A 72089-nucleotide genomic window follows, 5' to 3' on the forward strand; every position below is an offset into this window, starting at 1 on the left:
TGTACGAATATTTCCCATCAATTCATAAGCATTTCAGTAAGCAGCACAAAGTACGAGTAATCATATGTTTCCAAGTAATGAGCATGTCATATTTGCGATGCTTTCTACAAAGGAATGTCAATAGCGAGGTTAATGGTCTCTTTTTTTTCTCCACCTGTGCCTCTGAAAGGCACACACTAATGGCTTTTTCTCAGGCGACTGTCACGCAGCTGGGTGCCCACCACGCATTACGTGAAGGTCACTTAACTCTCCTACCGAAATATTTACGACCTCAGTTTGTGCTACAGTGACAGTCTCATATAAAAAATTTCACAGGTCGAGAATTTGCGTTACAAATGTGTAGAAACAAAATCCTATAAGTACAATAGTGCCCAAAAAATTTTCAGTGGTATTGTGATACATTCACACATATACACACATTTCATAATTCTAAAGTACGATTCTTGGTTTCCAACATCCTTCTCCACAAATCAGAGTCCCTAACCACTACTCATTATTCCTTACCTTGTTATACATATACATATTCATCAACACATCTTCAATATTTCACCATAATAAATACAGAGTGTAATCAAATTCCTCATATAGCATCTCATTGATCATAAGCATACCTCAAGAGCACAATACACATTGTTGTCATAATAACAAAACATAAAAGATCAATCACATCTCAAAATCGTCGTAGCTTTCTGGATATTTTAAAACCTAAAAAACATTCTCTGCTCATTTCAAAAGTGTCATCTACCTCAAACGTTCTTTAAAAATCATGATCCCATACCAAATACATCATTCAAAGCTCTCATAGTATCACAATGGTTCTGAAAAAATGTTAACAGTTCACAAAGTACATACAAAATACAGTTTCATAAGTGTGAAGTTATCCAGTTGTGTAACTGCGTAAACATCTGTCACTGACGTAGCAAAAAAAAATGTTTGTTTCTCTGTTAAATAATCAGGTAGCTGTGTAATTCTGTCTTGGAGAAATATGGTATCGATGTGTAAAGTTGTATAAGCAAATATTATATTAGCTAGGGCTCCTTGTGCTTGCCACACACATGGTACACAAAGTGGGCATGTACCCCCCTGAGGATTAATGTAATTATACCCTCAGGTGTTACAGATTACAGCACTGGAATGAAATGTATCACGGAAAACTTTCTTTGTAATTGAAAAATCCTGAAAAATAAATGGTTTAAGTACACAATTAATCACTCAAATACGTGACCTGTAGCGCTAAATGTGCGTCTTGCTGTAAGACAATTCTGTGGAAGTGTCGTAGTCATCGTCCTCTGTAAGCAAAGTTCTGCTGAAGTCAATGTACTTACCTCATCATAAACGAAAGTGAAATGCTTTGCGTATAGATATCGTAGTTATTACGTACCTTTACGTGATCATGAAAGTACTATAATGTAACATATTGTTGTACTACAAAAAAGGCTGTCTCATTGTAGCTACACCACAAAAGTTACTACTAAAACATGTTTTACTTTCCAGAATAATACAGAAAAACTGGGCAGATACAAAACAGATACACCGCAAAAGCAACATTGTATATTGTCACTCATTAGTAGCGTCGTGATAAAATCGTGTAGCTGTCACATAAAGTAACCACTGTGTCATCTGGTATCTCTCAGAAAGTACTTTTAGTCCAGGATGTATTTTCAAGTAAACCAAAATGTTGCATTAAAATCTCATTAGCAGTACTGGTAAATGTTCAAAGTATGTGAGCCTTATAGTCGTTATGTAATCGTGCATTAACAAGCAAGAATGTACACACACAATAACACTGTGTCGTCTGTTCACTATAACAATGCACTCGGAAATATTGTCTAAATATGTTCCCTAGGTTAGTTAACTTCAAAACATTGTTGCATGTTAACAGTTTCTCAGTGTGACAAATTGTAGTAGTAGCGGGAAGTGAAAAATTTTATAGGAATGACTAAGTTAAAAGGCAGATTATCTCTCAATAAATGGTTTTACATGTCAGATGTGGTGCAATCCTTTACTCTTCCTAGTGGACAGAGTTTAAACTTCAAAGCAATTATCATGTTGTATACGTCGGTAAGGAACGCTAAAATTTTTCTCAAGGTTAGCATCTATATTATTTTTCGCTGAGCCAGCCGGCGCACGTGGCTGCCTGCGGTGCGAGTCATTGTCTGTCTCTTTGTTGGCGCACGTCGTTATTGGGATTAGGAGACCTAACTTCTACAAATTCACCTTGATGAGAAGGCCCTGCCCTGTTTGAAGCTCGCTAGTTCTGATGGAATTCAGGTCTGTCGTTTTGTCGGTAGTTTCAATAGTTTCTTGTTCGTCGGTCATGTGGTGGACCGTTGCATCTGAAGTTATTGTGTCTCCCTTGATAATAATTATTTTGATTCCCATATTGTCTGTTTCTATGGTTGTCTCTGTCACATTAATTACTATGGAAAAGCGGTCTTTCTCTGTAACTATTACTCTGCCAGTGGTTGCCATGTGGGTGGTGTCTGTTTTGTTCACGATTTGCGTTGTAATAATAGCCTTGTCGTGTCCAGTTATTATTTCTTTCGTCGCGGAATTGTGACGGATGTGACCTGTAATTGTTGTGCTCCTGTCTTCGCGTTCTGCGATTGTCAGTGTCAATTTCCAATCCTTGTGAAAGTCCCTGGAAAGCTTCAATGTCGTCTTCGCAACGTCCTGTCAAAATAATATGCCGTAAATGTTCAGGTAATTTGATTAAGCAAATGCAGATGAGTTCTGAGGGGCTGTATGAGTTTGACAGGTACTGATTCATGTGCATCATGTCTTCAAAATATTTCACAAGACTGGAGAATTCAGATTGTTCGAAATGTTTCATCATTATGATGCTACGTTTTACTCGGTCTTGTGTAGCTTGAGACCAATATGCTGAGAGGAAGGCATGATAAAATTCTCCTTCACTGTGGCAATCGTGAATGACCGATCGCATTCTTACAGCTGGTTCATTCTCTAAATAGCCACACATAAATTCTAATCTGAGTTCTAATGACCAGTTGGAAGGAAAACAATGAGAGAATTGATGAAGCCACGCTTGTGGATGAATGCCGTTGCCAGAATTCTTAAATGTTTTGAATTTACGCGTAGTAATGAACAGCTTATAGTCAAAGCCATCGTGTCAGCGAGTCGCACATCGCTCATTATTACTTCGTTTCGGCGGTTCCATCTCAAAATTCAATGCGCCTTGCCAATTTCTTTCATTTCCGAAGTGTCCTGTGTTATTATTTTGTGGTTGTTCCGTATTTCTATGTCCCTCTTCCCATACTGAAGCGCGAGTGTCCTCTGAAATATGTAATTCTTGTATTACTTGTGCCAACTGATCTTGAACTTCCCGGATTTCTCTTTTGTTCTGTGTATTAATTTGATTTTGATTTTGTTTGAATTTTCTAATTTGTTCATACTCTTCAGTGTCAGTGAAGGCTACAGGTCTTGTGTCATTCAGATCATCATCTACCTTTGTAGATAAGTTATTTAGCTGATCCGAAAGTTCGACTACTTTCTCTGATAATGAACTAATTTCCTCCCTGTGTCTTTCTGAACCAATTTTCAGAGTATCTACTGTGCCCTTTAAGTTTTCATGAGTTTTTGCAAGTTGCGTAACCGAATCAACTGAGTCAATTTTTGCTTGCAAGGTCTCATGATTTTCATGAACAATAGTTTGCAGTTCATTTATGTCATTTATGGCTGCTTCGTGATTCTGTAATGCATTTTCATGCCGCGAAAAAATAGGTTGAAAATGCTCACAAATTTGTGTTTTTACGTCATTACAGACTTTTTGACATTTCAAAAAAAAAAAAAATGGTTCAAATGGCTCTGAGCACTATGGGACTTAACAGCTGTGGTCATCAGTCCTCTAGAACTTAGAACTACTTGAACCTAACTAACCTAAGGACATCACACATATCCATGCCCGAGGCAGGATTCGAACCTGCGACCGTAGCAGTCGCGCGGTTCCGGACTGCGCGCCTAGAACCACGAGACCACCGCGGCCGGCTTTGACATTTCGATTCAATGTTATGTAACTCAGTAGTTAAATCTTCACGTGTTTGTTCAAGTGTGGTGTCTAACTTCCGAAGATTTTGTTCCATTGTGTCTAACTTTTGAAGCTTTTGCTGTGTTTGTCTCTGATTTTGTTCCATTGTGTCTAACTTTTGAAGCTTTTCTCCCATTTGTTGCATTAATTGTAATAACAATGCACTGGTGTCTGAAACATGTTCCTCAGTGCTTTTCGGCAGTGAATTTGCACCGGCAACATTCACATTTTGACAAGCGGAAAATGTGTCTTGACTCATTTGAGAAAACGGTGAGAACCCAAAACCTGAGTCTACAGTATTTGCAATATTATGTTCTGTCATTCCCGATTCCTGAGGCGAACTGTTGCCGACCGATCGATCGATAATGCTTCCCTGTTCACTACCTGTTTCACTGTCTACACCATTATTTGACGCCCGCTCCATTTCCCTATGCACAGTTACCAAATTACTACTTTGAATGTCTGTTAATTCATTACACAGTGGTGTTGGTAAGCTACGCTCGTCGTCACTATTATTTCTCAGTTTACTTTGGAGCCTAGTGTTACGTTTTTCGCACGCCGTTATTGTCGCAATATTTCACACGACAACACAGAAAAGCACAATTTGAAGAGCAAAATAAGAAAACACATTAACATAGCACTGAAAATAATATCTAGTTAATTGCAAACGCAGCTGCGAAATACTTGGTGCAAATCTACATGCATGCCACAACTGTTTTACTGTACAACAGTGAAAGACTGCAACTACAAAGGAGATTCTCTCTACAATTACGCGCTAGCAATAAACAAAAGCTACATTAATTACACAAACTACAAGAAAAAATCAGAAGATTCCAGTGAGGTATCCTCGGCTAAGGGTCGACATATGAAACGTCCCCTTTGAAAAATTATACATGACTGTCCTTAAACTGACACAATAATTTTAGCGCAACGCAATCTGACTTTCAAAAATCCCTACAAAAGAATGGCCCTGACTAACATTAACCTATACCTTTCATGAGTCACTTACCTCACAAAAATCTTCGTTACACGAACTACTGCAATACAGCGAGCGCCACTACTGGCAGCTAAATAAAAGATTCTAACTACTGAAGGCACTGACTACAGATAGACATAGTTATCAAATGAAAGATTTTGATAGAGAACAAACAATGTATTTACCTCAATAGTGTTCAAAAGTCATAATATATCAGTTCATGACATCCAGTCTTAAAAATTTCAAAACTCCGCCATTTCTCTCCCCACATCCACCACTGCTGGTGGCTCACCTCCAATTGCGCAACGCTACGCGCTGTTCGCATCCAGCTGCCGCTGCCCAACACTACAATGGCAGACAACAATGCAAACTAGTCACAGACTGCACACAGCACAGCCAGTGATTTTCATACAGAGCGCTACGTGGCGTTACCAATAACAAAACCTAAACAGCCTACTTGCAATAGTTCAGTATACCGTATATACGAAATTTTCAATTTCTGATTCACACTTAAGTATTTTTATGCAATAATATTTACATTTCTATTGTAAATAAAAAAATGCCTTCTCTCGCTGCCCTGAATTTAATTATACCAGACGTGTTTCGCCTTTTTTTCACTTTAATGCATTTTCAGTGGGCTCTATAATGATACAGTTATGATACACTTTTGATTTTATGTGTGTTATTTGTAGCTAAGAAAACAGTTTACTGCTCTCTGTTTATATAAATAAGTGATTACTAACAGTTCTTCACGTTTTTAATTGGCGTCTGCGTTTCTTCTTGTCTGGAAACATGGAGTTTGCACTACCGCTCTATTTGCGAAACACAAGGATGTTTCTGTTTTTCGAACATTTTTCTTTCCAGATTTCATTTTGTTTGCCTTTCTTGTTGTACTGTATTATCAGCCCTCTATCACTAATATAGACGTAACATAACTACTTTGAGTTCACTGTGTATCTTATCCTGTTTGGTTTGTTTTATTGGCAACGTAGCGAAGTATATGCTGGAAAATAACATCTATTCATTTCTGTTATGTTTACAGCTGCGTGTGTGCGTGCGCCAGCGCGCGCTAGAAAGAGAGAGAGAGAGAGAATTCATGCAATGATTTTTTTTTCTGTTTATTTGAATTTTGCTTTAGAGAGGTGAACTGTTTTATAAGCTTCGAATAACAAATTTAAAAACAAAAGTGTATGATAACTGTATCCTTATAGATTCCACAGACGTGCCTTAAAGTGAAAAATGGCGAAACGCGTCTGAGAGAACGTAAGTGCAGCAAGAGCAGGCATTTTTTTATTTACGAAACAAATATTTCAAATATTTCTATGCTTGCTGCGGAGGATGGCCACGCCCAAGAACGTTAATGATATCTGTACTTGTCATCCAGCATTTACATGCGTTTATGTATTAGTAGTAATAAGTAATTATACTGTAGCCTTTATAATTCCTTACATAGCGAAATTATTCAACGTTGTAATGAGAGGCACCCACATGCCTTGTTCATACTGTGGCATGAAGCCGTCAGGCCTGCAAGATGAGTGGTCTGCCAAGCGTGTGGACTCATTCTTATTTATCGAGTAACATGAGTAGAACTCACAATTAAGTTACAAATTATTCTCCTGTTTGAATATTACGCAACGGAAACGGAAACGCAATTCTGACTATTAGTAATTTACACTATTCTGACTGTTCACTACGCACTGGAAATACCACATTTTCTTTCTTATTTAACGGCTTTGAACAACACGTGGCCATCGAACTGAATATGAATGGCGCACACATTATTAATTCTGGGTATCATGACAACATACTATTCGAAGGAAAAGGCCACCAATCTTTTTCTTTTCACTATCTTATTTATTCTGATAAATTCTGTAACCTAAACACACAAATTCTATAACCTACAACAATAACACATGACAAATTCCGCCCAGTGGGCATGGCTCTACATTGGTGATTCTCTATCTTATGGTCTCCTAATTATTTAACGCTACAGTGCACTTTCTGGATAGGATGGTGGATCTTTTGCTATATCTCACACTTCGACTCTCACACCCATCATCACGAAAATTTCCTCCAGACCGAGTGGTACAAAAAGGAACATGCAGAACCCACTGCCTCTGAAACTATCTTGTTACTCTCCCATGCCAACCACACATACTTAAATTTCATGAAATACGTCACACTGGCAACATGCAATACAAAGAATAGTCACAACGTCATAATCACATCACTTTCAGCTTTCCCACTTCAATTAGTATTCATCCCAGTTTCACACGACACTGCCCCACATCGTAACATTTCTTTCCTACTATGAACTCTGGAGGATATGTGCACGTCTTCCTGTGCAATGCAAGCCGAGTGGCGTTGGTGGATAGACGGCTGACTCACCTTGCTTCTCTATCAGAGTATTATAGTTTGAATCAAGCGTCACACGGAAACATAACACGCAAAGTAATATTAAGAACATATTCGTCACACATGCGAGTCCTCAACTGATACCATGGACGAGTACTTCTCTTTATCCTTTGTCTCACACACAGATTGAGACTCACACAGTACCCACCACGTGGAAGTACTCGTCTCTAATTTCAAGTCTTGCGCACGCCATTTCTTAAATATTTCCAACTTATAGTACACACGCCAGTAATTCAGCTTAACTTAAGCACTCGGAAGTATTTCAACTTATTGCTACACGTGGTTTCATTGTGACCGTTGGTCACTTCCGAAGATTACTACGATCCCCTTAATATTACGTGCCTGTCATTTAATTGTCCCCACAAAAGTTCCTGAAATAGAGAAATTATTATTCCAAACTACTCTTAAGTATTTCACATGCATACCATGTCTCAACTCTTCTGTCTTTATGGAGCACTCCTAAGACAGGTCTTACCAACACGAGATCGAGCGGCAGAGTGCTGAAACATGGCCGTTCTTCAGGTTATCTCGCATCTCCGTCGAGGTGGGGGAAGACCGTGCTACCCATTGGCCAGCCACATTTCAGGCGGTCAAAGCTCAGGTAAATTTCATCTCTTTGGTTCCACCAAAGGTGACCAAAGGACCGTCTTAAAGACGATCATATATTGAACATTCACTATCTGCGGTTAGCAGACGACCATACATTCATTCATTTCACAGATCTCACCAAATTGGATGTAGGGATTTATTTTGTGGGAGTGCACATGTGATCAATTAAATAAATAAATTGTCATTCGTTCCTACACTGGTGTCAGGCTTCGGTGTATTAAGTGAAATTGAGTTATTATTACAAAAAGTATGTTGTTCTGACAAGAATAACGAAGAATGTTGTACCTATTTTCAATGTCGGGCGGTACTGTACTCATTCAGTAACAACAGAAAAAGTTCCAACTGTTTCGAGAGAGATCACGCATGTTGTCGTTAGCATTTATAACGCAGAAAATCCCGAAGAGTATGCCGAAAGGGTGATGGTTCATAATAAGTGTATCCTATATTTTAATTGTTTACATAACGCTTTTGACATTTGAATTCTAACTGAACCAACTGAGGATTGGAAGAGTTGTTGAAAGGAATGAATAGTGTCTTATAAAAAGAGTTTTAAGGTGAACATCAGCAATAGTAAACCAAGGATATTGGAACGTTGTAGGATTAAATTCAGGTGAAAATAATGGGGTTAGGTTACAATATGAGACAATAAAATTATTAGATGAGTTTTTTCTATTTGAGCATAAAAACTACTAACTATGGCCGAATTAGAAGGGGATATAAAATGCAGAAAGGCAGCAGCAAGGGAAGTGTTTCTTGAAACGAGAAATTTGCTAACACTGAACATGAATTTTGGCGTTGGGAAATCACTTCTGAAGGCGTTTGTATGGAGTATAGTCCTGTACCGAAGTGAAACACTGACGTTTAGCGGTTCATGCAAGAGAATGATAGAAGCTTCTGAAATATGGTGCTACAGAAGAAAGTCTGAAATTAGATGAGTAAATCGAGTAACTAATGAGGAGATACTGAATCGAATGGGTGAAAAATTTACGATACAACACATCTTGAGGCTTGAAAGAATCCTCAGTCTGGTAACGGTGGGAAAGGTATCAAACCAGTCTTCAGACTGAAGACTACAACAACAAGATATTAAGGGTGCAGTTCTCGAGGAGCTCGTTACCTTCGATTTATAACACTTTTGACTGGGGATGCTTAACCCAACTCATACCGGACGTCGGCTGTGATCCTGGTTATCATGTTGTGGGTTCTCATAAGTGTACATACGGAAACAGAATACAGAAACTGTATATATTGTTGTCATGTTGTGGGTTCTCATAAGTGCATTTACGGAAACAGAAACAGAAACTGTTTATGTTTTACTTTCAGATTATTATTATTATTACTATTATTATTACTTTACACGTAGGTTTTAGTGACACAGATCTCTAGCCCAGCGCGATGTCTCGGTTTTTTTGGAACGTGACAGTCTGGATGAGAACTGGAGACGTCTGGGACTGTGATGTCAGAAGGAAAATTAATCTTCTTATTGAGTCACGTTTAATGGATTTCGAAGAGGAATTCAAGTACGTTATTTTGATGGAGCAATGCAGTTGGGTTGGATCTTACATTTCTTTTATAGTAATACATTAGACAAACTCGTTTGATCTACACTTAATACTCTACTGTAACAGCTACCATAGTATCAAAACGATTGATAGAGGGCTGAACTCTCTTGCAGCTGTAAGGACTTTTCCAAACAAATACGGTAATGTTCATAAGGGTAAAATTCATTGAAGGATTTGTCGCTCAAGAAATGACGGTAAAATTGAGCCGTGCTGCGGCTCGCGCTGGTGCTGTTTGTAGGTTTCCACCCTCTGTTGGAGGCCAGACCGTATCCTTTAGTTGGCATCGTTGCGGTTGTCTGTCTTCTTCTCGTCTTGACTGCCGCCACTCGTTTCGCAAGCATTGCCTGTCCGCTAGAGGCAGCAGCGGTGGTTGTCGACATGTAGTAACTGTTGCCCTATCTTTGGGGCGACGTCGTTGTTTTCCATTGTCGTGTGAGTGTGGCAGTTCGGTTGGGGACTCAGGAGGAGCCAGGTCCGCGCAGCGCGAGAACACGCCGGGACCAATGGCGTCGCGCATAGAATGCCGTCGTAAACCAGATCCTGCAGGCTTTAAGATGAGTGCATTTCAATAGAAATAGAGAAACCTCCGCCATTGTGACAACTCGCGATTCTCCAGTGACTTGGGTTCGTGTTGCTGCTCGTAATGTCGCCGAGGCGAAGAGCAGCGAGTGGAGTGCTTGGGGAAAGCGGATCTGATTAGCTTTTCTTGACTTCTTATCACTATGTACTGTGTTCAGCTTGTTACAGTTTGTTAAGTTCAATCAGCGGTATTTTTCCTGCCTGGTGGCCGCTAACACCCTAGTTACCTGCCGTGGGGGTTAGTGTATGTAACAGTAGTGTACGTTTCCTCACCTTGCCGCTGCTGTCCGGTAAGGCATGAAGTTTTGACAGCTTTCTTGATTGTAGCGGTTGGTGATTCTTCTACTGTGGTGGTAGTATTTCCTTTCTCGTTCCGGGCGCTCTAAGCACAGTATTCTGGGGGGCGTAGTGCAGTCCGCCGGTTCCGGCTTTGGCGTGTTGGTTTATCGGACGTCAGATAGCTTCAGCAAGATTATCATAGTCATTCGTTAGACTGCCACTAGCCTGAGTTACCATCGTGTGAAGTGACTGCAACTCTTGGCGAAAGCGTTTGTTGCTAGACCTTCTCAGAGGTCGATTCCTGGAGCACTATCTGTGACTGGTCCTTCTGTTTTATTATTGTATTATTTATTACCATACATTGTAATGCCTACATTAAAGGTTGTGTATGTCTAGTTAATAGTTCCGGTCGCCTTCTGGAATAAATCTAGCAGTGTAAGAGTTGTGTTACAAGGTTACCATCATCTTATTTCACCTGTTTGGTGGTCAGTTGCTTGTTTCTTTTAACTAACCTTTGCTTGTATTTGCTGTTTTATAGCAGGTTTCTAAATTTCTTACATAACTGCCGCTCCTGGCGTGCAAGACTTTCAGCGGTGATTGTGGTAATTTGCTTTGAAAAACAATAATTCGATATTTGTACTTCAGCAGTAAGCCTTAAAACCTTATTTACTGCCATTCCTGGCGTCTGATACCTCCTGCTGTGTTTGAGGCCATTCACTTTTTAATATTTCGGTACCTGTAACTTGTAATAGAAGCGAGTTCTGAAACATTCTTAATTTATTGCCATTCTTGGCGTGTGAGGCCTTCAGCCGTGATCGCAGTGGCTTGTTCTTTTTTTTAAACGTTATTTGTCAAATAGAGGTGGGACTCCGTCACCTCCAAAGGTCCGAGGCATTTTGCTCTGATTGTTGCCAGCATCTTATTTAAAGTACCGGGGAAGCAGGTTGCTAGCCTTGCTTGCCCCGGGTCCCATTGAGTTTTACCCCTAACGGTTGAGGAACTAACCGGTGGATTTGGTAGTCTTTGCCGTCTGAGCACAAAGGTGACCACGACTCAGAATATGTCCGAGATGCCCAGTCTTATTCCAAAGTCACTGGTATCCCGACTGTCAGGACCACTTACTTGGCTGCTCATACGTTGCCCGTGGTTCATGAACTAGGATAACATCAGAAGAGTCACCAATGTTAGCACTAAACAGGGGATCATGGAGGAATTTTATAAGGGGGACTATGCTCCAGACTGAACGCTGAAAGGCATAATCAGCCTTAAATTATGATGATGAACGTTATCTGTATCTGTATTTTATGGTGATCTGCTAAATTGTAACGCACTGACAACACTATTATCTACACAGTTGTTTATTCCTTCATTAATGTGTCGTATTTTTTTATTTGTCGTTGAGTCTGAAATTACTGTTTTAAAAATAAATGTGTGTAACTATAAAAGGCAACCAATAGTGACTGATTACGGCCCCGTCCACAATCGTAACTGAGTCCTGCCTTCCCTTCACTAAAAGGTTTCAAAAATGGTACTGGTCAGTACTAATTACACAGCTTCTAAATTCACACTAAAAATAGCTAAAATTTGTCCCGTTGGCACCTGATGTAAAATACAGGAACGGTGTGCCGAATGTAGGGTACTCTGGCTAAAGCTCTCACGACTACGGTCGTTTGTAAATGCGGGATTCAAAGAGTTCTCGCGAAAGCATCGGATGCGTGGCTTAAGTTGGTGCTTCACAGGGAAATGGGCCGGAAAACTGTGCGGGTGAATCCATTCCACGGGGCGGGCATTTGTCTGCCGTAAACGACCGACCCCGGGGCAGCCCGGACAAATGCTGCGGTCAGCCCGGCCGACAAAGTGCTGGCTCTCGGGAGCCGGGCTGGGGTTTGAGGAGGGGGCGGCTGCAGCGCCGGCCGCCTGCAGCAGGTAGCAGGACCGAGAGAAGCGCCGGAGCTACGCCGCGTATGCTGGCACTCCGCTTCACTTAGTGCAACTTTACGTCCCAGTAATTACGCTGCTCAAATCACACAAGTGAAATATTCGTACAGACTAATATTTGATTTCCTTCCGAAGCTGCAAACTCATTCATATTCTGATTACCGTTTCGAGCATCAACGCTTTCTCAAAGCTGGAGTACTACATCTATATCTACATCCATACTCCGCAAGCCACCTGACGGCGTGTAGTGGAGGGTATCTTGAGTACCCCTATCGGTTCTCCGTTCTATTCCAGTCTCGTATTGTTCGTGGAAAGAAGGATTGTCGGTATGCCTCTGTGTGGGCTCTAATCTCTCTGATTTTATCCTCATGGTCTCTTCGCGAGACATACGTAGGACGGAGCAATATACTGCTTGACTCCTCGGTGAAGGTATGTTCACCAAACTTCAACAAATGCCAGTACCGAGCTACTAAGCGTCTCTCCTGCAGAGACTTCCACTGGAGTTTATCTATCATCTCCGTAACGCTTTCTTGATTACTAAACGATCCTGTAACGAAGCGCGCTGCTCTCCGTTGGATCTTCTCTATCTCTTCTATCAACCCTATTTGGTACGGATCCCACACTGGTGAGCATTATTCAAGCAGTGGGCGAACAAGTGTACTGTAACCTACTTCCTCTGTATCTATGTATCCGCAGCACATTGCACTTGTCTACATTGAGATTCAAATGCCATTCCCTGCACCATGCGTCAATTCGCTGCTGATCCTCCTGCATTTCAGTACAATTTACCATTGTTACAACCTCTCGATATACTACAGCATCATCCGCAAAAAGCCTCAGTGAACTTCCGATGTTATCCACAAGGTCATTTATGTATATTCGGAATAGCAACGTTCCTACGACACTGCCCTGCGGCACACCTGAAATCACTCTTACTTCGGAAGACTTCTCTCCATTGAGAATAACATGCTGCGTTCTGTTATCTAGAAACTCTTCAATCCAATTACACAATTGGTCTGATAGTCCACATGCTCTTACTTTGTTCATTAAACGACTGTGGGGAACTGTATCGAACGCCTCGCGAAAGTCAAGAAACACGGCATCCCTACCTGGGAACCCGTGTCTATGGCCCTCTGAGTCTCGTGGACGAATAGCGCGAGCTGGGTTTCACACGATCGTCTTTTTTGAAATCCTATCCTGATTTCTACAGAGTAGATTTCCAGTCTCCAGAAAAGTCATTATACTCGAACATAGTACGTGTTCCAAAATTCTACAACTAATCGATGTTAGAGATATAGGTCTATTGTTCGGCACATCTGTTCGACGTCCCTTCATGAAAACGGGGACGACCTGTGCCGTTTTCCAATCCTTTGGAACCCTACGCTCTTCTACAGACTTACGGTACATCGTTGCAAGAAGGGGGACAAGTTCCTACGCGTACTCTGTGTAAAATCGAACAGTATCTGACGCCTACACTACACATTTACTTTCTCTGTTCTTCTCACCCTCCCTCGTCACCCCACCATGTAAATATGTGTGTAGACATTTTATCTACGAGTGAGTCTTCGAGCAGCAACATGTTGTTGTTGTTGTGGTCTTCAGTCCTGAGAATGGTTTGATGCAGCTCTCCCTGGTACTCTATCCAGTGCAAGCTTCTTCATCTCCCAGTACCTACTGCAACCTACATCCTTCTGAATCTGCTTAGTGTATTCATCTTTTGGTCTCCCTCTACGATTTTTACCCTCCACGTTGCCCTCCAGTACTAAATTGGTGATCCCTTGATGCCTCAGAACATGTCCTACCAACCGATCCCTTCTTCTAGTCAAGTTGTGCCACAAAGTTCTCTTCTCCCCAATCCTATTCAATACTTCCTCATTAGTTATGTGATCTACCCATCTAATCTTCAGCATTTCGAAACCTTCTATTCTCTTCTTGTCCAAACTATTTATCGTCCATGTTTCACTTCCATACATGGCTACACTCCATACAAATACTTTCAGAAATGACTTCCTGACACTTAAATCAATACTCGATGTTAACAAATTTCTCTTCTGCAGAAACGCTTTCCTTGCCATTGCCAGTCTACATTTTATATCCTCTCTACTTCGACCATCATCAGTTATTTTGCTCCCCAAATAGCAAAACTCCTTTACTACTTTAAGTTTCTCATTTCCTAATCTAATTCCCTCAGCATCACCCGACTTAATTCGACTACATTCCATTACCCTCGTTTTGCTTTTGTTGATGTTCATCTTATATCCTCCTTTCAAGACACTGTCCATTCCATTCAACTGCTCTTCCAAGTCCTTTGCTGTCTCTGACAGAATTACAATGTCATCGGCGAACCTCAACGTTTTTATTTCTTCTCCATGGATTTTAATACCTACTCCGAATTTTTCTTTTGTTTCCTTTACTGCTTGCTCAATATACAGATTGAACAACATCGGGGAGAGGCTACAACCCTGTCTTACTTCCTTCCCAACCACTGCTTCCCTTTCATGTCCCTCCACTCTTATAACTGTCATCTGGTTTCTGTACAAATTGTAAATGGCCTTTCGCTCCCTGTATTTTACCCCTGCCACCTTTAGAATTTGAAAGAGAGTATTACAGTCAACATTGTCAAAAGCTTTCTCTAAGTCTACAAATGCTAGAAATGCAGGTTTGCCTTTCCTTAATCTTTCTTCTAAGATAAGTCGTAAGGTCAGTATTGCCTCACGTGTTCCAGTGTTTCTACGGAATCCAAACTAATCTTCCCCGAGGTTGGCTTCTACTAGTTTTTCCATTCGTCTGTAAAGAATTCGTGTTAGTATTTTGCAGCTGTGACTTATTAAACTGATAGTTCGGTGATTTTCACATCTGTCAACACCTGCTTTCTTTGGGATTGGAATTATTATATTCTTCTTGAAGTCTGAGGGTATTTCGACTGTTTCATACATCTTGCTCACCAGATGGTAGAGTTTTGTCAGTACTGGCTCTCCCAAGGCCGTCAGTAGTTCCAATGGAATGTTGTCTACTCCGGGGGCCTTGTTTCGACTCAGGTCCTTCAGTGCTCTGTCAAACTCTTCACGCAGTATCGTATCTCCTATTTCATCTTCATCTACATCCTCTTCCATTTCCATAATATTGTCCTCCAGTACACCGCCCTTGTATAGACCCTCTATATACTCCTTCCACCTTTCTGCTTTCCCTTCTTTGCTTAGAACTGGGTTTCCATCTGAGCTCTTGATATTCATACAAGTCGTTCTCTTGTCTCCAAAGGTCTCTTTAATTTTCCTGTAGGCAGTATCTATCTTACCTCTAGTGAGATAAGCCTCTACATCCTTACATTTGTCCTCTAGCCATCCCTGCTTAGCCATTTTGCACTTCCTGTCGATCTCATTTTTGAGACGTTTGTATTCCTTTTTGCCTGCTTCATTTACTGCATTTTTGTATTTTCTCCTTTCATCAATTAAATTCAATATTTCCTCTGTTACCCAAGGATTTCTATTAGCCCTCGTCTTTTTACCTACTTGATCCTCTGCTGCCTTCACTACTTCATCCCTCAAAGCTACTCATTCTTCTTCTACTGTATTTCTTTCCCCGATTCCTGTCAATTGTTCCCTTATGCTCTCCCTGAAACTTTGTACAACCTCTTGTTCTTTCAGTTTATCCAGGTTCCATCTCATTAAATTCCCACCTTTTTGCATTTTCTTCAGTTTTAATCTACAGGTCATAACCAATAGATTGTGGTCAGAGTCCCCATCTGCCCCTGGAAATGTCTTACAATTTAAACCCTGGTTCCTAAATCTCTGTCTTACCATTATATACTCTATGTGATACCATTTAGTATCTACAGGGTTCTTCCATGTATACAACCTTCTTTCATGATTCTTAAACCAAGTGTTAGTTATGATTATGTTGTGCTCTGTGCAAAATTCTACCAGCCGGCTTCCTCTTTCATTTCTTAGCCCCAATCCATATTCACCTACTATGTTTCCTTCTCTCCCTTTTCCTACACTCGAATTCCAGTCACAAATGACTATTAAATTTTCGTCTCCCTTCACTATCTGAATAATTTCTTTTATTTCATCATACATTTCTTAAATTTCTTCGTCATCTGCAGAGCTAGTTGGCTTATAAACTTGTACTACTGTAGTAGGTGTGGGCTTCGTATCTATCTTGGCCACAATAATGCGTTCACTATGCTGTTTGTAGTAGCTTACCCGCATTCCTATTTTCTTATTCTTTATTAAACCTACTCCTGCATTACCCCTATTTGATTTTGTGTTTATAACCCTGTAGTCACCTGACCAAATGTCCTGTTTTTCCTGCCACCGAACTTCACTAATTCCCACTATATCTAACTTTAACCTATCCATTTCCCTTTTTAAATTTTCTAACGTACCTTCCCGATTAAGGGATCTGACATTCCACGGTCCGATCCGTAGAACGCCAGTTTTCTTGCTCCTGATAACGACATCCTCTTGAGTAGTCCCCGCCCGGAGATCCGAATGGGGGACTATTTTACCTCCGGAATATTTTACCCAAGAGGACGCCATCATCATTTAATCATACAGTAAAGCTGCATGCCCTCGGGAAAAATTACGGCTGTAGTTTCCCCTTGCTTTCAGCCGTTCGCAGTACCAGCACAGCAAGGCCGTTTTGGTTATTGTTACAAGGCCAGATCAGTCAATCATCCAGACTGTTGCCCTTGCAACTACTGAAACGGCTGCTGCCCCTCTTCAGGAACCCCACGTTTGTCTGGCCTCTCAACAGACACCCTTCCGTTGTGGTTGCACCTACGGTACGGCTATCTGTATCGCTGAGGCACGCAAGCCTCCCCACCAACGGCAAGGCCCATGGTTCATGGGGGGAGGAGCAGCAACATATGCGACACAAATGTCCGTGCCTTTGTTTTCCTTTGTTTCAGGGCAGAAAATCAATTAGAGTCATACCCGCCCATGCCAGAACTGTGGGACACGAAGACAGAGAAAGGAGTTAAAAATGACAACACGTTAACCCCAATCGACCAAAGAAAAGGCAGCTAAAACAGCAACTAGGAGAAAATAAAATACGCCACAGAGGAACGGAGGTCCTGAATTAAAGATTAAATGTCTTTCGCCGTTTTGCTACGACGGATAAAAAGTAAAACGCGGTAGACAGACCGCGCGTCCTTCGTCGTTAAAACGATCCATAACTTAGAATTAAAAAATAAATGAGAACGGAAATGGTTAAAAAAAAAGGTCGTTCCGTCAGGAAATGGCGAACCGACCAAGTCTGACGGCAATAAGCACAACATAGTGGGGGGGGGGGGGGGGCACCATTTTACAAATGGCGATGAACAAAAAACGACTGTGCCCAGTACACAACGTAGCTAAAATAATCTTCTCACGACGAGAGGGCCGTGAGGGGGGAGGCTGAATAACCCGGAGCATGTTCACATGACGGGAGGACCAGTCGTGATGCCAAAGTGAGACCACCTGCTGACACGCGGCAACACGGACGTCATCGGGGGGAATGGAAGAACTAGCGGTCTGAGGTACGAGGACTGCAGCCTTGGGAGCAGCGTCAGCGGCTTCGTTTCCTGTCAGACTGACGTGACCAGGAACCCACATAAACATCACAGTGGCTCCATCAAGAGTGAGCAAGTAGCAGCTTTCCTGGAAACAGTGCACTAAGTGATGGATGCTGTACAGCACACAGAGGCTCTGAAGGTCACTGGAGAGAGTCGGAGTAGATGATGGAATTGAAAAGATCGTCTCCGGATGTACTGCGTGGCCAGATACAGGGCGAAGAGCTCTGCTGTAAATAGTGAAGGAGTGTTCCTGAAGCCGTACCGAAAAACATCGGTGCCAATGACGAAGGCACACCCGACGCCATAGTCATTCTGAAAGTCTTCAGAGTACACAAAGGTACTATCACGAAGTACCGTACGAAGATCGTGAAACTTACTGCGACAGAGCGAGGCTGGTGTATTGTCCATAGGATGCAAATAAAGGCCGCTGCACGAAGCAAAGGTGATGAAGGGTTCACGTTCATCGGAAAAGAGTCAGGTAGCGTGAAGATAAGTTGCCGGAGCAAGAGACAAAGCGACCTCCATGTCCCACATTGGCGATCAAAGGAGTGATCGAAGAAGGAGGCATAGGTTGGATGGCCAGGCAAGGCAGACAAACGACATACGTATCCGCTGAGGAGAAAGCCATGGCGGTATGACAGGGATAGTTCGCCAGCGTCTGCATACAGAGTCTCAACTGGGCCTGATGCGAATCCAACAGCGCAAAGCAGTACTCTAGAAGAGGTAGGACAAGCGAGGTGTAAGCAGTCTATTCAGTACCCTTGCTGCACTTTCTAAATGTTCCGCAAATAAACAGCGTTATGTATGTGATTATTTCAGTTAAAGTTATTCATAATTGCAATCCCTAAGTATTTAGTTGAATTTACACCATTTACTTTTATAATGTAAGAGGCTCCTCAGATCGTGTCCTTTGTTGTTTATGTAGATCAGGAATACCAGAGGTGCTATACCACTTCCTCGAGGAACACCAGATATTACTTCTGTTTTACTCGATTACTTTCCGTCGTTTACTACGAATTGTTACATTTCTGACAGCAACACACGAATCCAGTGGCACGACTGAGGCGACAGTTCATGTGCAAGCAATGTGATTACAAATCGCGTATACAGAGCTGTGTCAAAAGCCTTCTGGAAATCTAATAATGTTGTTGTCGTGGTCTTCAGTCCAGAGACTGGTTTGATGCAGCTCTCCATGCTACTCTATCCTGTGCGAGCTTCTACATTTCCAAGAAACTACCGCACCCTACATCCTTCTGAATCTGCTTAGTGTATTCATCTCTTGGTCTCCCTTTACGATTTTTACCCTCCACGCTGCCCTCCAATACTAAATTGGTAATTCCCTGATGCCTCAGGACATGTCCTACCAACCGATCCCTTCTTCTAGGCAAGTTGCGCCACAAATTCCTCTCCTCCCCAATTCTATTCAGTACCTCCTCATTAGTTACTTGATCTGGCCATCTAATCTTCAACAATCTTGTGTAGCACCACATTTCGAAAGCTTCTATTCTCTTCTTGTCTAACTTATTTATTGTCCACGTTTCACATCCATACATTGCTACACTCCATAGAAATACTTTCAGAAAAGACTTCCTGACACTTAAATGTATGTTAACAAATTTCTCTTCTTCAAAAACGATTTTCTTGCCGTTGCCAGTCTACATTTTATATCCTTCCTACTTCGGCCATCATCACTTATTTTGTTTCCCAAGTAGCAAAACTCAACTACTACTTAAGTGTTTCATTTCCTAATCTAATTCCCTCACCACCGCTTCATGTAGTTAGACTACATTCCATTATCCTCATTTTGATTTTGTAGTTGTTCGTCTTATAACCTCCGTTCAACTTCTCTTCCAGGTCCATTGCTGTCTCTGACAGAATTACAACATCATCGGCAAACTTCAAAGTTCTTATTTCTTCTCCATGGATTTTAATTCCTACTCCCATTTTTTTTTTGTTTCCTTTACTGCTTGCTCAATGTATAGATCGTACAATATCGGGGATAGGCTACAACCTAGTCTTACTCCCTTCCCAACCACTGCTTCCGTTTGATGCCTCTCAGTTCTTCAACTGAGCTGGTGTAAAAGGCGCCAGTGACAAAACGGATGCTACGATCGTGGATAGTATGAGACGGCGTAAGAGATGCAGATGCATAAACGGTAAACTCATAGTCTAGTTCCGAACGGACAAGGGATCGGTAAAAACGGAGGAGGTTGGTCCGATATGCTCCACAGGAACTAACGCTGAGGACATTTAGGACACTGAAGGACCGTGTACAGCGTGCGACCAGTCAAGACACGTGAACGGACCAAGAAAGTTTCCGAGTGAGCATTAGACCAATGTCATTGCTAGCTTAGTAATTCTGACACCATATTCCCACTTTTTGTGTCACAAGTAGTATCTCATTATCCCACTATCATCATTAAGTACTGGGATAAGCGAATTAACATTATATTCGTGTTCCATTCACAGTGAAATCCCCTCCACATGACGGTAATATTGACTTCCATTCCGTTACGATTCGTTGACGTTTATCGTGAATCGACCTTAACTTACAGTGCAAAACATGGTTCAAATGGCTCTGAGCACTATGGAATTAAACTTCTGAGGTCATCAGTCGCCTAGAACGTAGAACTGCTTAAACCTAACTAACCTAAGGACATCACACACATCCATGCCCGAGACAGGATTCGAACCTGCGACCGTAGCGGTCTCGCGGTTCCGGACTGTAGCGCCTACAACCGCTCGGCCACTCTTCCGTGCAGAAGCAAATCGTCAACAGCCCGTGACGAGTGTAGAAACACTAGCACATAACAGCGCAGTGACGTATTGGACAGTGACAGGTGTACTGTTAGTGCGTCAAAGGAAATCATTCTGGCAGAAGACAAAACATTTAACGTCAAGCTTTGAATCAGCATTACTGCTGTTATCTGATACACTTGCATCTAATAAGTTTGTCCACTATATGACTGCATCATGCAGAACGCCTAACCATATCGCTCTAATACTTCAAAGGCGTCACTTCGATCCTGTAATACCGAGGATGACTCAACAGCAGGTGTTTCTGAAAGACTAAAGACGAATCAGTATGTCCTACACAGCGATAAATGTCGTAACAAATATCTAGCAGCTATTTTTAATTGAGAACATTTTTCATTTGAGTGTCCGTAAAAGATAGTTGCCTTGGAACCTTATTTGGTTATCACTCACAAATTTAAGGAATAGTTTGCATGATGCCCACTTGCTTGAAGGATATCTAACTGCTCTTACTCCATTTGCCATATTCTTCACCACGTCTATAAAGCTCTGTTCAAATTAAATTAAAATGTAAATTCTCCCGCTGGCTAGTTGAATCGATTACTTGTTGCATGAGGGTGAGGGTACATATTGTTGCATCATTTCATCATAATAATGAAGAAAAAATACGTAAATTACGATGATCCAAACAACATTCGGATATATAATTGCTTTACCCTTGATCTCAATTTAATAAACATCGGTCTGTTGTTTTAAATATCATACTAACAATAATTTAAAAAGCACTCTCATTTTACGTCTTACTATATACCCTCTCACAGCTGAAAGAGAAGAACACGCGTTATTGTTGTTGTGGTCATCAGTCCTGACACAGGTTTGATGCAGCGCTCCATGCTACTCTATCCTGTGCAAGCTTCTTCATCTCCCAGTACCTACTGCAACCTACATCCTTCTGAATCTGCTTAGTGTATTCATCTCTTGGTCACCCTCTACGATTTTTACCCTCTACGCTGTCCTCCAATACTAAACTGGTGATCCCTCGATGCCTCACAACATGTCCTACCAACCGATCCCTAGTCAAGTTGTGCCACAAACTCCTCTTCTCCCCAATTCTATTCAATACCTCCTCATTAGTTATGTGATCTACCCATATAATCTTTAGCATTCTTCTGTAGCACCACAGTTCGAATGCGTCTATTCTCTTCTTGTCCAAGCTATTTATCGGCCACGTTTCACTTCCATACATGGCTACACTCCATACAGATACTTTCAGAAACGACTTCCTGACATTTAAATCTATACTCGATGTTAACAAATTTTTCTTCTTCAGAAACGCTTTCCTTGCCATTGCCAGTCTACATTTTATATCCTTTCTACTTCGACCATCATCAGTTATTTTGCTCCCCAAATAGCAAAACTCCTTTACTACTTTAAGTGTCTCATTTCCTAATCTAATTCCCTCAGCATCACCCGACTTAATTAGACTACATTCCATTATCCTTGTTTTGCTTTTGTTGATGTTCATCTTATATCCTCCTTTCAAGACACTGTCCATTCCATTCAACTGCACTTCCAAGTCCTTTGCTGTCTCTGACAGAATTACAATGTCATCGGCGAACCTCAACGTTTTTATTTGTTCTCCATGGATTTTAATACCTACTCCGAATTTTTCTTTTGTTTCCTTTACTACTTGCTCAATATACAGATTGAATAACATCGGGGAGAGGCTAAAACCCTGTCTCACTCCCTTCCCAACCACTGCTTCCCTTTCATGTCCCTCAACTCTTATAACTGCCATCTGGTTTCTGTACAGATTGTAAGTAGCTTATCGCTCCCTGTATATGACCTCTGATCCCATATTTCGCTCCCTGTATTTTACCCCTGACACCTTTAGAATTTGAAAGAGAGTATTCCAGTCATCATTGTCAAAAGCTTTCTCTAAGTCTACAAATGCTATAAACGTAGGTTTGCCTTTCCTTAATCTTTCTTCTAAGATAAGTCGTAAGGTCAGTATTGCCTCACGTGTTCCAGTGTTTCTACGGAATCCAAACTGATCTTCCCCGAGGTCGGCTTCTACTAGTTTCTCCATTCGTCTGTAAAGAATTCGTGTTAGTATTTTGCAGCTGTGGCTTATTAAACTGATTCTTCGGTAATTTTCATATCTGTCAACACCTGATTTCTTTGGGATTGGAATTATTACATTCTTCTTGAAGTCAGAGGGTATTTCGCCTGTTTCATACATCTTGCTCACCAGATGGTAGAGTTTTGTCAGGACTGGCTCTCCCAAGGCCGTCAGTAGTTCCAATGGAATGTTGTCTACTCCGGGGGCCTTGTTTCGACTCAGGTCTTTTAGTGCTCTGTCAAACTCTTCACGCAGTATCGTATCTCCTATATCATCTTCATCTACATCCTCTTCCATTTCCATAATATTGCCCTCAAGTACATCGCCCTTGTATAGACCCTCCATATACTCCTTCCACCTTTCTGCTTGCGTTACGGCTGTTTAAATCAGAGTTTCTGTACTGCCATTTCGAAATAGACACAAATAAATCATAGGAAACTGTTTGAAAGTGAAATCTCTCGAATGAAATATTCAAATTCTTTTCAGCCATTACTTTGACGTGTGCTAATTAAGACTTGGTTCGGGCATTGTTCATAAATGAAAGGACTTTATGGAGAAGACTAACGCGAAAATTCGCTGGGGATTAGAGAATGTTTTCTGAAGTTACTTCCTTCAAACTTTCTGAGTTAATCTCAGATGAAGCTAAAATTTAATGAACTCGCCATGTAAACTTTCTCATCTGCCTTCGTAATCGTGAGTGTACCGACGCGGATTTCCAGCATAAACGCGAAACAGTGTCTGTTCATCGTTGCCTCGTTGCTCACTGTTTCGATGAAGCGTAACTTCGTTTCCAAACATTTTCCCTCAAAAACACTGCTGTAGTTAAGCGCCGTTCCTCTCAATTTTACACTGGGGGTACAAATATTTTGCTTGCCAATTAATCCTCCATTACACTTTAAATAGTTGCTCTTCTTACTGAATTAATTTTACAACTCCTAAGAGATTCTTGTAGAGCCACCACTACCTGCACTATTCAATTAACAATCTAAGACGTCTTATATATATGTCTTCTGGCTGCTTTCACCCGCCTCTCTCCCGATCCTGCGCCTCCGCCTGCCCGCACGGCCCCCGCCGCTGCCACCCACCCCCAACCGCTCAACTTGTCTCCCACCATTTCATCATCGAATTCCACTTCTGTGCCAAAGTTGTAAGTAGGCTATTTAGGTTTTTTATTGGTATCGCCACGTAGCGCTCTGTATGAAAATCACTGGCTGTGCTGTGAGCAGTCTGTGGCTGGTTAGCATTGTTGTAATATTCGCTATTGTAGTGTTGGGCAGTTGGCTGTTAACAGCGCGCAGCGTTGGGCAGTTGGAGGTGAGCCACCAGCAGTGGTGGATGTGGGGTGAGAGATGACGGAATTGTGAGAGCGGACGATCTGGTCGTGTGTCCATTGGACATAAATTTGTAAGACTGGATGCCATGAACTGCTATATATATTATGTCTTTTGAACACTGTGAAGGTAAATACATTGTTTGTTCTCTATCAAAATCTTTTATTTGCTAACTATGCCTATCAGTAGTTAGTGCCTTCAGTAGTTAGAATCTTTTATGTAGATAGCAGTAGTGGCGCTCGCTGTATTGCAGTAGTTTGACTAACGAAGATTTTTGTGAGGTAAGTGATTTGTGAAACGTATAGGTTAATGTTAATCAGGGCCATTCTCTTGTAGAGATTATCGAAAGCCAATTTGCTTTGCGCTAAAAAATATTGGCTGTCAGTTTAGTGTTGATCAGAATAGGTAAAGAGCGAAATGTCTGAGTACGTTCAGTTCTGCTCAGATGTTTGAAAATCAATAACGCAAGGGGTTTACCAACACAGTAATTCATTAATTTTTCTAAGGGGACGTTTCAAAGTCTTCATCCCCGAGTACCGCTTGCCTCGTACATACTGAATTGTGTGTGATTTATCCAGTCTCAGTCTTCTCCTGGGGAGTTTACCCTTTGCAACTCTCTCAGATACCGTCTACAGCTGCATGATTACACTGTAATTCACAACTAAATGCCTGGCAGAGGGTTTATCGAACAACCTTTAAGCAGTTCGTCTACCGTTCCACTATCGAGCTGCTGGCAGGAAAACCGAGCACTTAAATCATTCTGCTCGGGCTCTGATTTCTCTTATTTTATTATGATGATCATTTCGTCCAATGTAGGCGCGAGCTAATAAAATATTTTTGCAGTCTGAGGAGAACGTTAGTGATCAAAATTTCACGAGAAGATCCTGCCCCAACGAAAAACGCCTTTGGTTTAGTGACTGACAATGCAGTTCAGGATCATGTTCGTGGCACTCTCTCCCCTATTCCGTAATTATACAAATCGAGCTGTCCGTCGTTGAACTTTTCCCATGTCCTCTGTAAGTTCCGCCTGATGCGGATCCTACAGCGCAAAGCAGTACTCTAGATGAGGTAGGAGAAGCGAGGTGTAAGCAGTCTATTCACTACCCTTGCTGCACTTTCTACATATTCCTAAAACAAACAGCGTTATGTATGTGATTATTTCAGTTAAAGTTATTCGTAATTGTAATCCCTAAATATTTAGTTGAATTTACACCATTTACATTTGTGTGAATTATCGTGAAACCGAAACTTAGCGGATTTCTTTTGTATTCCTAAGGATGACTTAATATTTTTACATATTTAGAATAAATTACCATTTTTCACGCGATGCCTTGTTTAAACCATTTCAAATTGGTTCTGCTTATCAGATGTCTTTACAAGATGGTAAATGACAGCACCGACTGTAAATAATGTAAGAGGCTCCTCAGGTAGTGCCCTTTGTCGTTTATGTAGATCAGGAATACCAGAGGTCCTATACCACTTCCTCGAGGAACACCAGATATTACTTCTGTTTTACTCGATTACTTTCCGTCGTTTACTACGAATTGTTACATTTCTGACAGCAACACACGAATCCAGTGACACGACTGAGGCGACAGTTCATATGCAAGAAATGTGATTACAAATCGCTTATACGCAGCTGTGTCAAAAGCCTTCTCGAAATCTAAAAATGTTGTTGTCGTAGTCTTCAGTCCAGAGACTGGTTTGATGCAGCTCTCCATGCTACTCTATCCTGTGCGAGCTTCTACATTTCCAAGAAACTACCGCACCCTACATCCTTCTGAATCTGCTTGGTGTATTCATCTCTTGGTCTCCCTCTACGATTTTTACCCTCCACGCTGCCCTCCAATACTAAATTGGTGATCCCCGTTGCCTCAGAACATGTCCTACCAACCGATCCCTTCTTCTAGACAAGTTGCGCCACTAATTCCTCTCCTCCCCAATTCTATTCAGTACCTCCTCGTTAGTTACATGATCTACCCATATAATCTTCAACAGTCTTCTGTAGCACCGCATTTCGAAAGCTTCTGTTTTAAACTATTTATTGTACTCGTTTCACATCCATACATGGCTATACTCCATACCAATGCTTTCAGAAAAGACTTCCTGACACTGAAATCTATGTTAACAAATTTCTCTTCTTCAAAAACGCTTTTCTTTGCGTTGCCAGTCAACATTTTATATCCTTCCTACTTCGCCATCATCAGTTATTTTGTTCCCCAAGTAGCAAAACTCCTCTACTACTTAAGTGGCTCATTTCCTAATCTAAGTCCCGCAGCATCACTTGATTTAGTTAGATTACATTTCATTATCCTCGTTTTGATTTTGTTGTTGTTCGTCTTATAACCTCCTTTCAGGACACTGGCCATCCCGTTCAACTGCTCTTCCAGGTCCTTTGCTGTCTCTGACAGAATTACAACGTCATCGGTTAACTTCTAAGTTTTTATTTCTTCTCCATCGATTTTAATTCCTACTCCAAAGTTTTCTTTTGTTTTCTTTATTGCTTGCTCAATGTATAGGTTGAACAACTTCGGGGATACGCTACAACCATGCCTTAATTCCTTCCCAACCACTGCTTCCCTTTGATGCCCCTAGACTCTAATAACTGCCATCTGGTTTCTGTACAAATTGTAAAAGACATTTCGCTCCAGGTATTTGTCGTAGGGTCAGAATTGCCTCACCTGTTCCAACATTTCTATCTAATCCATACTGATCTTCCGCAAGGTCGGCTTCTACCAGCTTTTCCATTCCTCTGTAAAGAATTCGTGTCAGTATTTTGCAGCCGTAACTTATTAAACTGATAATGCAGTAATTTTCACATCTGTCAACGACTGCTTTCTTTGGGATTGGAATTATTATATTCTTCTTGAAGTCTGAGGGTATTTCGCCTCTCTTATACATCTTGCTCACCAGCCGACAGAGTTTTGTCAGGGGTGGCTTTCCCAAGATTATCAGTAGTTGAAATGGAATGTTGTCTACTTTCGGGGCCTTGTTTCGGATTAGATCTTTCAGTGCTCTGTCAAAGTATTCACGCAATATCATATCTCCCATTTCATCTTCACCTACGTCCTCTTCCATTTCCATAATTTGCACTTAAGTACATCGCCCTTGTATAGACCCTCTATATACTCCTACCACCTTTCTGCTTTTCCTTCTTTGCTTAGAACTGGGTTTCCATCTGGTCTCTTGATGTTCATACAAATGGTTCTCTTTTCTGCAAAGGTCTCTTTAACTTTCCTGTAGGCAGTATACAACTTACCCCCTAATGGTGTATGCCTCCATATCCTTACTTTAGTCTTCTAGCTATCCCTGCTTAGCCATTTTGCACTTCGTCGATCTCACTTTTGAGGCGTTTGTATTCCTTTTTCTGCTTCATTTACTGCATTTTTATATTTTCTCCTTTCATCGATTAAATTCAATATCTCTCCTGTTACCCAAGGATTTCTACTAGCCCTCGTCTTTCTACCTGCTTGATCGTTTGCTGCATTCACTATTTCGTCTCTCAAATCCACCCATTCTTCTACTGTATTTATTTCTCCTTTTCTTGTCAATCGTTCCCAAATGCTCTCTCTGAAACTTTCTACAACCTCTAGTTCTTTCAGTTTATCCAAGTCCCATCTCTTTAAATTCCCACCTTTTTGCAGTTTCTTCAGTTTTAATCTACGTCTACGGTGCGTGGCGGAGGGTACCCCGTACCACAACTAGCATCTTCTCTCCCTGTTCCACTCCCAAACAGAACGAGGGAAAAATGACTGCCTATATGCCTCTGTACGAGCACTGGTCTCTCTTACCATATCTTTGTGGTCTTTCCGCGAAATATAAGTTGGCGGCAGTAAAATTGCACTGCAGTCAGCCGCAAATGCTGGTTCTCTAAATTTCCTCAGTAGTGATTCACGAAAAGAACGCTTCCTTTCCTCTAGAGACTCCCACCCGAGTTTCTGAAGCATTTCCGTAACACTCGCGTGATGATCAAGCCTACCAGTAACAAATCTAGCAGCCCGCCTCCGAATTGTGTCTATGTCCTCCCTCAATCCGACCTTATAGGGATCCCAAACACTCGAGCAGTACTCAAGAATAGGTCGTATTAGTGTTTTATAAACGGTCTCCTTTACAGATGAACCACATCTTCCCAAAATTCTACCAATGAACCGAAGACGACTATCCGCCTTCCCCACAACTGCCATTATATGTTGTCGCACTTCATATCGCTCTGCAATGTTACGCCCAAATATTTAATCGACTTGATTGTGTGAAGCGCTACACTACTAATGGAGTATTCAAACATTACAGGATTCTTTCTCCTATTTATCTGCATTAATTTAGATTTATCTATATTTAGAGTTAGCTGCCATTCTTTACACCAGACACAAATCCTGTCCAAGTCATCTTGTATCCTCCTACAGTCACTCAACGACGACACCTTCCCGTACACCACAGCATCATCAGCAAACAGCCTCACATTGCTATCCACCCAATCCAAAAGATCATTTATGTAGATAGAAAATAATAGCGGACCTACCACATTTCCCTGGGGCACTCTGGATGATACCCTCACCTCCGATGAAGACTCACCATCGAGGACAACGTACTGGGTTCTATTACTTAAGAAGTCTTCGTGCCACTTACATATTTGGGAACCAATCCCATATGCTCGTACCTTAGTTACGAGTCTGCAGTGGGGCACCGAGTCAAACGCTTTCCGGAAGTCAAAGAATATGGCATCCATCTGATACCCTTCATCCATGCTTCGCAAGATATCATGTGAAAAATGGGCGAGTTGCGTTTCACAGGAGCGATGCTTTCTAAAGCACCTTCTTTGTCTCAAGGAATTTCATTATATTCGAACTGAGAATATGTTGGAGAATCCTGCAACAAACCGATGTTAAGGATATTGGTCTGTAATTTTGAGGATCCGTCCTTGTACCCTTCTTATATATAGGCGTTACCTTCGCTTTTTTCCAGTCACTCGGGACTTCACGTTGGGCAAGAGATTCGCGATAAATGCAAACTAAGTAAGGAGCCAATGCAGTAGAGTACTCTCTATAATACCGAATTGGTGTCCCATCGGGACCTGGCGATTTATTTATTTTCATCCCATTCTGCTGCTTGCCAACCACAGGGATGTCTATCACTATGTCCTCCATACGGGAATCAGTACGAGACTCAAACGGCGGTATGTTTGTGAAAGATTTCTCAAATGCTAAATTTAAAATTTCAGATTTCGTTTCGCTGTCTTCCGTTGCCAGGCCAGACTGATCAGCGAGTGACTGGAAGGAAGCCTTCGTCCCGCTTACCGATTTTACGTAAGACCAGAATGTCCTTGGGTATTCAGCGAGACCTTTTGGTACGGTATGACGGTGGTAGTGGTTGTATGGTTCGCGAATCGCTCTTTTTACAGCAGCACGAATCTCTAGTAACTTTTGCCTGTCCTCATTCTCCCGATCTTTCTTGTACCGCGAGTGCAACTGCCTTTGCTTCCTGAGCATTCTCAGAATTGCGCTGTTAAACCACGGTGGGTCTTTTCCGTCCGTAACCCACTTTTTCGCCACATACTTGTCCAATGCGTGATTTACAATGTGTTTAAAATTTGCCCATAATTCTCCATGTCCATCGTACCTGAAGTAAATGAAGTCGATTCATTTACTAAGTGGGATGATAACAACTTCTTATCTGATCTTCCTAGTAAGAATACTCTCCTAGCCTTCTTGACCGACTTTTTAACTTTCGTAACCATAGTCGTAATGACAACATCATGATCACTAATCCCTGTCTCAACACTGACACCGCCGCGCGGAATTAGCCGAGCGGTCAGGGGCGCTGCAGTCCTGGACTGTGCGGCTGGTCCCGGCGGAGGTTCGAGTCCTCCCTCGGGCATGGGTGTGTGTGTTTGTCCTTAGGATAATTTAGGTTAAGTAGTGTGTAAGCTTAGAGACTGATGACTTTAGCAATTCAGTCCCGTAAGATTTCACACACATTTTAACATTTGAACACTGACAGCGTCGATGAGGTCTGGTCTGTTCGTGGCTACCAGATCTAAAATATTTCCATTACGCGTTGGCTATCGATTTAGCTGCTAAAGACAGTTTTCGGATAATGTGTTCAAAAGTAATTCACATGACGTCTTGTCTGTACCACCTGTAATGAATCCAAAGACGTCCCAGTCTATACTAGGTAGGTTGAAGTCGCCTCCGACTAATATAGCATGATTCGGATACTTCTGCGATACAGAGTGTAGACTCCCTTTGAATGATTATAGAACTGTCACGGTGGAACCTGGTGGCCCCTAATAACACCCAACAATTAAATTTATTTCTCCTAGCCCTGTTAAACGTGTCCAGATAACTTCACAATCACACTTTACTTCGACCTCAGTAGACGCAATACTTTTGTCAACTGCAATGAACACACCACCTCCTACGGTGTCTAATCTGTCTTTCCGATACACGTTCCAGCCCTCACTAAATATTTCAGAACTTCCTATCTCAGGGTTCAGCCAGGTCTCAGTCCCGAGAATAATTTGCGAACCACACGCTTCCTGGAGGGCAGTAAATTCAGGAACTTTATTCCGAACACTCTGAAAATTTACTGCTAATATCTTGATAGCTGAAGCGTCTTTACACTGAGCGCGGCCTGATTTCCCTGCCTGCACGTTGTAACGCCCCAACGACAACCTTAAAGTGAATTAAGAAAGAACGTGAAGTAGGGAAAGTTATCTTGGCAGTTACGACATCTTTGCCGATGAGCTAACACAAAAGAGTTTTGTCAACAACTACGTTGTACACCACTGAGTATATTTGTTAGCGAAAGAGAAAGAAGAAAAATCGTATTTCAGCAATGAACAAATGTCCATGTGACAAATGTGAAATTAATATCTCAAAAGTTAAGTCCAATATAATGTCATCAGAGATAGCTTTTATGTGGAAGAGAGTTGTAAGCGCAACGAGGAAATTCAATGCGCCTACAATGTTCTTATACAGAAGAAGTCGCTTGCTAGAACTCATCCAGTGCAGACGTACGAGAGCAGTTCTGATCTGAATTATTGAGATTGCGAATCGTGACGAGATTGTTTTCGAGTTTAGAAGTGTTTGTTGCGTGACGGGATTCACGGCTTAAGAAACTGATTTTATGAACTGAGACAGGAACAGGTAGACTCATTTAACCGTGCACTACGGGTTAATTGAAATCTAATAACGGAATTAGTGAACATTGGACTTGACTTTAAATTAGTTGGACCTTAAGGAGAAGTGAACATTCTATGAAAGAATACACGCAGTTAGTCTTGAGTAGGACACAAGTACACGACGTCATGAAGATAAAACAATTACGCTAAAGTGTTGAGTTGTGGTAATTGCCAAGAAACTATAACTCAATCGGACTGACTTAACTAAACTATCCCGTGTGCGTGTGGTGCTAATATCTTGATAGCTGAAGTGTCTTTACACTGAGCGCGTCCTGCTTTCCCTGCCTGCACGTCGACTGGTGAGTGTTCCTCAGGACACCTCGCACTACTGCCTAGCCTAAAAAAACCCCATGTGCACGCCACAAGTACTCTGCTACCCGAGTAGCCGCTTCCTTTGTGTAGTGCACCCCTTCAGTTCATAACCAATAGAATGTTGTCAGAATCCACATCTGCCCCTGGAAATGCCTTACAATTTAAAACCTGGTTCCTGAATCTCTGTCTTGCCATTATATAATCTTTCTGAAACCTTCCAGTGTCTCCGGACCTCTTCCACGTACACAACTTTCTTTCATGGTTCTTAAACCAAGTGTTAGTTATGATTAAGTTATGCTCTGTGCAAAATTTTACCAGGCGGCTTCCTCTTTCATTCCTTACCCCCTTTTCCAAATTTACCTACTACTTTTCCTTCTCTTCATTTTCCTACTGTCGAATTCCAGTCCCCCATATCTATTCAATTTTCGTCTCCCTTCACTATCTGAATAATTTCTTTTATCTCATCATACATTTCTTCAGTCTCTTCGTCGTCTGCGGAGCTAGTTGCCATATATACTTGCACTATTGTGGTATTCGTGAGCTTCGTGTCTATCTTGGCCACAATAATGCGCTAACTATGCTGTTCGTAGAAGCTTACCTGCGCTCCTATTTTTTTGTTCATTATTAAACCTACTGCAGCATTACCCCTATTTGATTTTGTACTGGTAACCCTGTATTCACCTGATCAGAAGTCTTGTTCCTTCTGCCACGGAACTTCACTAATTCCCACTATATCTAACTTCAACCTATCCAGTTTTCTTTTTAAGTTTTCTAACCTGCCTGCCCGATGAAGGGACCTGACATTCCACGCTCCAATCCGTGGAACGACAGTTTTGTTTCCCCTGATAACGACGTCCTCCTAACTAGTCCACGCCCGGAGATCCGAATGGGCGACTATTTTACCTCTGGACTATTTTACCCAAGAGTAAACCATACAGTAAAGCTGCATGCCCTCGGAAAAATTACGACTGTAGCTTCCCCTTGCTTTCAGCCGTTCGCATTACCAGCACAGCAAGGCAGTTTTGGTTAACGTTACAAGGCCAGATCAGTCAATCATCCAGACTGTTGCCCTTGCAATTACTGAAAAGGCTGCTGACCCTTTTCAGAAACCAGAAGTTAGTCGACCCTCTCAACAGATACCCCTCCGTTGTGGTTGTACCTACCGTACGGCTATCTGTATCGCTGAGGCACGCACGCCTCCCCACCAACGCGAGGTACATGGTTCATGGGGGCGGGGAATCTAAAAATACTGAATCAATTTGACGTCCCCTATCGAGAGCACCCATTACTTCTTGTGTTTCACAAGAACGGTACTGTCTGGATCCACTTGGCAAATTGACAATAAACCGTTTTCTTCGAGATACTTCATACTGTTCGAACATAGTACGTTTTCCTCCTGAAAATCGACGTTAGTGATATGGTTCCGTAATTCAGCGGATTACTGCTACTTCCTTTCTTGGATATTGGTGTGACTTGTGCAGTTACTTGTGCAAGTTTCCAGTCTTTAGGTACGGAGCTTTGTAAGAGTGCTAAGTACGGAGCTTTCGCATCAGCTTACTCTGAAAGAAACTTGATTGATACAAAATCTGAACCGGAAGTGTTGCCTTAACAGTCTTAACCTGATGTGCTACAGCAAGGATGTCTACTACTAAGTTATCCATTTTGGCAATTGTTCTTGATTCGAAATCTGTACTTCGTCTTCTTTTGTGAAGGAATTTCGGAAAACCCTGTTTAGTAACTATGCTGTAGTAGCGCTGTCATCAAAAGCATCACTATTGTTATTGTGCAGTGAAGGTATTGATTGCGTCTAGCCTCTGGTGTGCTTTACATATGACTTTGGGTTTTCTTATAGATTTCCAGAGAGAGACTTTCATTGTAGAAACTATTAAAGCATCTTGAATTTGAGCTCCCACTAAATTTTGACCTTTCTTCGCCTGTCTTGTTGATTTTTAGATTCTTTAAAACTTGGCATGCCTTTTAAGTTGCTTCCTTAACAGTGTCCTGATCTGTTAGGTGTACCATGCGGGATCAATACCATTTCTTATTAATTTGTTTAATATGTATGCGAAATGCTGTCGACACTATTTCTTTGAACTCAAATCACATTTGGTCTACTCTTACATAGTTAGATCGGAAGAGTATGGAAAGTATGTATTTAGCATTTGTTTTTGGTGCATTTGGATATTACGGTATTGCTACAAAAGCCTAGTGTTCACTAATCCCTGTATCCTCATGATGCGCCCTATTCACTTGGAATTACTTGAGGTCCTAAAAGGTCACGCACACTTTCGCAACTATTTACACTTCGAGTGGGCTCCAGAACTAGCTGTTTAAAATAATTTTCTGAGAAAGCAATAAGTACAATTTCGGACGACGTTTTCTGCCTGCGCCCGGCTTTAAACATGTACTTTGTACTTTTGTCAACATATCGGGAGTAGACTGAAGTAACTACCAACTACAACCATATGAGGGCGGTACCTATTTGAAATATGACTCGAATTTTCTTTGAACGGTTCACCAACTGTATCATGTGAGTCAGCGGTCGGTAAAAGGAACCAGTTATTGCACTATCTTGATTGTCAGGTATAACGTCTACCCATTCTAACTCACAGGCACTAAGCAAGTTATTTGTAGATGTCTTGTTACACGTCGTATGACCCTATCACTTCTCCTTGTCAATGTTTTCCACATATCCGTTTAATCACACACCCTCTTCATTCCTCACCAGTGCACTTAATATTCAACATGCTTCTCTAGCACCAAATTTCAAGCACTTCGATTCTCTTATTTTCTGGTTGTCCCAAATTCTATGACTAAGTTCTGTATGATGATGTGTTCCAAATGTACATTCTCAGAAACGTCTTCCTCAATATAAAGCCGATGTTTCACATTAGTACAAGTCTTTTCGCCAGATACGTTCTCCTTACCTACGCTCGTCTGATTATTATTTTGATGTGAACTCTATCTCATTTCTGCTACTCTTCATCACTTTACTTTTTCTTCAGTTAACTCTCAGCAGAATGTGTTCATTAGACTGTTCATTGCACTCGACCTTCCACAGCTCTTTCTCACATTCGCTGATGATAGTGACGTCACCAGCGAATCTCTTCTTCGATACATTTTGACCTTGAATTTTAAGCCCATTCTCAAAACTTACGTTTGCATCCAGCATTATTTCTTCTATATGTAAACTGAACTTCAGGATGTAACGAATTATTTTTCCATTTTGGTTCATGCACATATTCTATAATAACTATCGTTCCCTACCTATTTCACTGAATATTTCGATCAGCTTGTATCAGTTTATATTGTCGAACGCTATTTCTGACTTGACATAGTATATGTGCGTGTCTTGAATTTTCTTGTGTCTTGTTTCCGTTACCAAGGGCAACGTCAGAACTGTCTCTCTGGTGTATTCTTTACCCTTATCTTTGCTATCTCTCCAGATTCACAAATTTTGCAAATTAACATTAATAGCCTCTTGATTGTCACTTCCATTACTGATTTTAGAAATTTGTAAAGAATGCCGTCTATTCTTCCCGTTTTATTTCATCATAAGTCTTCCAAAAATGTGCCACACCACAACTGGGGTAATATATCCGCTATGTCACTCTTATCGATCCCACGTCCTCTTATATTACGTCATCAAAAAATTCCTCCCCTCACAGAGGTCTTCACTCTTTTCGCCTATCTACTTTGCTTTTAATACTGGAATTCCTCTTACACTCCTACTGTTGAGGAATCAAAATAAGTACGTATAAAACGTTCTGAAAGCATTACTACAAACACGCGCCTCCGTAGTGAGGCAGCTGAAGGAAGCTAGTTTGTTAGCGGTGCCAACTGCTTCCAGTTCTGATGCTGAAATGAATATTAATCTGAGTTCCCGGCAACAAATGAACACAGACTCTGATGCACAGTTTCTGAAAACCAATTAACTCTAGATTCTTTCCGCTGTGTTTCGTTGAGAAGAGATACACTGAAGCGCCAAAGAAACTTATATAGGCATGCGTATTCAAATACAGAGTTATGTAAAAAGGCGGAATACTGCGCTGAGGTTGGCAACGCCTATGTTTGACAACAACTGTCTGGCGCAGTTGTTAGATCGGTTACTGCTGCTACAATGGCAGATTATCAAGATTTAAGTGAATTTGAAAGTGGTGTTATAGTTGGCGCGCGAGGGATGCGACACACAATCTCCGAGGTAACGATGAAGTGGGGATTTTCACGAACGACCATCTATTGCTGCAGATTTTAATGCTGGGCCATCAACAAGTGTCAGCATGCTAACCATTCAACGAAACATCAGCGATATGGGCTTTCGGAACCGAAGACCCAATCGTGTACCCTTAATGACTGCCGACACAAAGCTTTGTGCCCGTCTGGACCCCTCAACGCCGACATTTGACTGTTGATGACTGGAAACATGTTGCATGGTCGGACGAGTTCCGTTTCAAATTGCGTCGATTGGATGGACGTGTACGGGTATGGAAACGACGTCATGAATCCATGGACCTTGCATGTCAGCATGGGATTGTTTAATCTGGTGGAGGCTCTGTAATGGTGTGGGGCGTGTGCAGTTGGAGTGTTATGATACGTCTAGATACTACCCTGACAGGTGACACGTACGTAAGCATCCTGTTTGATCACCTCCATACCTTCCTGTCCGTTGTGCATCCCAACGGACTTGGGCAGTTCTAGAAGGACAATGCGACAACGCGCACGCCCAGCATTGCTGCAGAGTGGCTCCAGGAACACTCTTCTGAGTTTAAACACTCAGGCTGTACCAGTTTCTATGGCTCTTCAGTGTATATGGGTCACTCTCGATGCTATTCATTCAGCAAGAAGTTATTAGAATGGGGTAGACAATGTGTCGAGATTGGTTTCACTCTCTGATCATCATCAACAGAATTTCTAGGATACCGCCAGCACAAATACTTATCACAATATTAAATGTCACACTTAAGACGTAAATCGCATAGGCTCGGGAATGCATCACTGTGCAGGAAGGTGTATACAGTTTGAAATTAGACAGGTGGAACAATACGGAGCTGTACGACTAATGATGCTATGCACGTTTATACTTTTATTTATGGAACAGAGTAAAAGACCGATATTAAGTATCTATACCCATAAATATAGAATAAATATAAATGAACTTGTTATATCCGTGACACTGTAAGAGACGGGGACGTGAACTGCTACTATTCTTAGAGCCGAGAGTGAAAGCTACTTATACTTTTCTTCTTACTTTTATCTCCAGCTCAGTAACCAAGTAATTGCAATCTATTTCTAGGCTGAATGAAACGCCATTTTACTGGAACATGGAAGTTGCGGTGCAGCTACACCCGATGACGGCTAAAGGCTGCCTTGCTGTTAAGTAATACATTTCCTGTTGTGTAATAGAAAACAGCATTTCACTTCGAGTCGAGCCTTTCCGCTTTGAAATCCAGTGCAAGTACTTGAAGATAATGAATGCAGGTGATTGGACATAAAAGTAATAACAAAGGGAATATTTTATACTCCTTAGAAATTTAAATGCGATATTTACGGTTTCGCGGTTTAAAATTAATAGTATAAAAATCCTTGTTGGTAGAACCACTTTTAAGTTGTTTGTATTTGTCATTAGAAACTATAAATAACGAAAGAGTTTTATTAGCACCCGGGAGATGGCCGTATACTCTTTCTGAGACAGTTTTCCCTCTGTGTGTGCAACCGTCATCGTCGACGGCCACTCACCTTGTCGGGTGCTCCTTAATGGGACGGGCCCCGAAAGGAGTGCGTCACTTCATCGCGCCCAGATAAGTCTGAGTACTTAACGGCGCGGATATCCGACTGGTCTCCAGCCATCTATGATGGGGCATACGTAGTAGGAAGAATTTCATTAGTGAACGTAAGCGGAAAGAAAAGGTGTGGGTGACATTGGTTGACAATAGTGTATCCTAAAAACTGCATTGTGATTATTTGGCTGCCAGTGACAGTAGGTAGAATCGAAGTTACAGCGAATTAGGAGGTGAAGAAAAGAGGTACGCCTTTGTGGAGGAGGGATGAGACTAGGGAATGTTCTCCGTTGTCTCCCCTTTAGTGACACACGCGAACCAACCTACGTTGTTGACCAAAATTATTTCCCGCGGGGCGAGTAAACTACACTGTGCAACACAATTAAAAGATAAAATTTACAAAACCCCGTAACTGTTACTCGTTGCGAATCAAGTCTCAAGTCTGAGTAAATTGTGTCAACAATTTTCGTCTGTAACGGTGCGAAAACAGACGCCTTGCCAAGTCAACCTCGGGCTCGGCGACACTTCAGACAGCGAGATGTCGAGACATGTGACAAAAAGGCACAGCTCAGATGTTCATGTGAAGAGGAAGATGGGTAAAGGGTGCCACACTGTCACCAAATTACACAATGATTCTGCCCAACGCCACTGTCGTTGTGTCACACAATGACACATTTCATCGCTTCTTTTGACGCGTCTATGGTGGATACCCAGCGCTGAAATAACGTGGTTTTCTCACGGACGTGTTAGGGAAAGATATTAAGCACCTTGCTTCTCAGAACTGAAAGGGAAGGCCTCAGAGGGCAGGATTGAGAACGTCAATGAAATCACTCCTTTCCCTGGGGCTGTGATTCGCGCACTTTTCAGTGACGTAAACGACAGTTCTCAACGTGATGACCAATAGAACATGCTTCTGACACCCCCGCACGTTTCAGCCGCTCTCTAAGCCCCCCCCCCCCTTCCCTGTGGGCTGCATACGCACTGATCACACCCATTTTTAATGCACCGCGACCAATTTTTGCTCTTGTTTACAGGCTGCAACCACTGGAGACCATCGGAAACAATTAGACGAGATCTGAACGTGATCTGAAGCATCATAAGGCGCTTATGTTTTTCATTCGTCCTCCTTCATTCCCTCCTGTGATGTGATCAAGCATGGGTATCACTCACCCAAATGCACTGAGAATTAAAAAAAAATGTATCTTTACAGAGGTCTCTTCGTGTCGACTCTGAGCGGCAGTGTTTCTTAAATCTTTTCTTCGGCAACCCATAAGAAAATCGAGTGACTGTCACTCTGGGCGCCGCCGTTGTGACCTCCATCGTAGATGCGTCAAAAGAAAGATTGAAATATGGGGAAGAGCAGATTTGGAAATCGTCCCTCAGGGTAACACACCCACCGTGGCGTTTGGCAGAATAGTGGCAATGTGACATCATTAACTGACCCTACACGCTACATAAACTTCATAGCTGTGGCCTTTATTTCACAGGCGTCGAAATCTTGCTGTTTGAACCGTCGTCGATCCCGACGGTGGCGTCGCAGGGGCTTTGCTTTCGCGCAGTTTGAACCAAATCTAAACTTCTGCGTCGCAGTGCATGACGGGTATGGAATCCGAAAAAAAATGATCCTTTGATTCTGTTGTGCAGCGTACTACAATCAAGTCCGACAGGCAGCTTTATCAAAACGGCCAGCTGTTGCTCTCCGGAAAGTAGCTATTCTGTTCGTGGTTGCCAAGTACTGATGTATCTGTGTACACTGAATTTGCAGTGAGAACACGCAATGTAATGTGGCTGAGTAGACTTCTGCTTTTTATCCTCTTTCGTCAATGTATATTCATTTTGTACGGCTTTTTTTGTATATTAAATTGTATTTTTCACTTATAGCGTGTGCGTATGTCTCCAAGACAAATAAATACAAAAACTGAAATGTCACAGTAGCAAAATATTTAATACATTGTGCGATGACACTCTGTAGTTCCAGTCAATGAGGCTGTAGAAATTGTGCGTTACCTAAATAGTGCGCGCTTTTTGAGTACAAAATGTCACTTTTTGGAAGAAAAAAACATACATTCTGTTCACGAAGAAAAGAAGCCGCAATAACACGTACTTTTATATATATCTCTTCTAAACACAATCGCTGAATATGTTCGCTATCATTACGTTGGTATAATTGTGGTCGTTTTGTTTGCCATGTGCTACTATGATGTAATTATTTCGAAGACAGTCAATGTATGGGCGAAACCGCTAGCGAATGTAAAAATCTTCCGTAACTTTGGGTACAACAGACAAAAAGAAAGAATTTACTTTTCAATGTAAACATAAATACTGAGTACTGCGACAAGGTACTTGTTGTTGTTGTGGTCTCCCGTTCAGAGACTGGTTTGATGCAGCTTTCCATGCTACTCTATCCTGTGCAAGCTTCTTCATCTCCGAGCAACCACTACAACCCACATACATTTGAATCTACTTGGTGTATTCATCTGCTGGTCTCCCTCTACGATTTTTATCCTACACGCTTCCTTCCAATATTAAATTGGTGACCCCTTGATGCCTCAGAACATGCCCTACCAACTGATCCCTTCTTCTTGTGAAATTATGACACAAATTTCTCTACTCCCCATTTCTATTTAGTACCTCCTCATTAGTTACGTGATTACCCATTTAATCTTCAGCATTCTTCTGGAGCACTATGTTTCTAAAGCTTCTATTCTCCTGTTGTCCAAACAATTTATCGTCCATGTTTCACTACCATACATAGCTACATTCCATACAAATACTTTCAGAAAAGTATTCCTGAATCTTTACTGGATGTTAACAGATCTCTCTTCTTCAAAAACGCCTTTCCTTGCCATCACCTATCTACGTTTTGTGTCCTATCTACTGCTACCATCATTAGCTATTTTGCTTCCCAAATAGCAAACCTCACCTACTACTTTCAGCCTCTTAGCTCCTAATCTAATTCCCTCAGTATCACCCGATTTAATTCGACTACATTCCGTTATCCTCATTTTGCTTTTGTTGCTGTTACCAGATACTTATGAAATGTTTATCTAACTCCATAATATAATTCCCTCACCTTTGTGGCCTATCTGCAGATAAGAAACGTACAAGTCGACATTACCGTGTTATCTGCGTGATTATGGGTTCTGAAGGTTGCTTCACTACCACCAGCATCATGCTAAATACATGAATATGTAAACTTCTTCGTTCCTCATCTGAAGATAAATCTGAAAAGACTAGAGAACTAGTTCAAACACACGGTTCATGGAATAGGCCAATGGCTTGTCTCGACTGCCCGACTTCTGTTTATATCACACCCCGGCAAAAAAAGTGACACAAGTCAAGAAACTGGCAATTTTTAGTTTATATCGCTGAAAAATACGTTTGAGGTGTCCCAGCGTGCACAAAAGGCGTCATATGTGTCCCAGCGTGCACAAAAGGCCTCATATCTCTTCTCGCAATTTGTCCACTTCAGGGTTGTTGTGTCAGTTCAGTTGTAGGCAAATTCATGATTCGCCGCGGCTTGTACATTGTCGCTCTAGTGTGCTACTGCCAGGTATGGATGGGTCATAAAAAAAAGTGGCAAATTAGCACCTGTGACACTTTTAATGTACAATATAAGTTGAATATAATTTTTAACATCACTGTTTGCTACAATGTCCCGGCTCATACAGTGTCTATGTCTTACGTTGCAACCTCCTTCAATATACAATACATCTGCGTACATACTCCAGAAACCACCGGACGGTGCGTGTCGGAAGATTAACTGTACCGGTGCTGTTGTTTCCTTGCCTGTTCCATTCACAGATGGAGCGAGCGAGAAACGACTTTCTATACTCCTCCATAAGAGCCCTAGTTTCTCATATCTTCGTGGTTCTCATGCTAAATGTATTTTGGCGCCAGTAGGATTGTTCTGAATTCAGCTTCAAATTACGATTCTCTAAATTCTGTCAATAGTTCTCCTGAAGGAACTCCCATTTGCGTTCCCGAAACGCCTCCGTAAAACTTGCTTATTGTTCAAACTTATTGGTAGCAAATCTAGGACCTCGTCTATGGCTTGCTTCTATGTTTTCCTTTATTTAGACCTGGTGAGGATCCAAGTGCTCGAGCAGGTTCTCATATCGCTTCGCAGCGTTACACTCAGATATTTAAACGATGTGACTGTGTCAACCAGAACACTACTAAAGCTGTATCCGAACATTACGAGCCTTTTTTTTTTCTTACTCAACCCCATTAACTTACTTTTTCTACGTTTAGAGCCAGCTAACATTGATCACACCAACTAGGAATTTTTACGAAGTCATCTTGTTTCATCCTACAGTCACTGAACTTAGACATATTCCCATACACGGCGGACTGCTGCACACCCTGTTCACCAGATCATTTCTGTATAGAGAAAATAATACGGTCCTATTGAAAGTAACTCTTTAATTATTTTTTTATCAAACACTGACCAACAGAATTTTCCCTAACTAAGACAACTCAAACTTAACCTATTCATTTATTACCCACAATTTACAAGACCAAAGGAATCTGACTGCTATACATTGACAACATGACTTCCAATTATTAAAACAAAAGAATGGTCTTGAATTGCAAGAAATCCTAACAATAATAAAAGTCCAAAAAATATAAAATTAAAGAAATTTGAAACTACCTCCAACTCTATTAATTGCCTAAAGTCATGTCAATCATGAACCCCGATAGTGGAAACCCCATTCTTTCTCATAAGTCACTTACCTTACAGAAAATCTTCATAACACGAAATACAGCAATTACAGCAAGTAGCAGCTAAATAAAAGGATTCTGCTATAGACCTTAAGTACTAGGACACATATGGGTAGCAAAAGAAAGATTTTGTTGAAGAGCAGACAATGTATTTACAACATTTTTGCCTTATTCGTGTGACATCAAGTTCCAGAAATTATATAGTTGTCAATAACTCCCCTCCACTCCCTTCAGGCATTTATCCCACGTGAACGCGGGGTCGGCCGAGTTACTATGGATTTCCAGATGTTGCTTTCAGAGAGTGGTCGGGTGCCTTCCTGTCACCACCCCGTACCCTTGGGACGGAATTAGCGTATCCCAGCTGTCTGCATCTAGTGTAAGCCATCGAATAGTGCGAACGTTTTCAGATGTCTGGGAATCGTGTAACTGAGGCGGAACATGGGGACCAGCCCAGTATTCACCTATTGGGATGTGGAAAACCGCCTAAAATCCACATCCAAGCTGCCTTGTACACCGGCCCTCGTCGATAATCCGCCAGGCGGATTCGATGTGGGGGCGGCGCGCCTACCCGTCCAGGAAGCAGCGCGTTAGCACCATCGGCTAACCTGGCGGGTCTTCAATAATTCCACTACCCAAACATTATCAACCACACATCCATTATCATTCTTTTCCTTGTATCTTTTGTTATAAGAAATTTCATCTCACTTTACGTTGCGTGTCCTACCAGCACAGAGTCTCACTAAGAAAAACATGTCCACACATACTCTATCCACTCGCTAACAGCTAGTCCGTCCAACCAAAATCTCTTGTCGAGGATACAAAGCACTGTCAGCGATATTAACACAGTCTATAGCGCGTCCAACATACAAACAGGCTACTTACACTATCAGACTTCTCTGGGACACTCCTGACGAACACCTTGTTTCTGATGAACAACGCTCTGACGAGCAACGCCGAGCACAACCCATATTGCGTTCTATTACTTAAAAGTCTTCAAGCCACTCACATATCTGGGAATCAATTCCATATGCTCGTTCCTTTGTTAACAGCCAGCAGTGAGGTGCTGTGTCTGAGCCGTGGCGGGGTTGCTGGGGTCGCCTTTCGAATTCCTGCTGCCACTAACTCGATCTGTCGTGTGACGTCCTTCGGTTGGAGACCACTAAGATAGCCGGCCGAAGTGGCCGAGCGGCTCTAGGCGCTACAGTCTGGAACCGCGCGACCACTACGGTCGCTGGTCCATGCCTCGGGCATGGATGTGGGTGATGTCCTTAGGTTAGTTAGGTTTAAGTAGTTCTAAGTTCTGGGGGACTGATGACCACAGCAGTTAAGTCCCATAGTGCTCAGAGCCATTTGAACCACTAAGATATTTGCTCGAGGTTGTTGATGGGGGACGGGGCGTGCTGTAACGTGGCGAGTTGAGGAGCGGTAACCGAGAAACGAGTGCAGTGTGAGGGGTCCGACCGGCGACTATTTGCGCAAGCAGCTTGGGCGCAGGAGTCCGGCGAGTGGTTGCTGGCCATATTTGTGGGCCGATTTGAATCCGTGACTGACTTCGAGTGCCGTCTTCGTGCGAAGCCTGGCCAGTCATCTGTGGGACGTGGCACGCCGATGTCAGTTTAGCCTACACTGAGTTCTGGGCCCCCTTTGGAATCGGCAGGCTTCAGTTTCGATTTGTGAACTTCAGTTAAGTTTGGGATCTTGAAGTCTTATTGATACCTATAGGTCTTATTGGTACCTAAAGGTCTGCTGTGATTATTTAGATTTCTTAGCTGATTTATTTCACCACCAATTGGTTCCTTGAATTGTGGCTGTTGTTTGCTTTTCTTGAGTCGATACTGGCCTTGTTTGTTTGTTAACAGGATATCTTAAACTGTCTGAGCCGATGGTGTTCCCTGAGCTGAAGCGATAACGTGTTTCTTCTATTTTGTGGCAGGACGCTCCGTCGTGATGCAGTACCTGGATGGTTGGGTTTTAGCCGACCTCCCTGCCAAACGTCTTCCAACACAGGTTAAGTACATTTCTCTTGTAATACGGCCATGTTCCTGCTTTGAAACACCTTCGGGCGTTGCTGACATCATCGTTCTGTTAATTATATTGGCTTAGGAGCTGCCTGCTTCTTAAAATTTGCAATTGCTGAGGCTAAGTAATTGAGTTTGGCCATCGTTGTACAAGCGGTATCTTGCGCTGACGCGAGTGTACCGTGTGGCTAGTTATTGTTGCTTTCACGTAATTAACCTTGCTGTGTTTATATTACTTTTGCCGGTCTGTACCCAAAGAGAAAGGCCTTGGAAGGGCGGTCCTTTCGTTGTAACCTTTCTTGGCCTTCTTATTTGGTGTAGTCTTGCGCTCGTTGCGTATAATCCTTCTGGTGCACCCCATGTGAGGAGGCATTTCAAGCTCGTGGTTACTTAGCTGAAGCAGTTATTCGCGAGGCCTACCTGTTTCCTATGTGGTGGTCTTACTTAACTGAAGCTGTTATTAAAGAAGGCCTGCCTGTTTTCTATTTGGTAATTTTAGTTAATTTAAGCTGTTATTATCGAAGGTCTGCCTGTTTTTCATTTGGTAATTTTGCTTAACTGAAACTGTCAAGGACCATCTGTTCCTTTTCAATTAAATTAAGAGCTACTTCATAGTTTGGGTTAGCCGTAACTCCTATTAGTCAAGGCCTACTTGTTCCTATTGCCCTACTATTGAGATGTGATACCTTACTCAGTGTTTCCCGGTCACTGTGACCGAGCGGTTCTAGGCGCTTGAGTCTGGAACCGCGCCACTGCTACGGTCGCAGGTTCGAATCCTACCTCGGGCATGGATTTGTGTGATGTCCTTAGGTTAATTAGGTTTAAGTAGTTCTAAGTTCTGGGGGACTGATGACCTCAGCTGTTAAGTCCCATAGTGCTCAGAGCCATTTGAACCATTTTTTTTCAAACTGTGTTGCAATTAACTAAAATTATATTTGCCAAAGGCTTACCTGTTGCAGAGCTATTTATGTCAGTAACATAGTAACACGAGATGATACGAGATGGTACATGGGCCCAAACCTTTCCCCTTACATCCCTTTATGCATAATTGTAGATTTCAGTGCCAATTGATTTTCGGAAATACAGGACTCATGCGTGTCTGGAGGAACAGTCATTGTTTTGACGATTACAGCTGATATAAATATTACGAAATTTAGAACGTACGCGGAAAAAATAGCAATTTCTGCTATAAAGACAGTTGATATTGAATCCTTTTTCTCATCGAAATGTATTCCTACATTACATAAGCCCATTTATACGTTTCCCTAAACTGTGTTCCTTAAATTGTTTATGACAGATGCTCCAACTTGTTTTTTGTTTTTTAGTCTAAATTAAGTACCAATTTTGGCTGACGGACTCTCCAACGTCGTATTGTATCAGAGTGATTAAAACAAATGTATAATTTGTGGTGGAAAAGTGGTAAATGTATTACATGACTGGTCATAACAAAACTAAAAATACTTTTATAAAAGTAGGAAAAGTTACACTTCAAAGAACCAAGTAACAATTACCTGATAACACCTCACACTCGACGAGAATAGAACTACATATATAGATTACTGTTGTATGGAATAATGGAACATATTGCCAAAAATACTTACTTGTATTTGAAAGTAACCTTATACTATTTCAGAATAAATTTTAAGGAATTATCAAAGTCAATTTTTCTCAACAATTTCATTTTTGAGTTTTGCAACTGTTCTTGCTGGGGTACAGTATGTCTGAATTAGGATCGAAGGTTAAGAAGATTCCAGTTTGTTACGAACTGATGAAATGTTTACCACTTAGAATTGTAGAAACATGTCTTTACGATTTCATTTCTCTTTTCACTATTTGTTTTGTCTTCAAAAATACCCACACTTAATTCAGATATAATCTATGTTTATAAAATTCAGGAGAAAGAAAAAAAGTAATATTGTGCAACAATAGCGTACAATTGGCCGTCAAATAATTCGAGGAAAAAGTAGTTTACTATTGTAAAGTATCCGAAGTATATATTGATATCAGGGTAGAGTAATGTTGTGCTATCTATTTGGAGTCACAGACGACGAGCCTTGTAAATCTTTTTTTTTACGACCATTATCGTTTCTTCGTAAAAGTCAACGAACTTCTAGATGTACTCTTTTCTCAACGCGGTGCAGAATATAGGTTCCTAAGAAAAGCGGCAGGTCCTGATTCTGTTGCGAACGGCCTGAGATACGGCTTCATCCTTGCTTGCACTTTCGCTTGATTCGTAGTCAGCTGTACACCGTGTGAGTTTTCATCCGTGACCGACTTGCTCGTTGTACCTCATCCACTGGTGAGAAACATCTGACTATACAACATTTACCACGTCTCCCGTTGACTTTGGGCAGCTTTCAACTGCAGAGATATTAAAACACCAATGAATTTTCTATTGGCGTATCATGTTGCCGATGTAGTTTGCAATCACTGGCTGTGTGGTGAAATACTGGCAGCTCAAACAAAAGCGTCATTGCCGACTGTTTGCCGATAATGTTGACACAGAGTGGCTTTTGGTCCCCTAGGGTTGCCCTCGGCGCCAACAGGTAAACAACCACGCAGGCGTCCTATGCGCTCTCGTTAATAGCTACACGTACGATGCCCCGCGGGAACGAGCTACGGCTTTCAATTTGCATGGGAAAGGTTGTGAGAAATTAATGATAAACTTCACTGCAATACGTGATTTCAGTTCAAACAGAAAATACCGCAGTGCCTCAGGAGTAATACGACATCTTTCTTGTTATGGACTGAGACGAAAACTGATCTGTATTATTATAGCAGAATGTCGACTGTTGTCCACCTGCTTTTGACGTGGACTACGCTTGAGTGCCTATATATTCAGGAAGTCTACACTTTCAGGAAATCAGTCCCGCAACCACATTTGAAAAATATGTAGCGATATCCTGTGGACAAAGGAGTGTTGAGAAAGAGAGTTAACGTTCGAGTGTCAAGAGCAAAGAAAGCCATGATGGCCGTGCATAACTGTTTTGACCAATTTGTACGACATGGATAGGATAGATGGAAAAACGGCGGATACTTATACTATGACTTCAGGAACTCTTTTAACATCGAGTGAGGTTTATAGTGGATTTCGAATATTAAATAATCTGGGTGCAGTTAAGCGTCATAGGTAGCTCGAAGTCAGTACTTACGGAAGTATGTCTGGGCCATTTTTTTTCAACAACTGTGAGGACTACATAAATGGTGAATTACGCAATAAATCTTCGTGGATATTGCTAGAGCAACAGGAGCTGTTATTCGCGAGGGCAACACAGAGAAGGCTATTACATAAGTGAAATATTTTTCTAGCCAACCTTCAGTCCAGTTTGATGTCCACCGCAGTCTGCTGTCCCGTGCTCATCTGTAGTGTTACTGAATAGGGGAGTTCCTAGGAAGCAAAACACAGTACTTCATACTCAACAGAGAGAAATTCTCAGACGTAAAAGAAATTTTGGGCATAACCGAAGGGAATGTTGTGGGATCTTTACTTTTTGCAGTATTTTTGACTTAGTGGATAAGATTGGAACGTCTATGAGGCTTTTCGTGGATCCTGTTGTAAACACGTAAGTCACAATACTAGAGAATTGTAGCGAAGTGCAGAGAGACATGCAGAGGATCAAAGTCTGGTTCAGGGATTGGTGGTTAACTAACTAACTACATAGGACATCTTCAGTTTCCCGGAACAGTGGTGTACTTCCTTCTTTCGTAGATAAACTGAAGTATTTCTTTAGTTGCCAAAGATTTCGTCGCCGTTACATACCTTTCATCTATGTTTGTCTCTCCAGCTTCTATGCTTTCTCTTTTTGGAGATGACCATTAACCTGTAGCTGAATTACCTGCGTCGGTATTCATTACTGCAGCTTCTGCAAGCTTAGAGAGTTTCAAACATATCATCCTTGTTCAGCAATTCAGTATCCACGTTCCTCCACATTTCAAACCACCCTCATGAACTTCGGTATACTCTTCGTCGTTATTTAACTGGGATATGAGTCTATACAAGCTCCTGCGTATGCTTTACAAGCCAATACCTGATTTAGGAATCTCTGTCTCGCCATTATGCCATTATGTAACCCAACCAGAATTTTCTGGTGTCTCTAGACCTTCTCCATGTATACCTTCTTCCAGTTGTGTTATTTTAGTAGTGTACTCACTATCAGTAGCGTGCAATTTGTTACAGAGCTCATTCAGTCTTCCTCCTCTCTCACTCATACTACCAAGACCGTGTTCTCCTGTAATTCTTTCGCCTTTGCTTCCTTCTTGTACAATGTTCCAGTCCTTTATATTACTAGATTATCGTCACTACTATCTATCTGTTGAATACAATGACATACTGTATCCACCTCTTCATCTTCTGCTTGTGGCGTCGCCGTGTATAGCGAAACTATTGTTGTTGGCCGTTTCTGATAAGGACAACTACATCACCGAACGATTCACCGCAACTCATCTTCGTATTCATAATGAATCCTATTCCCTTTATAACTATTTCTGCTGCTATTGATATTACCCTATATTCGTCTGACCAGAAATCTGTGTCTTCTTTCCATTTCGTTTCACTAACTCTCAATATTTCTGGGCTGATCGTTTCCCTTTCCCTCTTCATATTTTCACCCATACCTACCACCTTCAAATTTCTAAACTCCACTCTCCAACACGAACAATGCTAGCCTTCCGTTGATTATTCAATCTTTTTCTTATGGTCACCTCCTCTTTGGGAGATCCCTGTAGGAAATTCGAATGGGGGACTAATCCGGAATCTTTAGACAATGGAGATATCACCATGACATTATTTTCAATTACAGATCGTATTTCGTGCTGATACAAATTGCGTGTCTTTAACACAGGGTGTCTATTGCTTTCTCCATTCTCATGCCGTTGATCATCCTTCAGGGCAGCTTCCCATCCCAAGGGCAAGAGGATGCTCTGAACATTGCTAATGAATTTCGTTCAGAATTTCAGTTGGTACAGAAGTCTTTCCGGAACCCGGAATGTTAAGATTATTAGAAAAAGACGTTGCCAGTAAAAGCGTGCTTAGTAAATGATGTAATGAGCCATTGACTAAGTTTACCATTATAGTTCCTGCATTTCTGGAGCAAAGTTGAATCTTCAGGTTGCAAGATTCCCTTCAAGTCCACCCTACCACTCATGACTTTAATGTACATATTTTTTTGTTTTTTCTTAATGTTATTAGGAACTTTCATATTATTTATGTGTGTTACTGCAGTCAGCTGTCCACCCCCGGTAGCTGAGTGGTCAGCGCGTCAGAATGTCAATCCTAAGGGTCCGGGTTCGATTCCTGGCCGGGTCGGAGATTTTTCTCCGCTCAGGGACTGGGTGTTGTTTTGTCCTAATCATCATCATTTCATCCCCATCGACGCGCAAGTCGCCAAAGTGGCGTCAAACCCAAAGACTTGCACCAGGCGAGCGGTCTACGCGACGGGAGGCCCTCGTCACACGCCATTATTATTATTACTGCAGTCAGCTCCAAGAAAATATCTATACAGGCATCTGATCCAATCAGCAGTGCCGCAGCAATCGTGACATGAGGTAAGTACGTTTCAGAACAATACTCTGGTTCAGGTAGCGTACCTTCTCGGAAATAGACAGTCTGCAAGCCTCACAAGGTCCTTGCTCACTGGACAGCCATGTAACTGTATGAAGCAACCAGTGGGTCAGACGCAGTTCTAAGCACTCCAAGAGGAGAACGTCTTTCCTTGTGTTTCTGAGAGGTTAGAGAATGCACTGCACTGTGCTGCCAACTATGTCAGGGGCCACGCGAGGCGCCGGAGTACATTCCTCGCAAAGTGTTTCCGACCCGTGGGAGGCCTCTTCAATAATTCATAGGACGCCGTCTCCGGGACTCTAATCCGGCGGCGTTACTTTGTTATACATTCCTTTGAGTGCGCGACTCGCAGCATGAATCTTTGATTACGGCTAGGTTGCTCGCAGGCGGGCCTATTTCTTTCTGCCGCTTTGAAGTGCGCGAATTCCCCAGGTGGGACATGAACCGGGCACAAAAGAGGTGCTAGCTAACCGAGTCCACTTCCGTAGTCTTATTTCTCCACCTCCCTCTCAAAAACGTCTTACGCCGGAAGTGACGCAAATACTGTGAAAACACCCACACCCCGATCGATTAAAACGCAGTGACCGTATGATAGCTTAACAGTTCCAAATTATGCCACTTGGTTCGAAAACACAACCGAAATTAGATCGGGAAATTTAGAGCAAGAATATGAGTAAGTTCTGTTATAATGCAATACCTTTACTACCTTTACTTTTGTAGCTGTACTTCCAAACTGATATCATTCTTAGCTCTCAAACTCACTTTCTTATAAACTTAAATATTTCGCAATAATCAGTGCCATTTCTCTTATTATAATTTTGAAAACCTTTCCACCAAAAAAAGGTTTAAAATGTTACATTTGGAGGTTAATACGGAGTAATTGTGAAATACACAATGAGGTGGAAAAGGCATATAATCTCATAAATTAGGGAAAAAACATTTTGATGTATACCGACAACAAATCCTAATTTAAACTCTTATAATAAATTATGAAGATGGTATCTGTACCCGAAAGAACAGATACCATTGATGACCATGCAGCTACTCTAGAATGAAATGATAATTATATCGAAACCCTTAGCTGCCGACAGGTGTTGTTGATATACATCAATGGGGACAGTTGAAAATTTTTGCCCCAACCGGAACTCGAACCCGGGACGTCCTGCTTACTTGGTTGTTTTTGCGGAAGGAGAGCAGACAGCGTGGTCATCGGTCTCATCGGATTAGGGAAGGATGGGGAAGGAAGTCGGCCGTGCACTTTCAGAGGAACCATCCCGGCATTTGCCTGGAGTGATTTAGAGAAATCACGGAAAACCTAAATAAGTATGGCCGGATGCGGGATTGAACCGTCGTCCTCCCGAATGCGAGTCCAGTGTCTAACCACTGCGCCACCTCGGTCGGTCTCTGCTTACTTGGCAGACCCTCTAACCATTTGAACCACCGACTGCGACTGCAGGGACTGCAGGGACTTATGCCTTGTCCGTTTCCCGTGAGACCCACATTCCCAACTGTCCAAACCTACATTCATAGTGTTCCTAATAGATATTTGCCCATTCACTCATGAGTCGCCCCAGGATAAGCTGACGAGCAGGCTAAGCTGACGAGTCCCGTAGGAGTTCGGGCAAGGTGTGCGCATTCGCACAGGAGGAGGTCAATGGCCGGGTGCAAGGAATAAGTCCCTGCTGTCACACTACCCTCTGTGCCCTCGGTGGCTCAGATAAGTGTCCGCCATGTAAGGAGGATATCCCGGGCTCGAGTCCCGGTCGGGGCACACATTTTCTGCTGTCCACATTGATGTATATCAACATCTGTCAACAGATTAGTGTTTCGATTTAATTATCATTTCTTATAATAAATGCTTAAACCTGCCACTGTAGCCGAGGCCGTTAGCGCACGCTAGTTCTAAGCCGGTTCAAATCCTGGTGGTGGATGAAAATTTCAAAGCCAGTATTTAGTCGATCACGTCTTTCCGCCAATGTCCTTCATTCAGTTCCAAACCTCTCATGATGTGAGGGGATGTGACGCTGTTGATAGTGATTTCGCCCGTCCGGCGGCCCACTTGGCTATGTGGCGGCACAGAGTTTCACACTCTCCCTTCCTGTCATCCGCAACAATAGAACTCCAGCACTAGAATGTCCAAACCACTCATCACAGTCATGCACTCTATACTTACACTCTTACCAGTTTATATCAGGTGGAGGAAGCAACGGAAAACAATCTCCACCATGGCCTTGCCATGAGGGGCGGTGCTTCCGTAAGCTCGTATACTGAGAATGGAAGTTAGCATCCTTTGCACTACAATACCTAATCATCAATAACAGAAGAAATAATTTAATTTGATAATAGTTTTGTTAGCTTCAAAACGAAGTTCTGAATCAATTATTTGCTTATGCAGTATAGACGATACGTTTTACACTCATCTATTTACAGACGTGTCCGCCCCTCGTGGTCTCGCGGTAGCGTTCTCGCTTCCCGAGCACGGGGTCCCGGGTTCGATTCCCGGCGGGGTCAGGAATTTTTCCTGCCTCGAGATGACTGGGTGTTATTGTGTCGTCTTCATCATTATCATTCATCCCCATTACGGTCGGAGGAAGGCAATGGCAAACCACCTCCACTAGGACCTTGCCTAGTAAGGCGGCGCGGTACTCCCGCGTCGCTCCCCTACGCTCTGTAAAGAAGTATGGGACTCATCATCATCATCATTTAAAGACGTGACAAATATAACCTCCCTTCTCAAAAGCTACTCATCTTAGGAACGCAAGCATTCCACATTGCTCGCCGTGCCATCAAGGATTTCGAGGCACTACAACAGAACCAACTGTATCTATAGCCAAAAATCGAACAATGCATGATGACCTACAACTCATTTTCTCAATAAATTAAACTTTTTTAATCGTTGGAGCACGTTTCCAATAGTTCGTGTATACAATGAGCACCGAGAACATAATGACCATCGACCTACTATCGATATAAACACGTCCAGGCAACAGAAGGGTTACCTGGCGAGGGAAGACTGCGTCATACACCCACACGGTGCATGTAGCATCAGTGAGCTTTCTGTCCGTGTGTAGATTGGGCAAGATAAGCAATCAGTCTGAATTTGACCCAGGGCAGATTGTGATGGCTCGGAGACTCAGCACGAGCGTTTCGGAAACTGCACGACTTGTCGGGTGTTCGAGGAGTGCTGTGGTGAGTGTCTTCAACACGTGCCGAAATCAAGGTGAAACCACGCTCATACGTCGTGGGGTTGGGCTGCCACCCCTCATTACAGATGTCGGAGGTCGTAGGCTGGACAAACTGGTAAAAAAGGACGGAACTGTGGCGGAAACAACTTTAATGCTGGGCGGAGTATAAGTGTGAACACACAGTGATCCGACCACTCCTCACGATGCGGCTCCGCAAGTGACGATCCATTTATGTGCCACGACGACGTCGGCAACTACGATTGAAATGGGCACATGACCATCGACACTGGACGTTGGTGCAGTGGCTGAGCATTGCACGGTCTGATAAAATACGTTCTTCATAATGCCGATGGAAGGGCGCGAATCCGTAGTCTTCCAGGTGGACAGCTCCCTGACATCTATACTGTAGGACGGAGACGAACTGGCGGCGGCCCATTATGCTCTGGTGAACATTCACGTGGACATACTTGGGTCCAGTGCAGCTCGTACAAGATGCCATGACGGCCAAGGAGGATTGTATACTGGTTGCCGCCCACTTACACACTTTCACCACGATCATGTATCCAGAAGCCAGTGGCATTTTTTAACAAGATAATGGGCCACACTACAAGGCCATGAACGTCATGGAGTGGTTCAAGAAACACGCTGGCCGTACCAGTTAAGGTGCTGCCCGCCAACTCGCCAGATCTGAACCTGATCGAACTTACCTGAGATGTGACTGAACGTGGCGTCAGAGCTCAGCGCCCCCTCCCCGGAACTTATGAGAATTAGGTGAGTTGTGTCAGCTGTTATCCATGCCAAAGGCAGTTATTAGGTAGGTGGTTATAATGTTCTGGCTGATCTGTGACTTTCTAAAACTGCGAAAACAGCTTGTTTCTGTTCTGACTAATACAATGCCTGGAGATAAACTGGACTCTGTACACAGCTTTACGTGGACATTTTGAAGTAATTCGTGCGTCTCTCGGTACGGAACATCACTCGTCGTACGAAAATCACTGTACTCCTTACTGCCCGATTATTACATAACATCTGAAATTCATCTATATCTCCTCTCCTAGTCCGCTGTAAATAAAAGTAGGCGGTACTTTCGATATGTAATGCAAACCACTACGCGTCTGAAACAGAAGGAGTGCTCTCTGTGCGGAAAATAAAAATAACAAACTAATTATCAAAAATCGTTACGGTTGCCTGCTTACAATGGACAACTCCACTTAGTAACGAATTAATTATTTCAACATTTATGCTCGTACTTTAGACGTACATAAGCGTTCAGTATTACATCAGTTGGTTGCTAGTAATGACTGCAAAATTCCGCAGTTCTGCTTAAAATGGAATTACTGTATTTTAAATAAAAACCGTCCCTCCTAATTTTTTTAAAGCTAGTAGCACAATTTGTATTATGATCAGTATTATTCAAATAACGCGCTTACGGCAACACATACAAGTCCGACACTATACTGCTAATCGATAAAGGTTTGCACTTATTTTCTGTTCAAAACTATTACAGTACCTTTGCTGAATAATGCTTAAACTAATTTTACACTCAGAATAATTATTCAGCTCCGTAACATAGCATTTCAAGCTATAGCATTGTCGAAGCAATAAAAAAAAATCTCTATAAATGAAAAAGAGTTAGGGAATAGGAAACAAAATTGTGCCGGAGTAGTTATTAATAATCAGCTTAATGGCTGTAATAAAATTCTGACTTCTAGAGTGAGGGACTTCAGTAGATACTATATGTTATTGAGCCAGAACAATGAATAGGATTTAATTTTTCCTTGTAAATTTGCTACTTTAAACAAACATAACTCGTCTCTCTCTCTCTCTCTCTCTCTCTCTCTCTCTCTCTCTCCCACACACACACACACACACACACACACACGCACGCACACACACACACACACACACATCATATAAACGCTCATGATTTCATTAACATGAAATTAGGTTGTATGTAGGAATAAGTACAGGATCTTATTCCACCTACGACCACGAACACCTAACAATTTTTACTTTCAGTACTGTGCTCAGACATGTCTCAGTATATACACAATTATGCACGTTTTACATATTTGGATCAGAGCTTAAGTACATAAACAGATAAACTGTTTTACAGCACTCGCATAAAAGTTTAATTACATCCAGCATAAACTAAAAAAACATATGCCTGGATTGTTTACAGCTGACACTTCTTGTAACTGACCAGTTATTGGTGTAATTAATACACAAATGTTATACTAACTTCCTTAGCAACCATATATACTGCCCCTTCGATGCAGTGATAGCAAACATAATAACTGGTCTTTCATACACTACTGGCCATTAAAATTGCTACTCCACGAACTTGACGTGCTACAGATGCAAAATTTAACCGACAGGAAGAAGATGCTGTGATATGCAAAAGATTAGCTTTTCAGAGCATTCACACAAGATTGGCGCCGGTGGCGACACCTACAACGCGCTGACATGAGGAAAGTTTCCAACCGATTTCTCATACACAAACAGCAGGTGACCGGCGTTACCTGGTGAAACGTCGTTGTGATGCCTCGTGTAAGGAGGAGAAATGCATACCATCACGTTTCCGACTTTGATAAAGGTCGGGTTGTAGCCTATCACGATTGAGGTTTATCGTATCGCGACATTGCTGCTCTCGTTGGTCGAGATCCAATGACTGTTAGCACAATATGGAATCGGTGGGTTCAGGATGGTAATACGGAATGCCGTGCTGGATCCCAACGCCCTCGTATCACTAGCAGTCGAGATACAGGCATCTTATCCGCATGGCTGTAACGGATCGTGCAGCCACGTCTCGATCCCCGAGTCAACAGATGGGGACGTTATCCAGACAACAACCATCCGCACGAACTGTACAACGACGTTTGCAAATGGTTCAAATGGCTCTGAGCACTATGCGACTTAACTTCTAACGTCATCAGTAGCCTAGAACTTAGAACTAATTAAACCTAACTGACCTAAGGACATCACACACATCCATGCCCGAGGCAGGATTCGAACCTGCGACCGTAGCGGTCGTTCGGTTCCAGACCGTAGGGCCTAGAACCGCACCGCCACTCCGTCCGGCTCGACGTTTGCAGCAGCATGGACTATCAGCTTGGAGACCATGGCTGCGGTTACCCTTGACGCTGCATCACAGACAGGAGTGCCTGTGATGGTGTTCTCAACGACGAACCTGGGTGCGCGAACGGCAAAACGTCATTTTTTCGGATGAATCCAGGTTCCGTTTACAGCATCATGATGGTCGCATCCGTGTTTGGCGACATCGCAGTGAACGCACATTGGAAGCGTGTATTCGTCATCGCCATACTGGCGTATCACCCGGCGTGATGGTATGGGGTGCCATTGGTTACACGCCTCGGTCATCTCTTGTTCGCATTGACGGCACTTTGAACAGTGGACGTTACATTTCAGATGTGTTACGACCCGTGGCTCTACCCTTCATTCGATCCCTGCGAAACCCTACATCTCAGCAGGATAATGCACGAACGGTTGGTTGGTTGGTTTGGGGAAGGAGACCAGACAGTGTGGTCATCGGTCTCATCGGATTAAGGAGGGAAGTCGGCCGTGCCCTTGCAGAGGAACCATCCCGGCATTTGCCTGGAGTGATTTAGGGAAATCACGGAAAACCTAAATCAGGATGGCCGGACGTGGGATTGAACCGTCGTCCTCCCGAATGCGAGTCCAGTGTCTAACCACTGCGCCACCTCGCTCGGTAATGCACGAACGCATGTTGCAGTTCCTGTACGGGCCTTTCTGGATACAGAAAATGTTCGACTGTTTCCCTGGCCAGCACATTCTCCAGATCTCTCACCAATTGAAAACGTCTGGTCAATGGTGGCTGTGCAACTGGCTCGTCGCAATACGCCAGTCACTACTCTTGATGAACTGTGGTATCGTGTTGGAGCTGCATGGGCAGCTGTACCTGTACACAGCATCCAAGCTCTGTTTGGCTCAATGCCCAGGCGTATTAAGGCCGTTATTACTGCCAGAGTTGCTTGTCCTGGGTACTGATTTCTCAGGATCTATGCACCCAAAGTGCGTGAAAATGTAATCACATGTCAGTTCTAGTATAATACATTTGTCCAGTGAATACCCGTTTATCATCTGCATTTCGTCTTGGTGTAGCAATTTTAATGGCCCGCAGTGTATTTTATTGGGATGCACGCACGATTATTGCATACATTTAAGAGCTACCCTGAATAAATACATGGCAAAGGCACTTAGGAGAAACTCGTCAACACCGAGTGCAAAACGCGTAGCCCAGAAAACGATTTATAGTGAGTTTCAGTGGTTGATACCACACGTGATTAAGCCATCGTCAAGAATTTGGATTAGTTCAGCCCATGATATGTTTTACGAAAGGTGAGGCGAAACCACCAGAAGTTAAGCGTCAGAACACTGAAGAATGTGTTGCACATTAGTTGACCGTATACAGCTCCAAGAGTTCACATTCTTACGACCTTTAGCAAGGAACCCCTGCTACGTTAGTATTCGAAGTTGAAGCAAAACTACGAGACGTACTGAAATTTGTTTTATTGTGACAGTCTTGCACGGGAGTACTTCTTTACGTCTTTATCATTGTCGATAACCATATGACGTAATCTAACGAATGGTCGTGACGATTTTAACAGTCTTAAGAAGTTCTACAAGCCTCAAATTGATTTTCTTTCTGAAAATAATTATGTTTAAAAGTTGTTTGCAATCAGTGCCACTGTGGTTAACGCACCTGATTATAAACAGGAGATCACGGGTTCGAATCCCGGTTTCGTACACATTTTCACCCGTCGCAACTCATTCTGCGTAATGTCCCGATGCAGCTAAGATCACTAATTCCTTCCCTTCCCTTTTCTTTCCATTCTCCTCCCCTCAGCCTTCATTTTACTAATATATGGTTTATTCGGATTAAGAACAGCAAACGCTTACAACACTTTCTTGGGGAACCCCTGATCTCACTTCTGTCTCACTTGCTGAGTTCCCGTCTGGACTTTAGCCTTGAAAAAATGACACCAGCTCAGGCTTAAAAGATACGTTATTTCATTTATAGTAACCGGAACCAAGAGACACTGGCCGATCGGTCGACGGATCCCTAGACGATGAGTTCCCGGGAACCATGGAAAGACAGCAACAGTTAAAGATGGAGAACAAAGACAACACAGCAGAATGACAAGTCCGGAGGGTGAACTAAATCGAGAGCCTTGACGTAGCAATGTTAGAAACCAAACAGCGATGAGTAGAACGAATAACACTAGAGTGCAGTCATAACACTGTTAACGTCCAGGTCCCAGCGCTGCTAACCTTATAGCGTTGCCGTGAGCACCGATAACCTGTCGCGGAAGCGTGGCCAACGTGTACTGCTGAGGCGGCGATAGCACCGCTCGCAGATTTTAGGAGCGCCGCCTAGCGGCTGTAGTCTTCGTCCATATTTTCTGGCGGGCTTACAAAATTGGTGGGACGGGACACCAGATTTGAAATAGTGTCCTCCAATTGATGTTCATTTCCGTGTGAGGAATCTCCGTTTGCAAGGAAACCCATGTGCTATTGGTCATACACGCTGAAGAGCCAAAGAAACTAGTACACTAGCCTAATATCGTGTAGGTCCCCCGCGAGCACGCAGAAGTGCCGGAACACAACGTGGCTGGGACTCGACTAATGTCTGAAGTAGTGCTGGAGCGAACTGACATCATGAATCCTGTTCTCATATCCGTAAATGTGCGAATGCGTGAAGGTCTCTTCTGAACAGCATGTTGCAAGGTATCCCAAATGTGCTCAATAATGATCATGCCTGGTAGAGCTTGGTGTCTAGCAGAGGTGTTTAAACTCAGAAGAGAGTTCCTGGAGTCACTATGTAGCAATTCTGGACGTGTAGGGTGATGCATTGCCCTGCTGAAATTCTCCAAGTCCGATGGAATGCACAATGGACGGGAATGGATGCAGATGATCGGACAGGATGCTAACGTACGTGTCACCTGTCAGAGTCGTAGCTAGACTTATCAGGGATCCCATATCACTCCAACTGCACACGCCCCACACCATTACAGAGCCTCCTCTAGCTTGAACAGTCCCCTGCTGACTGCATGGTCCATGGATTCATGAGGTTGTCTCGATACCTGTACACGTCCATCCGTTCGATACAATTTGAAAATAGACTTGTCCGACCAGACTACATGTTTCCAGTCATCAACAGTCCAATGTCGGTGTTGACGGGCCCAGGCGAGGCGTAAAGACTTTGTGTCTTGCAGTCATCAGGAGTGCACGAATGGGCCTTCGGCTCCGAAACCCCATATCGATGATGTTTCGTGCACGTGTATAATAGTTGTATACATGACGAAAATATATCCAAACTGCCATTCCTAGATTCTCTGCTACGAAAATGAAAGGCACAAAATTTTATTACAGATATTTTTGTTTTGGGTAATATGCATGGAATCGTGCTATAAATTAGAAATTAGCGAATGTTTCACGACCCCGTTGTACATGAATGTAAGTTTTTCATAGTTGGACAAATAGTTAGTCATGCATTTAAGTATGTTATTCGTTGTACTACATTACTGTAGCATCAATGTGAATCTCTTCAATGCACCTGTAATAGGGTTGGGATTTGGGCACCATTAATTTCCAAGATGGCATGAGCAGGAGAATGAATTTCAGCGTGATTATAATTAAAGTGCAGCCGTTAATGGTGTTCCAGAGTGGGCTGTAATTATCGTATGGCCATGAAACCGACTTATGCCAGAACATAAAATTGTTCCAGTTTTGGCAACCAAGTAAAAACCCGGCACTTTACTACATCTCGTCAACGCTCATATTGAACTAATTGTGTTAGCAGCAGTTGATGACAAAATCAACTTTATGCCTTTCTCATCTGTTTGACCTTTTCTGCCCATGTCCCGTTCCTAACCCACAGCAAATGGAAGCATTGCTATGCGTATTTCTCGCATTTACAGTGCCGAATTTGCATCTGGTGGCCAAAATTGGAACCAATTTTTGTTAAATCAGTTAGTATATTCACCAAGTTTGTTGTCACACGATCATTACAGCCCACACTGGACCTCTACGAGGAACGGCACTTTTATTGTACCACGAACATGGCGGTCGTGCATCAGAAGGGCTCAGTTAGTTAATACATCCTTTATTCAGTAAGATGTTCACGAAGTTGTGATAACAGTGACTCGATGGCTTGCGTTGACCCCCAGCCAGCAGTGGCTATTTCAGTACAGCCCAAGGCGGGGTGTCTGGCCGCGACTGTGCGTGGACTCTGGAAAGGATCACTGGTTTGGCGAAGCGTCAGCAGCTGGTGGTGACCTTGAAGACATGATCGACGCGTCAGCAGCTGCTTCGGTAGTCCTCAGGCACCGAAGCCGAGACCCCTTAGGGACACTCTGAGATGAAGTCACTTTGGAGGTGGCACCATCCTAGTGTTTCCGGCTTCAGCCCCAGAGTCATGTCTACTTACAATTCGTAGACCAGCATGTAATGGATGAAGCGATTAGGCGTTGACGAAGCTGAGTGGCCCACAGGATGCCGTCAACTACAGCGGAAAGTCGATAACAAGGTGCTGCTAGGGTTGAGTGACGAGAATTTATAACGTCTCTGCCCAAATTTGTTACGACCTTCGGTCATGAAGGGGAGCAAACTTAGCTCGCTACTGCAACAATCTGGAGTCTTGCCCCATGCTGCTTCAGCAATTTTCCACCCCGTGCAGCAATATTTTGCAGTCAGTTAGCTCACGTACCTTGGCACGGATTGTGAAGCTTGAATGGGGTTAAACTGAACCGACACATTTCACAACTCTCTGGACTAGAGCTTATAAAGAAAATAAGGTAATATACGCCAGATACGCACTGTTAAGTTGTTACGGACTGAAAGATGCGATGTCACATACCATTAGGGCTTTCCGTAAACCACCCACAGCGGCTGTGTTGCTCAAATTCAAATTTGAGACTCGTCTACACAACAAAGGATGGTGTACTGAACAAGGACACTAACTGAAATCCGTAATTTTTGCGAGCTTAGTGTCAACTGGCCGATCCAGATCTTAACATTTTTGTAACAACGTGAAGCCACTACGTCAAGCAGCCCTAGCATGTAAATGTAGGAGCGTCACAGAAAAAAAAAAGATACGGGTAATAAAAAAGAAGTACAGGCTTGCTTGTTGATTGTATGGAAGGGCTTTTACGTAATGTCTTAGATTTGTTATTGTCTACTTATTGGGACTCTAAGTGCTTATTTATTCAGTTACTTAGCCAATTTAACACGACATGGAACAACGTGTTTACTTACCTGTGTCCCCAGTTTCAGATTCCCTCGTCAGTTGGCCAAGTTCTCTGACTGCACCTGACTCTTAGTCTGACACACACGCACACACACACACACACACACACACACACACACACACACACACACAGACAGACACACACACACAGCGAGAAGAAACAATCTCTTATGTTGTAGTTCTGACTGCACCCCACTTAAAATTTGCTTGCGACGCCCTCCCACCACATAACTATCAGTGACAACTCAGTTACTACAGCGGTTATGCTAATCTCCTAGCACTGACAGAAACAGACTATCTGCAACACGCCTACGGAGAATAGCTAATGGTAATTACAGGCCTTACGTACAGGAACTGTCATGCGGAGACACACGCGCAAGCAAACAAAATAAGTAGGAGGAAACCAGCATTAATGGTAACAATTCATACCGATGGTCTCATCGAATCTGTACGACTATCATTTGACTGTTTTTAATCGTGATGTATGCCTACGAATATCTGTACAAGAATTAGAACAGATTCTTCATGCTCTACAAACGTCTGTTAACACGTTTTGACACATCTACACAACAGCTACATTGAGTAGAATTTAAAAATACACTGTCACATCCACAGTCATTAGACATGAAAGGGCAGCTTAGCGTATAGAATATAGGATGATTTTTTCCACCGTGTACAAACTCTATGGACTGATCGATGAGAGGATATGGAGCAAAAGCGGTCTAATGAACTTATGTCCGGAAATGCGTGGTTCCTATGTTAGAGGCAATTTATTCAGTCATACATTGTTACAAAGACTGCAGTCTAATGCGCGCTGCGCCATGCAGCCTCAGTTACAGTAGGTATTGAAAACGGTTTCCTTGCTCCTCATCGCATGCATGTAGACACCGTAGCATGTTCTGTCTCACATGTTCACATCGAAAAGTATCAAAGGCAACATGAATACGCTGCTCCAGTGTCTCCACATCCGGAAAGCGTTCTACGTACAGTATACTTTTGAGATGGCCACATAACCACCAGCAAGAAACGCCGATGGTCCCGGACTGTTAGCCGACGTGGAAGGAAGACTGCTCCCAAAATACGGTCGCCAATTATCCCGGCCCACAGATTCCGGCTGTACCGATGCTGATGATTCGCTGTCACCATACCATGGCGGTTCTGCATACTATCCCAATGATGAGTTTCATGAATGTTGAAGATACTGCCCCGTGTAAAGGTGGTCTCATCTGTGAATATGATGGATGACACAAATCCAGGAATTGTAGTTGCCTAGCGAGGAAACCAGGGACAAAACTGCTTCTGATGTGGAAAGTCTGTTGTTAGTAGAACACAGTACTAGAAAGTAAAAACTGTTAGGAGTTCGTGGTCTTAGATGGAATAAGATCCTATTCTTATCTCTATTGATGTTAATGAAATCATGAGCGTTTATATGATGTTTGTGTGTGTGTGTGTGTGTGTGTGTGTGTGTGTGTGTGAGTGTGTGTGTGTTTGTGTAAAAAAAATCCTATTCGTTAGTCTGGCTCAATAATACATAGCATCAGTAAGTGATAGGTGTAGTAACGTTTGTCATGGGGAACATTCCACACCGTCGTCTGGCTTACCCTGTACTATCGGGCCAACTGCCTGGTACTGACAAAGCAGTCGCTTTCCACAGTGTTAATCACGTTTCCCTCCAAGTCGGTTGTCAGAACATTTCGGGTACGACCTTCATGATTTTCTACGTTCTGAAACGACCCTGTCTCAGACAAACGGCGAAACGCTGTTGTAAGCGTTGGCCGGCCGTTGTGGCCGAGCGGTTCTAGGCGCTTTAGTCCGGAACCGCGATGCTGCTACGGTCGCAGGTTCAAATCCTGCCTCGGGCATGGATGTGTGTGCTGTCCTTAGGTTAGTTAGGTTTAAGTAGTTCTAAGTCTAGGGGATTCTAAGTCTAGGGGACAGATGACTTCAGATGTTAAGTCCACAGTGCTCAGAGTCATTTGAATTTGTTGCAAGCGTTGAATGCTGTGGTTGTTGATGGCGAGAATGTGTCTGCTTGTATAACCTTTCTGCCCGCGGTCCGTTGTCATTTGCCTTTCCGTAAGTAAACACTATGTCGGCAAGCTCTCGATTCCAGTACGGAACCATTGTGCACAGGTGAGTCAGCAAGAGAAGTGAATTGGACTCAACATTACCAACTAGAGAAACAGCACCAGCCTGCAGGAGCAAGCCATGCATAGTCTCTGTAAGAAAGTATGATTGAATAAATGGTCTTTAGCATGGAAACGGTGCCTTTTCGGAGATAAGTTCATTAGACGTTTTTTGTTCCGTATCCTCTCATCGATCAGTTCCTAGAGTTTGTACAAGGTGGAAAAAAATCATCCTGTATGTTGGTTTCACCCTGAACTTATTATGTATGGTACTATAGATATACACTTGGTAGAAATAGAATTTAATGTCTGAAAACAAGCACTCCCACCTCTCAAGGGGGGGGGGGGGATTGAAGTGAAGTAGAAGTGCAACCAACGACGCATATTCAGAGAGAAAATAAATCCAGTATTTGAGAATGAGAGCGATTAGCAACTTAGAACATACTTTGAACGTAATTTTCAAACTTTTAGAAACTTTTTCTTATTTGTTTAACACCATTAACTCAAATGTAAAGCAGTCAGCAGTTTAAAGCTGTTTTATACAGCGCAGTTCGATTCTTTAAAGAATCATGGGTTTACTGCTTATTTAATATCTGGAAAGAAACACTGCGGGGTTGAGAACCACCTTCATCGCATAGGAGTGAGAATGAAAAGGTGGTAACATTAAAATGTAACTCAGGGGCACCTATAGCAATTTCAAGCAAATTTGCTAGATACATGACCTAGATGCATGAATTATTAGTTTAAAAGTCCCCCACTCTTTATTGACTACGTAAGGAATCAGAAGTTCAGATCTGCGATATTTCCATGGGATACGTACTAGAGATAAAGGATCTTCAGGCCTTGTTATACAGCGAATGTTTGACCACCCAAAGAATGAACTGTTGATTTATTATATAGTCAATAATGAGTAGGAGCTTTTAAAATAAGAAGTTATACATCTAGAAAATTTGCTTGAAATTCCTATAGGTGCTCCTGAGTTACATTTCAATGTTCCCACCTTTTTCATTCTCACTCCTCTGGGATGCGGGTTTATTTAAACTTTACTAAACGTTTCCTAATGGCCCTCTATTACAGTGTATGTGAAGCTAGAGATCACAGGATGGTGAAAGGCTTGCTGGAATGCATATTGTAGCTATGTTCAACGTTCCAAGTAGCTGCATGAAAAACATTTATTCACAGAGGTGGAACGTACTCCTGTATTGCATTTAACTTCCAAAGTTCTAACTCTACGGCTCCTTACAAGCAAACTGTAATAAGTTAACAATCATAATCATTCAGTAATGACTGGATTGGCAAAGAAACGCAATACTGGCTCACAATTGCACTCACATAATTATTTAAACCCACAGAGTAATCGAAAGCGAAGTTCACAATTTTCCAGTAATGACTGAATTGGGGTAACCGATCTGTGACTGTCACCAAAAAGAATCATGAAAGTTAACTGAGCATCTGATGCATGAAATGAATCGTGGCCGATTAAGTAACAAGCTCGGTTCTCACTGAATCTAAGACAATCGGTAACGCAAATATCACTCACGGGAATACTGCACTGCTCCTAACGATAGAGGCTAATTGCTATAGAGAATCTTAAGTGAAAACTGAAGTAACTCCGTCACAGTAACTGCATGTCATAACTACGTAACAACGAACAGCGGCTTCTTGACTCAGTCTAAAACCCAACAGATCGATAAACCTTGCAGGGGACGTACTGACTAACAACCAAGATGAATTCTGCAGAGGTAGCAGGCGTCTTCCCCGTCAGAAAACAATTTTAGATAATGTCTGCTTCCTTCACCTCAAAATTTTCCACTGTGTTCATTATCCAATATTCGAACAACGGCGTCCTTAACGTATGGGTCCGAGGGAAATAATCAAGCAACTTCACGTTTGCAGTACTTGGGCAGACGAGTGTCTTGACCGACTGGCGTTATAGGCCGGCTTCGAAGATTACATCCAACCATTTTTCTCAGGCTTCTACTGAACAGTTAAATCAACGATTTCCACCTGATTTCACCCAGCACATGCACTGTAATTACACCCACATTCATTCAGTCCAGCGATCCATCACGTTTGGGACAGATGGTCACAAGTATGTAGTGTCTTGAATATTAAATGTCACAAACATGAGGATAAAACACACAAGGTCTCGGTTCCCAGCTCGATCTTCCACTCCTCTTCCCTGGTGTATTGAATATTAAATGTCACAAACATGAGGATAAAACACACAAGGTCTCGGTTCCCAGCTCGATCTTCCACTCCTCCTCCCTGGTGTATTGAATATTAAATGTCACAAACATGAGGATAAAACACACAAGGTCTCGGTTCCCAGCTCGATCTTCCACTCCTCCTCCCTGGTGTCTTGAATATTAAATGTCACAAACATGAGGATAAAACTCACAAGGTCTCGGTTCCCAGCTCGATCTTCCACTCTTCCTCCCTGGTATAGGAAAATGTGAGAAAATGTAGGCAAAGAAATGGCGATCCGCTGACTTGATCCAAATACGAAACTATAAATCACAAAGTTGTTGATTGTCGCCTTTCAATTTCTATAAAACACTGAGGGAGCAAGATTCTTCAGCACCACCAGTTGTGGAGGTGTGGATGAGAAGGAGTGACGTAAAGTTTTCGAAAACGAACAGTCAGTGTTTATTTTCTGTATTTAATTGAATTTAAATACTTTTGAAAATATGAGGTGACGTTTTTCTGTAATCTGTGCTGTTCAGTGTGTCAGACAAGTTGCTAGAATGAGCACTAAAGCGAGCTAATAATTTTGTCAACATGCTTCGGGATCTAAGTTCACGCCACAGGACTGAATATCACAGACAGAATTATTTCTCTCTGGAGTCATATGGCGTAAAGCATCAGACAGTCAGACATATTTGTGTGCAACATATGTCATATCCGTCGGTTCAACATCATCTCCTAAGCCCCAGGAATGATTTCAATGTAACTTTGTACACACCACCAACCTCCCGTTGGGGTGGGATGAAGGTGATAATGGAGTGATAGATGGGGTGAGAGAAGAAGATGGATAGAGACATTGGAGATGAGGAGATGGACGGAGATATGGGAGGAGGAAACAGAAAGAAGGGAGAAGAAACAGAGAGTAGGAGGAGGGGATGATGGGAGAGGGAGAGGAAGGGTTGGACAGTGAGAGGGGAATGTGTAGATGGAAAGTGAGAAGGAAATGAGAGGTGATGGATGGAGACAGTGGGAGGGAGGAGATAGAGGGGAGGAGGTGGATAGAATTGTGAATAGGTCATGGAGAGAATAAGGTGGACGAGGAGACAGACAGGGGAGAAGGACAGAGAGAGGGTGGGGAGGAGGGAGATTTGGAGGAGGAGATGATGCGAGAGTGGGATGAGGAGATGTACAGAGACAGGGCAGAGGAGAAGATACACTAATAGAAGGCTGGAATAAAAAAACACATGCGGAACGCTGGCTTTCTCAGGTGTTATTAAAATATAGCTGCTGTCAATCCGAAAGTTAAAGTGAACACAGCAGTGCTTTCCTGGACCTGTCTTCTGAATGTAGGTAGTCTACTTGCTGTAGTGGTTAGTTACGATACGCACACTTTAAGGTGGAATCATAATTGAGCACAGCTTAGCACGTATTAAATAAGCAATCTTTTTGCAAAAGTCACAATCGTGAAAGTTTCAGAGTAAATTAAGACCTTGTTTGACGCTCGCAATTAATCCACAAACATCGTGAAGCATAAAAATGTCTCACATTGTGACTTGAATAGATATTTAAATTGTAAATTTAGATAGATTTCGTGCATAATTAGGGATTACGCGTCAACAGAAATGTTTTATGACATTTCGAACCAGTAACTGCTCTAAGAGGGAAGGGGTCGGGGTGTGGGGTCTGTAGAGGTCAAAGAACATTTTCGTAGAAGCGGTCATATATAAACAGTTTCAGAATTTTTGGAGAACAGAGTAGTATGAAGAGTAAAGTGTCTTCAGACAGGCAAATAATTCTAAAAATTATGAGGTAATATAACGCAGGTTACTTTGCTGTTGCTTGAGTGAGGGCGTGCCTGACCGCTAATATTTCAGTCACAAAGCGGCCAAAATTCACAGCGCGATCGTAAAACTTATGGTCACCCGTCCTCCACTTATCACATAAAACCAATAACTTAATCTATTGGTACACCCGGAAATCGACAAATATACCGCCCACAGTGCTGAGTTAATATTAGATGATCTATACTTTCCCTCCTCTAACCCCCACTTAACACAGTTCTCCAAAGCTTCCCACACTGTCTGTTCCATAACATCCCTTCATTTTTTTTGTATTTATATATGTCTTGTGATTGTCTATGCATTCCATATATTCTATTATTACAGCCGTTACTTTTGTCTTTTATTGTTTTTCCGTTTCACCCTCTGCATGCAAAAACTCTTCAAGCTGTACTTCAGTATTGTAGTCACGTACTAATTTTATTGTACTGGAAACTTTATTTATTTTTAATTACTATACAGGTACTACTATTTAGAGTTTAGTGTTAATTTTTCTGGTTTGTAAGCTTCACATTTATTTCCTGTCTTAAAATTTTTTATTGCATTAACTCTGCACTGGCCTATCAACGTGTAACGTCTTTTACAATGTTGTTCATATATATTGTAACTTCATTTATGATAATGGTCACTTACAGTCTGATGATAGCGTTTTAAGCCGATAACTGTTTAACAAAATCAATTAATACTGTGCAACATACACAATATTGCGCCTTTCATTGATAAATAATCTCATTTACTTTATGTGAAAAGCACAGATAATATTTTGAACATAATATGTCCATTATATGCTAATGCAAAATTTCGTGTGTACTGTGACTTCACAGGAGACGTCAAGTTGTTTTCGTGTAGTATGTGCACATAAACGACCCAGCCCACCCTCCCCCAAACCGATCCCCCAAATTAATTTCTGCTGACATCAAAACTAGAGTATTGTCTACAGCCACTGATATTAAAAAGAGAAATCTTCGGTACTTACCTGGCTTATTTGCTGGAGATCACATTGTGCGATAATACTTTGAGTTCACAACGTACATTTATCACTCAACGAAGGGTTACCAGAACGATCTTCCATGTCATTTCGAGAGCTCTGCGTTACCTGCTGATTAAGAACCTGATGTGGTTTCCGGTTGGTGGCAAGAAATTATTGAAGAAAGACTGTAAGATTCATTGCGACTAAATGATCTACAGTTTGTTCACTCTTCCTTGAACACTACACAGAAAAGAATTTAGTACAAAGTGTAGATTACAGTTACAATAAGCTCAAAAATGAAATGAAAAATATGAGCCAAGAATCAAAAACTATCTAGTATAAGTAGAAATAATCCTCATGTGACAAAAACGAAACGAAAAAGAGGAGTAACATTTGTTAATTTTGCGTTTAGTAACTCGTTCCGTGATGCATACAACTATTAAATGTATGAACTACTATTAAATGTATGCTATTAATTATGATTTAAATTAAGTGTACTTTTTTTAGCAGTACAGCTAAAATGACTGATAAAGAAGAAGGACGCACAAAGACACTTTAGTCACTCGTCTTTCTCACGTGGCTCGGTCACTGAATAACGATTAGCGTTTACGGAGTGTGGATCCAGGCTTTGATTTTCCAGATAAGAATACCGTGTCGTTAAAACACATTCATACGTCGGTTTACTCCCTTCTTTTCACAAATAATAATTCCTATTTTCGACATTGTCTTCAGATTTGAACTCTTTTTGTAGTCAGTGACAATTATCCCATAAATCTAAGATTAGACTTCTTTCTTCAAAACAATATTCATGTAAGTAGAATAACACATCAGTGAATTACACTCGCAACCTTCATCATACAGAACAATTAGAATTAATTTACAAATGTAAAATCAAGGAATTAGAACTGCTGTACACGCCAGCATCCGCCAACACCTTCATCTCACTCCCGGCAACATATGACTTTCAACCACTAATCAAGAAGGGAAAAAATAATGTATAGATCAAATAAAGTATTTTACATGACACATTAATTACTTACCTCTTACCTCTCATTTGGGCAATGGTCTTGCCGCAGTGGATACACAAGTTCACGTGAGATCAGCGAAGTTAAGCGCTGGTGGGCGTGGCTGGCACTTGGATGGGTGACCATTCAGCCGCCGTGCTATATTGCCATTTTTCGGGGTGCACTCAGCCTCGTGATGCCAATTGTGGAGCTACTCGATCGAATAGTAGCGGCTTCGGTCAAGAATACCATCATAACGACCGGGAGAGCGGTGTGCTGACCCCACGCCCCTCCTATCCGCATCCTCCTCGGAGGATGACACGGCGGTCGGATGAACAATTCCAATGCCAATGAATTCAAGTGTAATTACAATTTTGAAATAAACAGAACATATGAAAAAGAATTACGTTATTTAGAATGTAATTAAATTATTTATATCAGATCCATCACTTAAATCGTTATTTTCATATGTGGACACAAATGATATAATACCTTACTCTCTGTTTACTCAAAAAAGAGAATCATTGTATGGTAACTTTAGAAAACTTCACAAGTCAGGGTAGCTAAACAAAGCATGAGCTGTGCTCTCATCATCACAGCGTATGCTTCTGATTTTTTAGCTGTTACACATCAGTGTTACAAGTCGCTTCACACTGCGTATGTAAACCCCGCTACCATGGAGATCACTAAACATCGGCATGCACCTCATCCTATGATCCGTTGATGACAACATAGCCTTGTCGAAACCGGTCATGGAATAAAACGAATTTTTAGCGATCTTGGTTCGTGAAGTTTTATTCAGTTGCCGTACACTGCAAATCGTCCCCGAGACTAAACACATTAGAAATACATAAAAAAAATCTTTGTGACTTCAGAACTATGTCTGCGTATCAAGTAATCTGTTTGCTTCTCTGCATCGTTTAATTAGATTACTTGTGTGTATCGTCAAGTCCAATATGTGATGGAAGCGAGTAACTGATAAGTTTCATTACGATGACAAAGTAGCTTCGATTGTGATACTTTCACATAACTTGAAAAACAGATTAAAAGTGCATCTCCATCTACGTCCATACTCCACAAGCCACCTGACGGTGTGTGGCGGAGTGTACTTTGAGTACCTCTATCGATTCTCCCTGCTGTTCCAGTCTCGTATGGTTTGAGGAAAGAAAGATTGTCGGTATGCCTCTGTGTGGCCTCTAATCTCTCTGATTTTGTCCTCATGGTCTTTTCTAGAGATATACGTGGGAGGGAGTAATATACTGCATGATTCCTCGGTGAAGGTATGTTCTCGAAACTTCAACAAAATCCCGTACCGAGCTACTGAGCGTGTCTCCTGCACAGTCTTCCACTGGAGTTTATCTATCATCTCTGTAACGCTTTCGCGATTACTAAATGATCCTGTAACGAAGCGTGCTACTCTCCGTTGGATCTTCTCTATCTCTCCTATCAACCCTATCTGGTGCGGAACCCACAGTGGTGAGCAGTATTCAAGCAGTGGGCGAACAAGTGTACTGTAATCTACTTCCTCTGTTTTCGGATTGCATTTCCTTAAGATTCTTCCCATGAATCTCAGTCTGGCATCTGCTTTACCGACGATTATTTTTATATGGTCATTCCATTTTAAATCACTCCTAATGCCTACTCCGAGATAACTTATGGAATTAACTGCTTCCAGTTGCTAACCTGCTACATTGTAGTTAAATGATAAAGGATCTTTCTTTCTATGAATTCGCAGCACATTACACTTGTCTACATTGAGATTCAGTTGCTATTCTCTGCACCATGCGTCAATTCGTTGCAGATGCTCCTGCATTTCAATACAATTTTCCATTGTTACAACCTCTCGATATACTACAGCATCATGTGCAAAAACCCTCAGTTAACTTCCGATGTTATCCACAAAGTCATTTATGTATACTATGAATAGCAGTGGTCCTACGACACTCCCCTGCGGCACACCTGAAATCACTGTTACTTCGTAAGACTTCTCTCCATTGAGAATGACATCGCGTTCCATATGTATGGATTTATTACACCGAAATTCAGTGCATGCGGCGAAGAGATGTAATGTCACTAACGAAATATTATTAGAACTAATTAAATTCGCTGACTGTACTAGAAGTTGTAACAGATGTGCACTATTAAACCGTCGGATGCAATGACAGTAAAGGGTGTACGTGCAGTTGAACAACTTTCGTACTTTGTTGTAGAATTTTTACTTGTGTAAATAACATTTTAGCGAGATGTATGAGGGCCCTGATCTGAGACTATCCGTCACTGACACATCGGCGAAAAATCAAACAGTCCGGCACCACACAGCACACTCCTCCAGAGAGGCATTAAGTAACAGCTGCATCGCTCCGACGTTTAATTAATAGAATCCGATACCAGCGTAAGCCATCGTTTACGGCGGCAATCGTTGCCCGATGAAGATAATATCGCAGCACGCAGTCGAAAAGAGTGCCTAATTCTCCTCTCGCAAATTAACCGTTGTACAGTGCGGAGCGTCAGGGTACAAATGTTATAAATTTAATTAATATTCATAATAGTGCGGTCGTATTTCTTGCGGTGCCCTTCGTGATAGGAATGGTCATTTGCCGAGGGGCGGATGTAATTACAAGAGCGGCGAGACGCCGCTCTGCACCGGGCGCCGCCGCGGCGGGCCGCACGTAACTTTATTACGCCGCTTCCTGCGGCAGGCGATAATTGTGTGGGCGGTCCGCGCAAATTAGCTCGGCCTCCAGCGAGCCGCA

This window comes from Schistocerca americana, chromosome 7 (genome assembly GCF_021461395.2).
Source record: "Schistocerca americana isolate TAMUIC-IGC-003095 chromosome 7, iqSchAmer2.1, whole genome shotgun sequence".
Classification (NCBI taxonomy): domain Eukaryota; kingdom Metazoa; phylum Arthropoda; class Insecta; order Orthoptera; family Acrididae; genus Schistocerca; species Schistocerca americana.